This window comes from Vigna unguiculata, chromosome 7 (genome assembly GCF_004118075.2).
Source record: "Vigna unguiculata cultivar IT97K-499-35 chromosome 7, ASM411807v1, whole genome shotgun sequence".
NCBI classification, from domain to species: Eukaryota; Viridiplantae; Streptophyta; class Magnoliopsida; order Fabales; family Fabaceae; genus Vigna; species Vigna unguiculata.
The window spans coordinates 16,996,390-17,068,478 of record NC_040285.1 but is presented as its reverse complement, the minus strand read 5'-3'; the positions used below and the strand labels follow the sequence as shown (position 1 = coordinate 17,068,478).

At 34.9% G+C, this 72,089-nt stretch overlaps 3 protein-coding genes across 3 annotated transcripts; 1 reads left to right on the top strand and 2 right to left on the bottom strand.

Moving 5' to 3' along the window:
• Nucleotides 1-22,419: 22,419 nt before the first annotated feature.
• On the bottom strand, nucleotides 22,420-24,859 carry LOC114189762. The gene is made up of 5 exons (XM_028078441.1): nucleotides 24,640-24,859; nucleotides 23,773-23,887; nucleotides 23,212-23,301; nucleotides 23,008-23,106; nucleotides 22,420-22,909 (listed from the first exon to the last, which is right to left on the bottom strand). Exons 1-5 carry the CDS (start codon nucleotides 24,705-24,707, stop codon nucleotides 22,811-22,813), a joined length of 471 nt encoding a protein of 156 aa, XP_027934242.1. The 5' UTR covers nucleotides 24,708-24,859; the 3' UTR covers nucleotides 22,420-22,810.
• A 7,393-nt stretch (nucleotides 24,860-32,252) lies between these two features.
• On the top strand, nucleotides 32,253-36,584 carry LOC114191233 (acidic repeat-containing protein-like). Its single transcript, XM_028080406.1, has 3 exons — nucleotides 32,253-32,333; nucleotides 35,995-36,452; nucleotides 36,539-36,584. The coding sequence occupies exons 1-3, from the start codon at nucleotides 32,253-32,255 to the stop codon at nucleotides 36,582-36,584; spliced, it is 585 nt and encodes a 194-aa protein (XP_027936207.1).
• A 14,302-nt stretch (nucleotides 36,585-50,886) lies between these two features.
• Nucleotides 50,887-51,255, bottom strand: LOC114191231. Its single transcript, XM_028080405.1, has one exon. It carries the CDS (start codon nucleotides 51,253-51,255, stop codon nucleotides 50,887-50,889), a length of 369 nt encoding a protein of 122 aa, XP_027936206.1.
• Between the last annotated feature and the right edge of the window lie 20,834 nt (nucleotides 51,256-72,089).

The following is a 72,089-nucleotide window of genomic DNA, read 5'->3' as shown; positions in this document are numbered from 1 at the left end:
TGTGTTTTGTCCTTTGATTATTCTATGCAAGTATGAGCCAACTGTTTCATTTGCAATCATCAAACTCATATTTATTTTCAATGTTTCATGAAAGTGAGGAATGTCACATTTATCGAGGTCTAACATCTGAAATGAGTATATCTTTGACTTTCTCTTTCATGATATTAGTGCACACATGTTTGAATTCACAAGTGAGTGAAAGCTAGAAATGTTTGGGAAGAGTTTGAAGGAGACTGAGACAGTCGTGCGGGCACGTTGTCTCCACACACCCCTCAAAGGAGAAGCAATATGTGAATATCAGGTTGAAAAACACAAGAATCCTGAAAATTGCCCCAGTTTTGGTGTATGGAAAAAGGGTATGAACGAGGGATGTTGTTTCAAAAGGGTAGTAGAAATGGAAAGGATTGCCCCAGTTGGTTTACTTTTCTTTCACTTGTCTTCGGTTAGATAATAGGTGTTCCCTTCTTCACGAGACATTATTTTTCTTTCATTTTTTTTCTCACTTTTGAAATCAACTCTTTGGTCTGATCAATTTATTGAAAAACTTTTTATTTTATTTCTTTTGAAGCATTATCCAAACAACATGTATGAAATTTTAGATGGCTTAGAAGGGGTCGGATGAGATGACGAGGACCGACTAGGGAGCTGACCTAGTTTGATTTAGTCTCAGGGCACCAAGTATGTTTGGGCTTGCCCCAACTATTGATGACATGAAGAAAATGATATGGACTTCAAAAGTTGGCCCAACTTGGGAGTATAGATTGGCTTCAGGGTACAAAATGTGTTTGTCTTCCCCATTTATTGATGAAAGGGTTAGACAAATTAAGAGGACTTCAAAGATTTCTCCGATTTGAGGACCTGGATTGACACACAGATTGTGTTTGATCTGCCCCAGTTATAGTAAGGCATGAAGAGGTTGAAATGTGGTAAGGACTGTAGACATTGCCCCTAGTGTACCCATGATGGTTAGGGTGAAATTGCCCTATCTTGGGACAAGTCATATGAATGGTGAAATGAAGTAACTGTCTAGTTTGGATTTTAGAGAAAAAGGTTGGACAATTGTATGAAAAGGTTGGACAAGGTTTGGCTGAGAGGAGAGGATATGGTAGGAAATGAAGATGAAATCCATGAAGTGGGTGAGAACGAAACAACGAAGGAGGATGCCCCTTATCTAATTGATTAACCAGGCTTATTTTAAGGAGCTTTAGGCACATGCGAATGAAAAACTGTCTGAATCACTGAAAGCAAATCTCAAAACCTATTTTTTCAATTTTTATTTTTCCCTTTTTTTTTATTAGGGACAAACCTTTCAGCACGTCAAAATGATTTCCATGACTTAAACTTTTTGAAAGGTACCGACAATCAGTCTTGGATCTGTGTGGGCTTTATTATGCTTGTATCGTGGTCAAGGCTAAGGGTATGAAAGCAAATGTGGATAGTAAAAACTCAAAAAGATGTGATGGTATCTCGGAAGAATGATCTTTGAATAATGTTGCATCATAAATTCATTTGCCTCTTATGTGTTCACCATTTCTCTTTTTTTTTTTTGTTTTTTTTCTCTAAACATCGATAATCTTTTCTTTTTTTCTTCTTGATGTAACCAAATCATCATCATCATCCTTTTTTTTGTCTTTTTTCAAATTTTTTTGATTCTGATGGATTTTTTATTGGTGAACCTTCTGCCAAACAAGAGTGCAAACCATCAATGTGAGGTGACCTTTGTTCAAGGTAATTTGAAAGAAAAATATTTGCCCTTTTAAGTCTCAAAGGGGTAACAAAGGATCACATTTTGTGTTTTATGATAAAGAAACATGGCCACACATCATTCCCAAAACATGATTATTTTCTCTTTCAAGAAATTTTAACTCAAGAAGAAAAAAAAAATTGGTTCATGTTAAAGTTTGTCCCTTGCTTTTATTCTTTTTTGTGCCTAAACCACCCTTTCAGGTTTTCAGTCTAGCAGACATTTTTTTTTTAAGCTAAGAGATTTGCTCGCAGTCTATTCAGGCCAGTGTGCCCCTTTTATGTTGATCCTCCATGAAATTCAAAATGTAGGCTTTATGGTGAAAATGTAATGAAAAAAAATGGATGAGTTTGAAAATCTCATGTTATGCAGATTAGACAAATGCTTCAAAAGATATGATATCAAACATTATCTATTCATTCAACCTATTGATTTGACCAAAGCATGTTTTTTTGTTTTTTTTTGTTGCCAAAACTGCCTTTTTGGTTTTGAGTCTAGCAAACTTTATTTTCTTTTCTCATTTTCCTTTTTTTTTAATGAAATTTTTTTTTTGTCTCGATGGATTCAAGGATCACCCAACAAGTGTAGACAAGGATAAACTTAGAAAATCTACCAACTCTAAGGGTTTATGTTTATCGACTTGGGTAATGCCAATGTTGATAGGGTAAATCCTTCATCGTAGGGAAGCCGAAGGATGGAATGTTTCAAACCATGCGCACACGAACGTCTCAAAAGAAAAAATTCAAGTCATTATTCTTGATTAGACATTTGACCCTAGAAAAGCGTGACATCCCATTATTCTTTTTTTTCAAGAAGTGAATTTGATGATTTGCGAGAAAAACAAGTGACTCAAAATGTAACAACCTTTTTTATTTCCTTCCTCTCTTTTGAAGAGTTTGTTTATTCATATGAGGTGAGATGCATGATATGGATTAAAAAAACTATGTACATGCCACTATGACAAAAAACAACAATTGCAACGCGAGTTTGTGCCCAAGAGGCACTTACTCACTTGTATGTCGATGCGATTAAAGAGTACCATGCATGATATGCAACTAATTGAAAAAACCTACATGAGATGTAATGCATGTGCCTCAAGAGGCATTTATTCCCATGATATGATGATGAAATGTGATACAATCATTTGAAAACATCATGCATGATATGTAGAGTGACATAATGAAATGCATATTTTTGCCTCAAGAGACGCTTATTTTCATGAGATGTGATGTATGATATAAAAATGCTATGCGTGATTGTGCCTCAATAGGCACTTATTCACATGTACATTATGCACACCACAAGATGATGATTAAAGCAAGCAATCTCCCTTTGTGCTCAATAGAGGTTTGGCGCTTAAGGTCTAGGGTGAAGTACATGCGCTCACCGGGATGGTTCCCTAAACTTAAGGATCAAGGTCACTAGAGCTATGGCCCACTTCATGATATTTCCCACAATAGTTGGTATACAACAAAGAGTGAGAGTACCAAGGAAACAAGCAAACTCTAGTTGGGGTTCTCACAATGACCACTTGGGAAGTTCATCCACTGTGGCACTACTACACAATCCCCTCTAATTCTAAGTTACACAGACCCGGGTATAGGGCCCCACTCATGATATGCACAATGTGTGTGTGAAGGGAGAATGATGCATCCCCTAAACCCCCACCTGCAAAACAACCAGAAAATTTCCCAAGCAAGTAGAGCAATTCCATATATATCAAAATAAGCAAAGTAATTCACACACAATTAATCCAAAACGAAAATATATACAAACACATATAAAGACAAGAATACACAAATGAAAGAAATGGGGAAAGAAAACATTAGGAAAATCACATCAAGTTTGCATATCTAATTAAATGACTTGACTCTCTAGCGTCCCCAGTGGAGTCGCCAGCTGTCGCAACCGGAATCGCGACGGGAAGGCGAACCGAAAAGGAAAACGGGTTTAAAAAAGATTTAGGAGTCGCCACCATAGTTATTCTGGAAAACTATGGAAAACCATAAAGATAAGACAAGTCTGCGAAAAACCATATTTTGGATTCGGGAGTCGGTTACACGTAGGGAAAGTGTTAGCACCCTATCGCGCCCGCCCAAGGGCGGTACCTTTAATTAAAAAATGCAAAGTTGATGTGGTTTTCAAAATATTAACTTTTCCCAAAAAAATAATAAGACAAAAAAAACTAAAAGAAACAAAAATAATTTTTTTTGTTTTTTGGGCCCGACAAGGATTGACCTTGGTCCTACGTATTCTCATTAAAAATGAGAAATCAGGGTTACGTAGTTCTTTAAAGATATTTGAAAAAACAATTGAGAAAAAGATTTGATTTTTTAGAGGTGAACCTGACAAGGACTGACCTTGCTCCTACGTATCTCACAGGGGAGAATCAAGGATCACGTAGTTCTTAAGAAGGCTTTTGTTTGAAAATGTTGATGTTTTTATATTTTGAAAATTTTATATTTTTTTGTATTTTTTGAATTACTTGAAAATATGTGTCACACGACGCGGGCGGTCGGACAGACACTAGAAGGGAAAGAAAACTATTTTTGGTATTTTTGAAAATGAGTGTCACGCGATGCGAGCGACCGGACAGACACAATAAAGTGGAAGAGAATATTTTTTTTCATTTTTTTGGATTTTCCTATTTTTTTGTAATTTTTAATAATTTTCAAATATTTGTTTTTGTTTAGAAATAATAAAAAATAAAAAAACGAAAATCAATAATAATAATGAATAAGTAAATAAATAAATAAATAAATAAACAAATTAATTAAGAAGGATGAAAGTGGAAAACAAAACATGGGGGTGTGTGAGTGATTAGTGGGAGGTATATGAAGTAAAATAAAAAGAGCCCAAAATAAGAAATAAATACAAATGAGTGGTGGAGTCAATAAAATTGGAGGTGTGTGAAGTAGAATGTGAGCTGCACAACAAACGAGTCCAAAACAAAATAGGGGGTGTGGTGTTAGCAAATATAGGGGTGCGCAGAAAAAATAATCAAACAGTCTAGCTCAAATAAAAGGAGGTGCAGGCATAAGAAGAAGGGGGTGTATGAAGTAAAAGAGATGTGGCATATGAGACACCTAAACCCTAATTGCTCAAAGAAAGCCTCCTCTCCATCTCTCTCGACACCAACACGCTGCCACCGGCCACGCCAGCGAGTGCCGCTGCCTACCAACACGCCGCCCTCACCTCTGCTCCATCGCGCCGGCGGGTCGGGAACGCCGGCGACGACGCCGATCACAACTCACCGGCGACACGCCTCTTTTTTCCTCCTTCTTCTATGCGCAAGACCCTTTCTCCATTGCCTCGAGCCACCACGATTCCAGGAGCCAATGCCGCTGCCGCAACTCCCACGGCCGGCGAGGCACGCCGCCGTCGACACCAGCCACCAACGGAAGCATCGCCGGCGAGAACCCAACTCCGCGAATCGTCTCCTTTCTCGTTTCTCCTCCCGCGCGCGAGATGGCTGTCATAGCCTCTGTGATTCGCCACCGCCGCGCCAGCCACACTGCGACTAGATCCGCCAACGTCACGTGACCATACTCGTCGCCGGCAATGCCGCCGGCGTTGTCCTCTCTTCTCTGTTTCACTGTTTCGATTGGAAGTGGTGATCTGTTCTTTGATTTTGCGCAGGTGAATGATAAAGATGAGGAAAAAAGATTAATTGATGGTGGAAGAGTGTGTGACGGTGGTGGTGATTTTTGTACCCCGAAAGTGTATAGAATATGAAGAGGGGAAGTTTCTTTGCGTGAATGATTCCTTGCGGGGCTGTGAGCACGATGAAGGTTCTGAATGGAGAGAAGGGTGGAGATGGAAGCCTAATGGTGATGGCGGTGATTTTGGAGGGACGGTGGTTTTACGAATGGGAGAGATCAAAGTTGAATGTGAAGCTCATGATTTATGGCTATGGATGGGTGATGAGTCTGTGAACAATGGTGAAGCAAAGAAAATAATGGTGATGTGTGTGTATGTGGACCTCTAGATGCAGGTTGAAACGGAGTCTTGATGTTAAAGGAGAATGAAATGAGATAATGGTTGGGGCTTTGGGTCGAACTGGTTTGGGTTATGCATACACAGGTTTGGTCTTGCGAGCACAGGTGAAGGAGACCGGGAAGGGGAAGAGAAAAGAACAGGAATCGTGTGGGATGAGTTGATGTCTAAACATGTTCCCTCTTCGTCACTCAAACAGCAAGCAATATAGACTGGGTCATGAACAGAGCAACCGAGCAAGCAATAGAGATTGGGTCCTCTTGAAGTTCCTCCCTCTCGTTCTCGTTGCTTCTCCCCTTTTTATTATGTAACTATCTCCTTTGTTCTGTTCACTTCTCTCTACATCTTTCAATCTTGAAATTTGGGATAAGGCTGAGAGCAGATGTTGCTTCCTGCTTCTTCAGTCCTCATTACCATGTTACAGGTCATTCCCAATACCAAACCATGATAGCATAGCAGGCATGGGTCTGATAACAGAGAGACCTTACGTTACCTCTCTTTTTCCCTTTTTCCTTTTTTTTTGTTGTTTTCTTTTTTGTTTCATTTTTTTTATATACATATTTTTTGAAAAAGGAATAAAACAATAATAATAATAAAATGTAAACAAAATATGATTAAAATCAAAATTAAAAAAAAAATTAAATTTAAAAATAAAAATAAAAATAAAAATAAAATAAGAATAATAATAAGATAAGAAGAAAAAGAAAAAGAAAAAAAAAAGGTATTATCCGGACAAAATTGGGTGTTGACAGCTGCCCCTCTTTACTTAGATTTTATTAGATAATATGAAAATGTGACATTTCCAGATTATCACAATAAAAGATAAGTAAAGATAGAGACACCAATTTTGTCTGAATTTTAAGGAGGAAGAAGATGAACAGAACCCGACTCAAACGGGTGCGATGACCAATTCCGTGAAGAGGGTCATGATATGGAAAGAAAACAATGACCATTCCATTGGAGAGGGTCTTGCTGTAAACATAAGAAAATCAATGACCATTCCATTGGAGAGGACCTTGATGTAAACATAAGAAAATCAATGACCATTCCATCGGAGAGGGTCTTGATGTAAGGAAAGAAAACAATGACCATTCCATTGGAGAGGGTCTTGCTGTAAACATAAGAAAATCAATGACCATTCCATTGGAGAAGGCCTTGATGTGAACATAAGAAAATTAATGACCATTCCATCGGAGAGGGTCTTGATGTAAAGATAAGAAAATCAATGACCATTCCATCGGAGAGGGCCTTGATATAAGAAAATCAATGACCATTCCATCGGAGAGGGCCTTGATGTAAACATAAGAAAATCAATGACCATTCCATTGGAGAGGGCCTTGATGTAAACATAAGAAAATCAATGACCATTCCATCGGAGAGGGCCTTGATGTAAACATAAGAAAATCAATGACCATTCCATCGGAGAGGGCCTTGATGTAAACATAAGAAAATCAATGACCATTCCATTGGAGAGGGCCTTGATGTAAACATAAGAAAATCAATGACCATTCCATCGGAGAGGGCCTTGATGAAAGGAGGATCTGGACTTGACCAACCCCAAGGAGAGGGTCGTTGTCCGAAAGGAGAACACAAGAGTTGACCATTCCTAAGGAGAGGGTCACGAGATAGGCTTAGCGGGCCAAGTGAGATGGGCTTGGTAGGCTAGTACGGATCTATGGTTTATGGCCAGTGCAAAACTTGGCTTGGTGGGCCAGTACAGAGCTGGGCTTGAGGGCCAATACGAAACTGGACTTGGTGGAGCAATACGAAACTGGGCTTGGTGGGCCAGACAAAACTAGGCTTGATGGGCCAGTACGGAACTGGGCTTGGTGGACCAGTACGAAACTGGGCTTGGTGGGCCAGACAAAACTAGGCTTGATGGGCCAGACAAAACTAGGCTTGATGGGCCAGTACGGAACTGGGCTTAGAGGTATATTGGTCTTTGAAGATGATCCTTAATTTGAGAAAACTCAAGATGATTTTTGTAGATTGATTCCTTCAGAAGAAACAATGGTTGAAGATGTATGTTGCATGAAAATGTTCGCTTATTCAGGATGTCAAGGTTTTTGCTTTTCAAATCTTGTGTCAACACACGACATGATGATATGACATGCAAATGGTTATGCATGATAGAAAGCATGTTTTCTTATTTTTAAGCACAAGGGATCAAAATATTATTGTAGAGATCAAGATCATGAAATGCATGAATGCATGATGAAAAACTTGTTATGCTCTACCTTTTGAAAATTTTTGCTAGAGTCAATTATTCTCTTTTCAATCATCAAACTCATTATTGTGGAGATATGTAGGATGAAAATCAACCTATTTTGAAATGGGGTAATGATTGCAAGAGATAGTTAACAAGGCGTTCAAACATTGGTAGCCATGTTTTCAAAGAGAAGAAACAAGTTGTTGAAACTTTGACAGAATGTTGAAACCCCAACTTAATAAGGAGAAAACAAGGTGTAGAACCTTGGCGGAGCATAAAAACCCTGACTTAAACAAGAGAGACAAGGTGTCGAAACCTTGGTGCAATGATTAGGGTGTTGTGACCCCGATATGTAGGAGAAACAAGGTGTCGAAACCTTGATGCAAGGATGAGGGTGTCAAAACCCAGATATACATGAAAAGATGAATGCCTGATGAAAACAATGTTGGTTGTGTTTTGTCCTTTGATTATTCTATGCAAGTATGAGCCAACTGTTTCATTTGCAATCATCAAACTCATATTTATTTTCAATGTTTCATGAAAGTGAGGAATGTCACATTTATCGAGGTCTAACATCTGAAATGAGTATATCTTTGACTTTCTCTTTCATGATATTAGTGCACACATGTTTGAATTCACAAGTGAGTGAAAGCTAGAAATGTTTGGGAAGAGTTTGAAGGAGACTGAGACAGTCGTGCGGGCACGTTGTCTCCACACACCCCTCAAAGGAGAAGCAATATGTGAATATCAGGTTGAAAAACACAAGAATCCTGAAAATTGCCCCAGTTTTGGTGTATGGAAAAAGGGTATGAACGAGGGATGTTGTTTCAAAAGGGTAGTAGAAATGGAAAGGATTGCCCCAGTTGGTTTACTTTTCTTTCACTTGTCTTCGGTTAGATAATAGGTGTTCCCTTCTTCACGAGACATTATTTTTCTTTCATTTTTTTTCTCACTTTTGAAATCAACTCTTTGGTCTGATCAATTTATTGAAAAACTTTTTATTTTATTTCTTTTGAAGCATTATCCAAACAACATGTATGAAATTTTAGATGGCTTAGAAGGGGTCGGATGAGATGACGAGGACCGACTAGGGAGCTGACCTAGTTTGATTTAGTCTCAGGGCACCAAGTATGTTTGGGCTTGCCCCAACTATTGATGACATGAAGAAAATGATATGGACTTCAAAAGTTGGCCCAACTTGGGAGTATAGATTGGCTTCAGGGTACAAAATGTGTTTGTCTTCCCCATTTATTGATGAAAGGGTTAGACAAATTAAGAGGACTTCAAAGATTTCTCCGATTTGAGGACCTGGATTGACACACAGATTGTGTTTGATCTGCCCCAGTTATAGTAAGGCATGAAGAGGTTGAAATGTGGTAAGGACTGTAGACATTGCCCCTAGTGTACCCATGATGGTTAGGGTGAAATTGCCCTATCTTGGGACAAGTCATATGAATGGTGAAATGAAGTAACTGTCTAGTTTGGATTTTAGAGAAAAAGGTTGGACAATTGTATGAAAAGGTTGGACAAGGTTTGGCTGAGAGGAGAGGATATGGTAGGAAATGAAGATGAAATCCATGAAGTGGGTGAGAACGAAACAACGAAGGAGGATGCCCCTTATCTAATTGATTAACCAGGCTTATTTTAAGGAGCTTTAGGCACATGCGAATGAAAAACTGTCTGAATCACTGAAAGCAAATCTCAAAACCTATTTTTTCAATTTTTATTTTTCCCTTTTTTTTTATTAGGGACAAACCTTTCAGCACGTCAAAATGATTTCCATGACTTAAACTTTTTGAAAGGTACCGACAATCAGTCTTGGATCTGTGTGGGCTTTATTATGCTTGTATCGTGGTCAAGGCTAAGGGTATGAAAGCAAATGTGGATAGTAAAAACTCAAAAAGATGTGATGGTATCTCGGAAGAATGATCTTTGAATAATGTTGCATCATAAATTCATTTGCCTCTTATGTGTTCACCATTTCTCTTTTTTTTTTTTGTTTTTTTTCTCTAAACATCGATAATCTTTTCTTTTTTTCTTCTTGATGTAACCAAATCATCATCATCATCCTTTTTTTTGTCTTTTTTCAAATTTTTTTGATTCTGATGGATTTTTTATTGGTGAACCTTCTGCCAAACAAGAGTGCAAACCATCAATGTGAGGTGACCTTTGTTCAAGGTAATTTGAAAGAAAAATATTTGCCCTTTTAAGTCTCAAAGGGGTAACAAAGGATCACATTTTGTGTTTTATGATAAAGAAACATGGCCACACATCATTCCCAAAACATGATTATTTTCTCTTTCAAGAAATTTTAACTCAAGAAGAAAAAAAAAATTGGTTCATGTTAAAGTTTGTCCCTTGCTTTTATTCTTTTTTGTGCCTAAACCACCCTTTCAGGTTTTCAGTCTAGCAGACATTTTTTTTTTAAGCTAAGAGATTTGCTCGCAGTCTATCCAGGCCAGTGTGCCCCTTTTATGTTGATCCTCCATGAAATTCAAAATGTAGGCTTTATGGTGAAAATGTAATGAAAAAAATGGATGAGTTTGAAAATCTCATGTTATGCAGATTAGACAAATGCTTCAAAAGATATGATATCAAACATTATCTATTCATTCAACCTATTGATTTGACCAAAGCATGTTTTTTTGTTTTTTTTTGTTGCCAAAACTGCCTTTTTGGTTTTGAGTCTAGCAAACTTTATTTTCTTTTCTCATTTTCCTTTTTTTTAATGAAATTTTTTTTTTGTCTCGATGGATTCAAGGATCACCCAACAAGTGTAGACAAGGATAAACTTAGAAAATCTACCAACTCTAAGGGTTTATGTTTATCGACTTGGGTAATGCCAATGTTGATAGGGTAAATCCTTCATCGTAGGGAAGCCGAAGGATGGAATGTTTCAAACCATGCGCACACGAACGTCTCAAAAGAAAAAATTCAAGTCATTATTCTTGATTAGACATTTGACCCTAGAAAAGCGTGACATCCCATTATTCTTTTTTTTCAAGAAGTGAATTTGATGATTTGCGAGAAAAACAAGTGACTCAAAATGTAACAACCTTTTTTATTTCCTTCCTCTCTTTTGAAGAGTTTGTTTATTCATATGAGGTGAGATGCATGATATGGATTAAAAAAACTATGTACATGCCACTATGACAAAAAACAACAATTGCAACGCGAGTTTGTGCCCAAGAGGCACTTACTCACTTGTATGTCGATGCGATTAAAGAGTACCATGCATGATATGCAACTAATTGAAAAAACCTACATGAGATGTAATGCATGTGCCTCAAGAGGCATTTATTCCCATGATATGATGATGAAATGTGATACAATCATTTGAAAACATCATGCATGATATGTAGAGTGACATAATGAAATGCATATTTTTGCCTCAAGAGACGCTTATTTTCATGAGATGTGATGTATGATATAAAAATGCTATGCGTGATTGTGCCTCAATAGGCACTTATTCACATGTACATTATGCACACCACAAGATGATGATTAAAGCAAGCAATCTCCCTTTGTGCTCAATAGAGGTTTGGCGCTTAAGGTCTAGGGTGAAGTACATGCGCTCACCGGGATGGTTCCCTAAACTTAAGGATCAAGGTCACTAGAGCTATGGCCCACTTCATGATATTTCCCACAATAGTTGGTATACAACAAAGAGTGAGAGTACCAAGGAAACAAGCAAACTCTAGTTGGGGTTCTCACAATGACCACTTGGGAAGTTCATCCACTGTGGCACTACTACACAATCCCCTCTAATTCTAAGTTACACAGACCCGGGTATAGGGCCCCACTCATGATATGCACAATGTGTGTGTGAAGGGAGAATGATGCATCCCCCAAACCCCCACCTGCAAAACAACCAGAAAATTTCCCAAGCAAGTAGAGCAATTCCATATATATCAAAATAAGCAAAGTAATTCACACACAATTAATCCAAAACGAAAATATATACAAACACATATAAAGACAAGAATACACAAATGAAAGAAATGGGGAAAGAAAACATTAGGAAAATCACATCAAGTTTGCATATCTAATTAAATGACTTGACTCTCTAGCGTCCCCAGTGGAGTCGCCAGCTGTCGCAACCGGAATCGCGACGGGAAGGCGAACCGAAAAGGAAAACGGGTTTAAAAAAGATTTAGGAGTCGCCACCATAGTTATTCTGGAAAACTATGGAAAACCATAAAGATAAGACAAGTCTGCGAAAAACCATATTTTGGATTCGGGAGTCGGTTACACGTAGGGAAAGTGTTAGCACCCTATCGCGCCCGCCCAAGGGCGGTACCTTTAATTAAAAAATGCAAAGTTGATGTGGTTTTCAAAATATTAACTTTTCCCAAAAAAATAATAAGACAAAAAAAACTAAAAGAAACAAAAATAATTTTTTTTGTTTTTTGGGCCCGACAAGGATTGACCTTGGTCCTACGTATTCTCATTAAAAATGAGAAATCAGGGTTACGTAGTTCTTTAAAGATATTTGAAAAAACAATTGAGAAAAAGATTTGATTTTTTAGAGGTGAACCTGACAAGGACTGACCTTGCTCCTACGTATCTCACAGGGGAGAATCAAGGATCACGTAGTTCTTAAGAAGGCTTTTGTTTGAAAATGTTGATGTTTTTATATTTTGAAAATTTTATATTTTTTTGTATTTTTTGAATTACTTGAAAATATGTGTCACACGACGCGGGCGGTCGGACAGACACTAGAAGGGAAAGAAAACTATTTTTGGTATTTTTGAAAATGAGTGTCACGCGATGCGAGCGACCGGACAGACACAATAAAGTGGAAGAGAATATTTTTTTCATTTTTTTGGATTTTCCTATTTTTTTGTAATTTTTAATAATTTTCAAATATTTGTTTTTGTTTAGAAATAATAAAAAATAAAAAAACGAAAATCAATAATAATAATGAATAAGTAAATAAATAAATAAATAAATAAACAAATTAATTAAGAAGGATGAAAGTGGAAAACAAAACATGGGGGTGTGTGAGTGATTAGTGGGAGGTATATGAAGTAAAATAAAAAGAGCCCAAAATAAGAAATAAATACAAATGAGTGGTGGAGTCAATAAAATTGGAGGTGTGTGAAGTAGAATGTGAGCTGCACAACAAACGAGTCCAAAACAAAATAGGGGGTGTGGTGTTAGCAAATATAGGGGTGCGCAGAAAAAATAATCAAACAGTCTAGCTCAAATAAAAGGAGGTGCAGGCATAAGAAGAAGGGGGTGTATGAAGTAAAAGAGATGTGGCATATGAGACACCTAAACCCTAATTGCTCAAAGAAAGCCTCCTCTCCATCTCTCTCGACACCAACACGCTGCCACCGGCCACGCCAGCGAGTGCCGCTGCCTACCAACACGCCGCCCTCACCTCTGCTCCATCGCGCCGGCGGGTCGGGAACGCCGGCGACGACGCCGATCACAACTCACCGGCGACACGCCTCTTTTTTCCTCCTTCTTCTATGCGCAAGACCCTTTCTCCATTGCCTCGAGCCACCACGATTCCAGGAGCCAATGCCGCTGCCGCAACTCCCACGGCCGGCGAGGCACGCCGCCGTCGACACCAGCCACCAACGGAAGCATCGCCGGCGAGAACCCAACTCCGCGAATCGTCTCCTTTCTCGTTTCTCCTCCCGCGCGCGAGATGGCTGTCATAGCCTCTGTGATTCGCCACCGCCGCGCCAGCCACACTGCGACTAGATCCGCCAACGTCACGTGACCATACTCGTCGCCGGCAATGCCGCCGGCGTTGTCCTCTCTTCTCTGTTTCACTGTTTCGATTGGAAGTGGTGATCTGTTCTTTGATTTTGCGCAGGTGAATGATAAAGATGAGGAAAAAAGATTAATTGATGGTGGAAGAGTGTGTGACGGTGGTGGTGATTTTTGTACCCCGAAAGTGTATAGAATATGAAGAGGGGAAGTTTCTTTGCGTGAATGATTCCTTGCGGGGCTGTGAGCACGATGAAGGTTCTGAATGGAGAGAAGGGTGGAGATGGAAGCCTAATGGTGATGGCGGTGATTTTGGAGGGACGGTGGTTTTACGAATGGGAGAGATCAAAGTTGAATGTGAAGCTCATGATTTATGGCTATGGATGGGTGATGAGTCTGTGAACAATGGTGAAGCAAAGAAAATAATGGTGATGTGTGTGTATGTGGACCTCTAGATGCAGGTTGAAACGGAGTCTTGATGTTAAAGGAGAATGAAATGAGATAATGGTTGGGGCTTTGGGTCGAACTGGTTTGGGTTATGCATACACAGGTTTGGTCTTGCGAGCACAGGTGAAGGAGACCGGGAAGGGGAAGAGAAAAGAACAGGAATCGTGTGGGATGAGTTGATGTCTAAACATGTTCCCTCTTCGTCACTCAAACAGCAAGCAATATAGACTGGGTCATGAGCAGAGCAACCGAGCAAGCAATAGAGATTGGGTCCTCTTGAAGTTCCTCCCTCTCGTTCTCGTTGCTTCTCCCCTTTTTATTATGTAACTATCTCCTTTGTTCTGTTCACTTCTCTCTACATCTTCCAATCTTGAAATTTGGGATAAGGCTGAGAGCAGATGTTGCTTCCTGCTTCTTCAGTCCTCATTACCATGTTACAGGTCATTCCCAATACCAAACCATGATAGCATAGCAGGTATGGGTCTGATAACAGAGAGACCTTACGTTACCTCTCTTTTTCCCTTTTTCCTTTTTTTTTGTTGTTTTCTTTTTTGTTTCATTTTTTTTTATATACATATTTTTTTGAAAAAGGAATAAAACAAAATAATAATAATAATAAAATGTAAACAAAATATGATTAAAATCAAAATTAAAAATAAAAATTAAATTTAAAAATAAAAATAAAAATAAAAATAAAATAAGAATAATAATAAGATAAGAAGAAAAAGAAAAAAGAAAAAAAAAAGGTATTATCCGGACAAAATTGGGTGTTGACAAAAGGTAAAGAAAATTTTGTTTGCAAATTGAGAAAGAGTTTGTATGGGCTCAAACAAGCTCCAAGGCAATGGTATAGAAAATTTGATTCCTTCATGATAGATCATGGGTATAATAAAACTTCTTTTGATCATTGTGTTTTTGTGAAGAAATTTCCTAATGGAAAATATATTATTCTCTTACTCTATGTTGATGACATGTTGATTGTTGGTCATGATAAAAATGGCATTCAAAGTCTTAAAAGAGAGTTTATCAAGTCCTTTGAAATGAAGGATTTGGGTCCTACAAAACAAATTCTTGGCATGAAAATTGTTCGTGACAGGAAGAATGGAAAATTGTGGTTATCCCAGCAAAATATATTAAGAAGGTATTAGAGAGATTTAATATGTAAAATTCTAAGCCTGTTAGCACATCACTTGTAGGTCATTTCAAGTTGAGCTCATAGGATTGTCCTACAAATGAGTATGAGAAAGAAGAAATGTAGAAGATTTCCATATTCATTTGTAGTTGGTAGCTTGATGTATGCCATGGTGTGTACAAGGTCAGACATTGCTCATGTTGTTCGTGTTGTGAGTCATTTCCTTGCTAATCCTAGAAAATAGCATTGCCAAGTTGTGAAATGGATACTTAGGTATCTCAAAGGTACTTCTAGAGTTTGTTTATGCTTTGGAAGTGGTAAGCCTGTGTTGAATGGTTACACAGATGCAAATATGGCTGGTGATGTGGATTCTAGAAAATTTACTTCTGGCTATATGATGACTTTTGCAGGGGGAACAATGTCATGGCAATCCAGACTACAAAAATGTGTTACTTTATCCTCACAGAAGCTATCTTAAAGAAAATGTCTTATTCCATATCTCATATATTGGAGTTCTCTTTGTTGTTTATTTAAAGTAAGTACCCATATCTATTGGGGTTTGTCACTCCTTCAAATTAATTTTCTTTTTTTACGTTTAATTTTATTTTAATTTTTAGCAATATTAAAATATAATTATTTTTAACTTTTTATAGGTGTGCATCAAATAAATTATCAGTTAAAGTTGTATTCACTTAGAAAAGATTTTGTCATTTAAATAAAGTAAAATTATATTTATGGTAATTAGGTCATTTAATATTATATTTAACCATGCACTATTTAAAATTAAAGACATATTAATTATTTTTAACTAATACTCTAAAAACACCGATTAACATTAAATATTGTGTAGGCCAAACAGAAACTAAAAGATATTTATTAATTAATAGTAGGGTCAATCCATATGTAGAAAAAATAAATAAAATATAAAAAATATTAATGATAGAGTGGGTCAAATCCACTCTAAATAGGTGCAAACAATGAATTAATACAATATAACATCATTAAATTTTGTGTAGATCAAGTCGATACTATAAAATAATTTTTTTATTAATAGTAGAGTCGATCAAGCCGACAATAAGTAGAGAAAATAAATAAAAGATAAAAATATTAATTAAAGGATGAACCAAGCCGACAATAATTTTCTTTTTCTTCGTCTTCTTTGCAAGCTCTTTTCACTGACTTTTTTTTTAATTATCAAAAGCATAAGCTAGGAAGATTGTTGCATTGATATATATTTTTAAAAATATAAAGTGAGCATTTAAACCAACGAATAAACTAGTCTAAAGCTATTTCTAATATAATATTGTGTTTTTATGAGTTAAGTCGACATTAATAAAGTCGATTTTCCAAGTAGACGCAAAACACCATAACTTCAACCGACAGGTTTTTGGCTCACGCAATTGGGACACTACAAATAAACTAATAAATGTTGTTAGCGTCACCTTTTGTTCATTTGAGTGGTTTTTTTGGATCATTAATGTAAGTTTTTATTTTAATGAGATTTCAATTTAACTCATTAGAAGCTCAAGGAAGGAAAAACCTTATGAGATGCAAAACTCTTTCTTCCAAACTCTTTTTGTGAAGCCTTCTTAGCATATTCTCTTTAATTTTTTCTTTGTACTACTCGCTGCCCTTTTTTTCTCTCCTTTCTTAGTGTGTTACCTTCGTTTTACATGTAGTGTGTGGGAGAAAAATGGGTGCAGGAGGAAACATGTACTGAAAGTATATAGTGGGAGAGTAAAAATAGGACGAGAGTGAGTTATGGAAGAGGGAGTACATAGATATATTTTTTTAATTTTATTAATAAATCGTAATAAATAATACAAAATTATAAAAGTATAATACTATATATTTTTATTTTTTACATACATTTAAGATAATTTACGATTTATTTTTCTTTAAATTGAATAAAAAAGCGTATTTTTTCCATTTTTCAATATATTTTAGTAATTAATTTAATTTTTATTTCAATTTAGTATATTTTAATATTTTTGTATGTTTCTTTCGAAATTAATTCTATTTTAATATTTTTAATATTTTTAATTCATCAAACATAAATTAGGTGATGATAATAAAGTTAGACAAAACTGTCAAATAGAAATATTTTATATCTCAACATTTTTTATTGATTTTAAGATATATAAAGTTCACTAGTAAAAAAAAAAATTGACATGTATAAAAAAAATTTCTTGCACCGGTGAAAGCGATAAACTCATAAACAATTGGCACAACCAATCAAGATTATCAATATAAGAAACACAATTATAATTTCATATTACATCAATTCACTATAATACCATAAAAAATTGATTAAACTAGATTTTTTTGAAACTTTAGCATTAGAGTATCTTTTACAAGTATCCATATCCTGCATTTTAGAGTTGAGGAAGAGATACCTTAAAAATAAAGACCTTGAAATCTTGAAGGATCACCTAGAAGACTTTGCAGCAAGATATATATTGTCCTTGTAAGAACAACCATTATAATAAAAATCAAATAATAATTATTGCATAATCACATATGAAAAATTGAAAACTAATTTTAAACGTTTCTTTTAACAAGGTGATCACACGTCCATGTAACAATGTGAATCATGAATAGACATATCTAAGGATGGCAACGGAACGGGGAGGAGACGGGTTTCGCTATTCGATACCCATCACCATAGAAAAAATTCATCATCATCCATATACCTAAACCCAACGGTATCAAACTTTTGTCTCATCCACATCCCCACTGAGTAACAGGTATAATCTCGTACCCATATATGTACCCGTTTTCTTACTACTTCAATATTAATTTTAATTAATTTTTGAAAATAATAAAAAATTATAGTAAAGGAAACATAATATTATCAAATATTCAATATTAGGATATGGTTGTTTTTTCAATATTAAATACTTTGAAATAAATTATAACTGTTTACATTTTACATTAGAATACCAAATAAAATTTCATGAGAACCAAAACATTTACTAAATTTGCAACCATTAATGAAACCTAGTTGATAAAGTTTAAAAGTATTTTTTTTTTTAAAATATAAAAGAAAAACAAATATTCAAATTAAAATATATTTTAAATGTTTTTCTACTTCGATTTTTTAAATTCTAATAAATCTATTTTTTATATACTAATAAAAGTTATAATACATCATTTGATCAAAATGATGTAAAAAATAAATAATAAACATAATAATAAAATTTTAACATAGATGTTGTATCTTTTGAACTTCAATATATATTAGATGGTGATAAAAAATATTCATGACAAATATATTAAATTTTTATATTGTAGTAAATAAAAGTTATTTATACAATTATAGAGAAAAAAATCACAGTATGATTGATAATGAGTTAGAAAATGAAAGACAATAGATAAAATATATCGAAATAGTATTATACATGATGAAAATAAACATTAAATAAAAATATTAAAAAGTTAACAAATATTTAGAAACAATTTGAGAGACTATTCAAAGAAATTGCACAAAGAAAAACAAATGTCTAATTAAGGGTGTGATAAGATGAAAAATACCTTAGAAATCTAAGAAAATTTTTCAAATATCAATATATATACTTAATGGTTGAGAAATAACAAAAATTATTTTAACGAAATAAAAGAGTTCTTCAAATGAAACAAAATTAATAATAATAATAATAATAAGTAAAGAATTTTTTTTATATTACCTAGTAAATTACCTAGTAAATGAAAGGTTTGTGCTATTAAACACTTAAATTGAGAGTATTAAACATTCTCATATAAAAGGAAAATATACAATAAATAAAAATAGTAAAAAATAATAGAAATATTCAAATGTGAGACAAAAAAATTGTTTAATTGACATGCATCATTTTAACAAAATTACATAAAGGTTATGATAAGATGAAAAATATAATGGAGATGAAAATGAGTTTCATGACAAACCAAATAATTAGTAGAAATAAAAAATAGAAAGTATATATATATATATATATATATATATATATATATATATATATATATATATATATATATATATATATATATATATATATATATATAGTTACTTAATTAATTGTGAATATTTTAATAATTTAAACGGGGACGAGTATTATGGCGGAGATATGTACATCCCCATACCCAATTGAAAAAGTCGGGGATTTCCCATATCCATACTTAGGGATGTCAACGAGGCAGGTAGGGTACGGGTAGTAGCTCCCCCGTACCCTACCCGCTAGATAAATATTAGTCATGTACCCATATCCATATCTATCGGGTATCCGTTATGCGGGTACCCGCAAAATGTTTTAATATCCACGGGTACCCGCGTGTATTTACAAAAAAAATAAAAATAAATATTTAACAACATATTTTAATCATAAATTCAAATAAAATACAACACATATCATTCATAAATTTTAAATAAAATCCAAATAACCCATTTAAATAGTGTTCAATAATAGTTTACAAAGAAATGAAATTTTTTTAAACTAATTGATAAAAAATAACTCATTCAAAATTAATATGTTAATATTTTAATCATGTTTTTTTTATTTTAATTTAAATTAGTGTACATTGGGTATGAGTGTCCACGGGTACGGATATTATGATACCCGTACCCGCCTCGTTAATATGCGAGTATTAAAAATACTCGTACCATTACCTGTGGGTATCCACTTACAATATTCATTTCTTACCCATTGCGGGTTTTATTCGTAAATTCTCGCGGTACGGATTTTTTTGACATCTTTATCTATACTCATACCTAACCAATGTGGGGATTCTGCATCAAAACGGGAACGAGTTCGGACAATATCTACGAGAACAAGTTTACTTGTCATCTCTACATATCTAATACACTTTATCAATTAAAAACCATGAAAAGAATAATTTCAACCATAAGTAATTTTGATTATCTATAACAATATATAAAGAGATACCATATTTCCACTTTTACCCTTAATTATTATTTTAAAAATTAATTATTTTATAAATAGTTTATTTTTAACTATTATTTTAAAAACTTCTTTTATCTTTAACAATTATTTTAAAAACCTCTTTTATGTATATATTTTAATTTTCTAATTAACATTTAACAATTATTTTAAAAATTAATTATATATTTTTTATTGAATTTAACTCAAATCTTTATAAAAATTAAACGATGCAAACACACCCACTGTGTGCTCACTAGTATTTATAAAATGCATTAAAGCCAACTATAAAACCTATAAATACTTTTAAAACTAAAAAACCAAAAAAGATTTATTAAGATATTTAATTCCATTGTTTAATATACAATTTTAATCACAGAATTTTTTTTCCTGAAATTACGTCCTTTAAATTTATTTATAAGTATTCTAAAATTTAAAGAGCTAAAGATTTAATAGGATTTTTAATTTTCAATTTTAATCTCTAGATTTTTTTTTTCTGGAATTAATTCCTCTACTTTTAATTTATTGTAATTAAGTGAAAACATTAACTATTATAGCTAAGTTACAAAAATGAGATTAAAAATACTTAAATGTTTCATAACGTAAATACTAATTAAATTAAAACAATGCGTAGTTAAAATTAATCTTTATCTTTGTAAAAGAATTAATTTAATAAATTTATTTCACAAAAAACGAGAGAAAATGAGCTTTTACATAAAAAAGATAAAAAATATTAATTATAAAAAATTTATTATGAACAGGTTCAAAAACGAAAGGACTAAATTCAATTTAAAATTTTTACGATCAAAACTCACGATAGAAGAAACAAAACACAATCAAACCAAATCATAAGCCAAAACATATGCTACATTAAAATTCACACAAATATTAATAGATATTCATAAGAAAAGAAAAGAAAATGATTAAAAAATAAAATAAATCAAACATCTACCAAGCACTCCGGTTAAGTTAGGGGGTTTCTTCCTGCACCCCAATACATCTTCTCCACCCACAAGCAATTTTTAGTTTCCAAAAGTATCCCTTAACCATATGACCAACAATAAATTTAAAACAAAAATTAAACTCACATTCTCTCTCTTATTTAATTCAAAACTAACTCACTCACATCTCACCTGGCCCTAAAAGCACAACAGCAAAACTCTCCTCCCACCATCGGGAAGCTCACATTTTCTCTTTCTCTTCTCTTCACATTCTCCCACATTCTCCTTCATTGTCGTCCCTCCCTTGTTTTGTCTCTCCTTTCTCGCATCATAGACATTTATACATGTGATCTCCTCTCCGTATCGTTGCTATAAATTATTTTTAATGATTTATGAATAGGTTAGAGCAAAACTGTTCTGTTTCGATGTTTTGATATTGTGAAACCATTAACCAAAAGTGTTGCTATAAATTATTTTTAATGATTTATGAATAGGTTAGAGCAAAACTGTTCTGTTTCGATATTTTGATATTGTGAAACCATTAACCAAAAGTGAAAGTTACGAATCTGAAACGCAAACTCGAAAATGAAATTCGAAAGTCAACTTCCGATGAAACAATCAACTTAACACGACTTCCGGTGAAAGAAAACAAAATTGAAAATGACCATCAAAAGTCCACAATCTACTGCCGTAAAATAGAAACATGTACCGAAAATCGACTTCTATTAAGTGAAAAATAGTTAAAATTGAGAATGACCACCGGAATTTCACTTCCATCACCAAATGTACCACATCCGAAAGTATATTAAACCCGGAAGTCGACGTGAATTGCATTTTAGACCCGGAAGTCGACGTGAATTGCATTATAGAATGTCCACTTCCAAAAATGAGTGTGAATATGATTAACATGATTTCCGAGAAAAATGAATATTGAAGTTGACTTCTTGTTTCAAGTGAAAGTGAAAGGCAAATTTGGGAGTACAACCCATATATATATATAACAAATGAAAATTGATATTTTAACCAACTTTTTTTTGACCTACTTTTTTAACTCATTACTTTAATCACCATTAGATTATCTTTTTTTATTCTTTTTAGTGATATGATAATCTAATAGTGATTAAAGTGATGTGTTAAGACTAAGTCAAAAAAAATGGATTAAAGTATCATTGTCCTAACAAATACCATCATCTATGATTTTTGTTCAGACAACCACCTACGTAACTTCATAATTACTTAATTATTACTTTTACCTAATTCCCCTTTTAATTTTCATTTAATTTTTGAAGGGCATAAATGGAACGGCACAAAACTTTGGGGGTGCAGAAGAAATATTAGGGGGTGTAGGAAGAAAACCCCGTTAAGTTATACATAACTTCACATGCCAGGCTTTGACGACCTTACATCAAGAAAGACAGAACAGAATGAAATTGGCATTATGAAGTTCAAGAGCCAGGGCTTCTCACCTTTTGTTTTCATTTTTGACAGACAAGTGTAACTGAAAGATAGTTCCTAAAGCCGTGATAACAAGATCATACAAAATAATAGCCAATAATTTAATCCAAGTGAAGCCAAAACTACAAAACTCAAAGGGAGGAAGATTGATTCTGAACCAGAGAAGAGAGCATCCAACCCAAATCCTGGTACATTTCTGAGGATACGATGACCCCCCTCCTTGAAAGGGGTCCTCCAATGCTTCTGCTACTAATAGGTTTTTGTTTTCGGTGCCTTCTTGTGTTGTCTTCTAGGGATGGAGTTCTTCATGCCGATGAAAAACAACAGAGCCCCAAAGAGAGCCATATTCTGCAAGGAATTATATTATATTTAGCGAACAGATGTAAAAATACATCTGGGAATATTTTATTGAAAATAAAGTTTTTAAAAAAAGTCACGTCTCTGACCTGTGTAAATTTGATGAAAAGTTGAGTAAATTCTTTGTCCTCACTCTCATAATTGTAAAAATCATAGTGGATAGGAGTAGCAATATGCTGATGCAGGAGCTACAGCCAAAATAAATAAATTAAATAAATAGTCAAAACTAGAACAAAAGGAGCATGAGAGAAGAATATGAAATTCAATTTATTAGAGAAAATTTGAATACAAACCAGAAGGAGAGCTCCAAAAGAGCTGCCAAATATGAAAAGAACTCCTCCAAGGCCCTTGAGAGCAATAGCCCCAGCAATTAAAATTTTCGTCTGATCAGGACATCAACCATATCAGAGAAATTCTACCATACAAGATAATATAATATGCATTCGAGATATAAAGTACAATGTTTATGTAAACTAAGGTGATATATATACACAACAACTTTAATACTTTTCTTCTCAATTATACCATTCATGGCCAACACAGACTGATAACTCTTGTCTGATGAGAACCCTAAATTTGGTATGGGCAAGCACCAATAAGCCCCAAGGATAAAGGCAGAATTAATAACCATTATCACGATGCCCGTGTTCTCGTTTTCTAATCAGGCACATCCCTTTGTTTCAATGAAAGGTACAATCCTCGTTCAACATAAATTGCAAGTTCTATGAGATGGTATTAAACAGATATTTATTATAGTATTTAATTAATCTCCAATTACTTTGAAATGAAGACATGATGAACAGACATAATTTTCCAGAAAAGATACACATGATAGAGAAAGAAGGGAAACTAACATCAATCTGGGGGAGTTGAAAGCCAACTTGAGAATGCACGCGATGTGTAAATGCATCAAACTTTGGTCTGAGTGCTTTCGCTGCAGGCCCACCATCAACTCCAAACTCATTAAATCTATAGTAAAGAACGACCGAGTAAAAAAGAAACTTCACTTCAGCAACAAAAAAGAGGGCATGAACCACATGTATTCTATCAAAAAGCGGTCAAGAATAATTCAGTTAAAGCAACCAACCCCGCCAGCCCCACCAAAATCACAATGAATAATTTCCAAATCAAGCACAATTATCGCAATAATGAAGTCATACTCAATAATTCTAAGTAACCCAATTCAGGGAGAATTAAAACACATCAAAGTCAACGAAGAATTGCACATAAACACAAAAAGATATGATAATTTTCAAACATAACGACAACTAAACCATATTTCACCATAAAAATTAATCCGAAAATGCAAATCTGTAGACTAGACAAGAGCTTATGGTTAATTTCACTATCAACAAATAAATGCAAAAATAGAATTGAGTTTCTCGCACTTCTACCAAATCTGAGTATAAACTTATTCACACGGTCCATCAAAGTCAAAACAGGAAATCAAACAAGGTAACGCTTTCGAAATCTAAATAGAACAAAAGACAAAAACTAAAGGCAGATCTACGAGGCTACTTTACTCAGAGAAACGGTTCCAAACCTTAAGCGTTACGGATCCAACTACTGCAGCATGTAAATAACTGAATATATGAAACAAACATACAAAAAATCCACAAACTTATACTACATTTTCTTGAATTAAAATTACACAAACGACATCTTATGGTACAAATCAACATGAAGAATTTATGAAAGAAGAAGAAAAAAAGAGTACTGACTCTTGGTAAGCAGAGAGTATAAAGACCGAAGCGAAGAGGACTCTGCCAAGGAAGGAAGCGAAAGCCATTGCAATTTTACGTTGTTCTGTTTCACTTTCTTCCGAAGCAGAGAAGAGCAAATCTAGGGCACTGTGTCTTTCTTCTACTTTTCCTCAGACAGAAAAAGAAAGAAAAAGAAGAACAGATTTGAAATCAAAAAGCGAGAGAATAAGGGTAATATGGTCCACTACGGTGGTGGCTTTTGGTCCAAATTGGGCCTCTTGTTGGGCCAAGTTTTGAGTCATGCAAAAAATTTCTATTACGACTTTCGAAAGTAAAATAAAATAATAGGAAGTCGATTTTTAGAATTAAAAATATTATTTTTAAATATTATTTTTGATATATTGTATAAAAATATTATATATATATATATATAATCTTATTTTTTAAATATATATTAAAAATATTTAAGAAATAAAATAAATTAAAAATACTTGAAATTTATATTAAAAAAATATTAATTTTGTCTTAATTATTTTTAATTTTATTTAAAGTTTATGTTTTTTAAATTTTAAATTTTAAATTTTTATTTATTTATTTATTTTTATGTTTTCATATTTCTTAATATATATTTGAAAAATAAAATAAAATATTAATATCTATGTATATAATTTTACTTTTTATTTAATGTACTGAAAAATAAATATAAATATAAAAAGTAAATAAAACAAAAATATTATTAAACTTTAAATAAAAAAACGAAAATGAAAAATAGATTTTGTTTTTGACTTTCGAGAGTCGACTTCTAATAATATATTTTGATTTTAGAGAGTCGACTTCCGGTAGTATATTTTGATTTTCGAAAGTTAATATGACTTCCGGTGATATATTTTGACTTCTGAAAGTTGACTTTCGTAATATATTTTGACTTCCAAAAGTCGACTTCCGGTAATGTATTTTGACTTTCGGAAGTCGACTTCCGGTTATATATTTTGACTTCCGAAAGTCGACTTCCGGTTATATATTTTAACTTCCGGAAGTCGACTTTTGGTTATATTTTAACTTTTGGAAGTCGATTTTCGGTTATGTATTTTGACTTCCGGAAGTATTCTTCAATGGAAGTCGACATCCGAAAATAATTTTGGGGGTGTGATCTATGTGGCTTCGCTCAAATGGTTAAAAGGTATTTTTGGAATTTTTGGAGGTGCAGAAGAAATACTTGGAGATGCAGGAAGAAAGCCCCCGAGATAAATTGATAGTTTTTATTTTTTATTTTTTTACTATAATTGAATAAAATTTCGTGAAGAAAAAATTTTGAATTCAATTTTTTGAAATTTCATTTGACATTTAAAAGCTGTTGTTGGGATTTAAAATAAGTTTTTTTTTCTTAGAAAATCAGATATAATTGATTTGGGAGTTTTAGACTTTTGACACAAGTGAAGTGTGATGACGTAATAAAGTTTGATAGTTTAATATTTTGGTAGTTGGTAAGTATGGAATAATGGAAGCCCTTTCTGAGCGAGCTACCAGTCAAATCTATCAAACACTTGGGTTGTTGGGGAAACATGGATCCAACCAGTCCAAGTAATAATTAATAGTTTTAATTTATTTAATTACTTTTAACCTTTTATAAAAAGGAAAACTTATATTTTACTAGAAAAATATACCAGCACATAAGAAAATCAAACTACTCCTTGTATATGATAATAGTTTATTTAATATATTATTTTAATTTTTATAATATAAAAATTTTACTATATAATAAAACAGATTATAATAACAATTTACACCTAATTTCATATTTATTAAAAATGCCAGAATTATTAAATTCATTCAATGAGTGAACTTGTGATCTTTTAAATCATATTCTTTGTAAAACTTGCGTTTAGACAAAAAAATTAGAAAAAAAAAATTGTGTTTTAAACAATATTTAGTTTTAATCATGAGTGCATGTATTCCAAATAATGTCTAATTTTGTTCAAGAGTGATCGCATTTTAAATAATACACAGTTTTAGTCCGAATTAACTACATTCCAAATAATATTTAATTTTTTTAAGAGTGGCTATATTTTAAATAATACTCTATCTTATCCAATGTCCACTTTCTAAAGAATAGTCAATTTTAGAAGTGGTAGTATTCCAAACAATTGACTATAGACTAGCATAGAAAGTAATTAAATTAACATTCAAATTTTATATTTATATTTATTCAAATTAGTTGTTAGAAATTAATCAATTTTAGTGACAAAAAGTTATTAGTCAGTGACCAATTTAGATACTAATTTAAAAAAATAAAAAGGGATCACTAAAATATTCACTATTATGATTAACAATTATAATTACTCGCTAAATTAGTGACTAATTAATTATAGACTAATTTAAAATCTAATTCTATTGAAACCTAATAATTATAATTAGTCGCTAACACCTTTTTTAGTTGTATATTTCATAATTATTCATAATAATAACTATTTTAATAATTAAATTTATTTATTTTATAAATTGGTATACAAATTTATCACTATAGTAACTACCTATATTTTATCACTATAGTGGGATTTTTGTTTCTACAAGGGGAATGTGGTGGAGCACTTGGATGGTCACACAGGCATTATTCACAAACATCTATTTAGTGATTGGTTACCTTGGTAAAGATCCAAGCCTTTAGTGCTAATCATTTCCTGTGCACATCAGTTTATCACATTTTATTTTTATTTAACATGTTTTCTTATTCTTTCGATCTCTTGTGCGCATCAGTTTTTTAAATTTAATATGTCCGTCACCATTACTAATTGCAAAATGTTGATTTCAGGTGCTCAAAAACATCAGATCCTACAACTGTCTTCCATTTTCTCAACTTATTCTTTCATGATTGGATCCAGACTGTCTTGATATTTGTTCAATGCTACTACGTTTAAACCCAGGTTATGCATATTTTTTTATTAGCATTTCTTTATGTATTACTTCTATACTTTTTATAAATATAAATATAAAAAAATATTTTATATATATATATATATATATATATATAATATAATATTTATAAAAGAACCTCTTTAATGAAATTTTGGTTTCGTGACTGATTTTGTCTTTTATTCTTTTGATGTGATATGACTAGGTATTCCATATGAGTATAAAGAAGAAGACCAAGCAAAAGGAGAGCATTATAGTTCAGGTGAATTCAGAGCGACAAAGCAAAACGAGAGTATTATAGTCCATGTGAATTCATAGCACAATAAGAAATGTAGTGTGGTACAAACCAAACTTAACAGTGGTGAGGAAAGTTTCTTTGATTGTAAAAAGTTTCTATTATCATCATAATTCGAGAGATTGAATCCTCTGTACTATGTTCCTATATTAATTGATGATAATGTAGTGATTTTAGACCCTCATGCAATATTTCTGGTAAGTCTAATGATAAGGACACTGGAAATAATGAGTACTCTATCTAATTTCACTTGAAAAACCACTAACATTTTTAGAGTTTCTTTTCAATCATTCATCTTATCGATTGGGTTTGATTAGGTTTGCTATTATGTTATTCATCCAAATATAACTTCTTGAGAATATTGACTTTTGTTGTGGCAGTTTTTGCTGTATTTCTTGCCATATTTTTTTTTATTTAATATTCAACTTTGACTTCTAATATGTAAGTAGAATTTGATTGTGTGTAGCATTTTTTGACCGAAAGGTTTCAGTTGTTGTACTGATTTTTATATCTTTTAGCATTTTTACAAAATTCAAAGGTTGGAATGCAAAAAACCATTTTCCCTTTTCAAAGTAATAAATTAAATAACCATAAAAATATTGCAATTTAGTTTAATACAACAAGATACAAAAAAGGAATACATCAAAGAAAATAGAAAACATCTCTATATTGAGTACTATGTAGAAATAAATAGTAGGAAACAATAAACTGATCAAGTTAATATGAAAATGCATGATATTGTTTAAGACATTAGCAGTGAGTGTGTGAGCATTCATAGGGATGACAACCTTATATCTTTATTTTTTATAGATTCTTTTTATGATATGATAAATTTAAGGTTTTTCTTTTATAATTGTAGCTTTTTTTCGAGTTTGTAGAACAATTAATAATTTCATTTTAATACTGATTTTGGTGAAAAAGAAGGTATTTAAACTCTCTCATTAATATTTAATTACATAATTTAATATTTAATTTAATTTTTTAGTACTTTATTTTATATTGTGTACTTTTAAAATATAATATTTTGTTTCAAACACGAAATATTAATATATAATTTTGAAATGATTTATATTTGCTTTTGTTTAATAATAAATATGGAAATACGAAAAGAATTAAAATAAAATAAAAGAGGGAAAATAAATAAAAAGAAGAAATTTCTTATCAGTTTTTACGAATAACATTAATATAAATTTCTATATACAAGAAATAATAAATAGTAATGTTATAATTAATAAATACGAAAAGTAATAAATACTAACATTATAATTAATAAATACAAAAAGTAATAAATATTAACATTATAATTAATAAATACTAAATTTTATTATGTTTTGGTTCTATACAAAATTGTGATTGCAAAATTAGGAAATTATGATTGTATTAAATTTTAATTGAAAATTTGTGATGTATTGTAGCTGAATTTTAATTATATTTTTTATATTGAGAAATGAATTTTAGTTATATTAATATTTAATTTAATTAGGTGAAAGGTAGTTGTGTGACTTAAAATACATATAACAAAAGACAAAGGCAAATCCTCTAAAGTTGGACTTTATCTTCCTCATCCTATATTCATTCATGAACAACTATATGTAACATATTCTAGAGTGAAATAAAAAAGAAGATTGGATTGAAAATATTAATTATGGATGAAAATGAAAATGTAACTAGCTACTACAACTACAAATGAGGTTTAGAAATAAAAATTTAAAATATTTGATAAGAGGTATACAAATTAATCTTATACTATTCCGGTTATTTGACAATTATTGTATTGCATTCTTTTGTTTTTTTATCAAATTTTAAATTTAATAAAGTTATATCGATTTTATATTGCAAATTATAATGGTCTTCTAACCCATGAAATCAATCAGAAGTTTTGTATACATGTTTATAGCATGTACATATATAAATGTTCAAAAAGTTAAAACTTTATATTAGACAAAACAATGATTACTACAATTAATATTGTTATGATGTTGGATGTTCAGAACCTTTTGCACTCATTTATAAACATGATAAAATTAATATCACCTATTTTAAATCATATTTATCATTACTATTAATATTTATTTTTAATTTCTTAACTTTTTTTTCCATTTACTATAAAAAAACAAAATTCATTCATCTAAAAAATAACTCGTGCGTTGCACGGGTCATAATTCTAGTTTTAAATAATACTCGATCTTATCCAATGTCCACTTTCCAAATAATAGTAAATTTTAGAAGTGGTAGTATTCCAAACAATTGACTATAGACTAGCATAGAAAGTAATTAAATTAACATTCAAATTTTATATTTATATTTATTCAAATTAGTTATTAGAATTAATCAATTTTAGTGACAAAAAATTATTAGTTAGTGAACAATTTAGATACTAATTTAAAAAAATAAAAAGGGGTCACTAAAATATTCACTATTATGATTAACAATTATAATTAGTCGCTAAATTAGTGACTAATTAATTATAGACTAATTTAAAATCTAATTCTATTGAAACCCGATAATTATAATTAGTCGCTAACACCTTTTTTAGTTGTATATTTCATAATTATTCATAATAATAACTATTTTAATAATTAATAATTTTTTTATTTTGTAAATTGGTATACAAATTTATCACTATAGTGACTACCAATATTTTATCACTAAAATTGGTTGTTAACGAAGGATTTTCTTATAATGTTATAATTAATGAATTGTTTTTTTTAACTAAGGTTAATACTATATTAAAAAATGTGTAATTATGTTTTAAGTCCCCGTAAGGTTCAAAGAATGATAGGTAAATAATTTCATATATGACTTTTTGTTGTATTAATAAAAATAATTAAATATATAAATTTTAATTGTATTATTTTGACTCTATTAAATTATTGGTCAAGATTCGTCGTTAAGTAACCAATTGTTCTACATTAACCAAAATATCATTTATACCAACAACAAATCTTATAATTTTTTAACATATGAAAACAAATGAGAGTATTGATGGGACAAAACTACCCCATATTATCTAGACGAAAAAAATTAAACAAAAAAATAATAATTAAAAGATATAATCTTTTTGAATACTATATAGATAATTTTTTTTAACTCAAACTCAATTAAAGCTATCTAAATTTATTTTGAACCTGAAATTTAATTAGATTTTAAAATATTACTACTAAAAAAATTTATATTTTTTGTCAATTTTTAAATTTTTTTTTTAGGAAATACTTATAAATTTTGTTATAAAAAAAATTTTGCAGGAAATTGTTGTTAATTTTTTTGCAAAATATTTTGTATAAAATACTTTTCACAACAAATTTTGTAGGAAATACTTACAAATTTTATAATTTTGTAGGAAATAATTACTCACGAAAGAATTACTTGTCAATTAAAATTCTTAGAAAAAATAGCAGGAAAAAGACTTTTCTTGCAAATTTTTTTAACAAATTTGCAAGAAAAATATAATGTAATATAAGAATTTTTAGTAGTGTATGTAGTTGTTCAAATTTTCATTCCAATTTAACCAATAATATCACTATGTAATTATTCATAAGTTTTGTTTAGATGTTTTTTGTTTCGAAAATTAAAGTGTCAAGTGAAAATATTGATGGAGAAAACATCAAAGATTAATTTATTTTAAGTTATGGTTGGAATACCATTAATTGGGATTTATGTTTTAAGTTTAATTTATTTTGAGTTATGTTTGGAATACCATTAACTTTGATTTATGTTTTAAGTTCTATTTTATAGATAACTTAGAGTATACTTTGATTTAAATTTATATTTTTAGATGAAAATTTAATTTTAAAATATAAATATTTTAAAAAAACCTACTAGTATACATAAATATGTTCAAATTTAAAATAGTTTGCATGTGTTTTTTAAATGGACACTAAGCAACAAGTAAATTATTTTATATATAGAATAAATGAGGTAGCTAGTTACCTACTATTTGCGACTCCTGTAATTCTTAACATCTCTACCATCACCTAATTTAAAACCTTATATTTTCCACCAACACCAACCATAATGAAAAGAGTAAATACTTTGCCCAGAGACTTTTGCCCCTCACACTTAGAAACTCAGAAAACAAAATAACTTTACATCCATACAAAATACACTTAATTACACAGAAGTGGATGAACACATTGTTTCAATACGATCCCACACCTTTTAAATATTTGTACAAACGCCTCACTTTTTGGAAGAAAAATAAAAAGTACATAAAACGAGTTTCCTAAAAATAAAAATTAACTTACACATAGATTAAAAAAGAAGTTGTAGGAAAAAGAATTTACAAATAATTTAATTTATAAATCAATTTTAACTTATACACAAAATCTAATTAAGCTTTTCTTTTACCTTTTACAATTTCTTATAAGTTTTTTTCCCAAATATATGTGGGCCAAGTCACAATCCAAGTGAGATTCCTAGTAGGACAATGACTGAGGACGAGATTGTTGCATGTGACATCAATTGTCCTGTGGAGGCCAAGTGGGACGAGTCACAATCGAATCGTGACGTTTGAGTTGGTACGCTCTTAAGTAAAAAGAGTTACACCCTGACTAATGCCTATAAATTTTGATCTAGTAATAACACTCAATCCTAACCATATATCTAATACCACTTCAATATTAATCTTAACTAACCGTAAACCGAAACTCTTAATTTTGTCATCATTTATATTTGTTTAATTGATGCCACAAAAATATAGTGTTATTAGGAATGATTTAGTCGTGATGATGATAAACATGAAATAAAGCATCAACATTAAAATCAAATTTCACTAGTAATATGAGATGAAAACTAATTTTAAAGATAAAATATTATCAAAGTCATATCATAATAAACAAAATAAACACTTGTGTACAAATCAAACAAAAACAAATTACATCAGAAATAGAAATACAGAAGAAATATAATTAAATATTATAAGGTCCACTTTTATTCTGCCAAATGTTTAAGGGCTGCCCCAATCTGTTGGGCCTAAGGCTGACCCATGGGGTACCCAAAACCCCCTAAAGTATCCCTAACACCCTCATTCTTCTATTTTCCAGAAACAAACCAGTACTCCTCCCTCTTAGAGCTACAACAACTCTCTGCTAAGGTTTGGTCTCTAGTCCTCTGTCAAGTTCGCTCAAGCTCATTCTACTCCACGTAGGTTGACCTCCAGCCCTTATACTCTTTCTTTTAACTCTATTTTTCGTGGACCAACAAAGATTCATGGGTTTAACCTTGTTTTTCCATCTAGGTCAGTGTTTCCAGCTCTCGAAACTTACTCTTGGAGCTGTTGTGTTTCTTTAGTGAGCACCAATGTCTTCCTTTAACCTTTGTCCAGGTAAGGGAAGTTAGGGTTTCACGTTTTCGAGTTATATTTGTTGGTTCCTGTTATATTTCATGATTTTGATGCTTGTGTGAAGCTTTTGATGGTATAAAAATTAACTGTATGTTGTTATGGTTGAATGCCTGAACTGAGCACGCGTGAACAGTGGAGAAATCTGGTATTTTCGCCAAGGCGAGCCACTCTCGCCCAAGCGAGAGTACCAGAAGTTGCTCCGTGGAACTTGCGCGAGCTGTCGCTCAGGCGAGGAGGTTTCGCCTAAGCGCGACAACGCGACAATGCCATTGTTCCACTTTTCGAGCTCTTGCTTAGGCGAAAGCAGCTCGCTTGAGCGAGAGAACCCTCTCGCTTGAGCGAAGCCTTTCAGTCTGAGCGAGAATTGGGTGAGAATGTGCCCAGGTCCTGGTTTTTTCTCTATTCTTAGATGTTTTCCTCATGTTTGGTTGAATTACTATGTTAAAGCATGAAATGGGTGATTTTGCAAGTATTGAATGGTTTATGGGTTGAAATTGATGAGTTTGACATGATCTTGACATGTAACATGAATGGGATGGTTGGTTATAAGTGTTGACATGGAATTGGTATGTATAATGACTTTATGTTGGTTGGAGAAACATGATGTTGGTATGCGTAAATCCACGAAGGTTTCGTGGTGGTGCCTCATTGGTCAGAACATAATTCCATGGATCTTTAGGTGAGATCTCATCTCATTGGTCAAGACGTAATTCCACGATGGCTGCGTGGTGGTATCTCATGGTCAGGACGTAATTCCATGACCTTTGTTAGTGGCAGCTCATGGTGGTGCCTCATGCTTAGGACGTAATTCCACGAAGTTCGTGGTGGTGTCTCATTATATAATTTAGTAAGGATTCAAGTAAAGATTGCATCTTGACACTCTAAAGAGTCAGTGAGTCTCACGTAGAGCGTACTGACTCAAGTGGTGTGAGTAGCAAGAGGCCCTAATCTTTGGCAGGATAATGGCCCTAGATGTTTGAAGGCTAACCTTGTGAGTGGTAGGGTAAAACCCATTGGCAATTGGCTCTGCAGAGGTCACCACAAGTGCAAGCATTCAGTGAATCTAACTAATTATATGTATTCAGATAAGTCGTGTCTTGAGTCTTAGTGTCTTGTTTGTGAGTCATCACATGCTTGGTTGATGTATGTATCTTTGGCTATCCAATTGTATGCAATGGTATGATAAATCATTTTCTACTCTAACTTACCCTTTCTGCTTGCTTGTATGTCCTGTGTGTGATTTTCTCTTTTGCGATAATCATCAATTTATTGATGAGAGCAGATGCGAGAACTCCTCATAATCAACAAGGTAATGGAGATTCCGCTGCATAGCTTATCTTGGGTCGGACCCAACTTTTTCTGAATTTTCTTTAGGGCTGTAGCCGATGTATTTCCTTGCCCTTGATGCACTTACTTTATTATTGTTAGACTTTTTTCTTTGTCTTGTTATTGGCATCGTGGTGTGTCTTAGTTTTCCTTCTAAACGTTCTTGAATAACTGTAAGAAGTAGCGTTTATACTCCATGACTTTACTTTTTATTATTCATCATAATGTTTCATTTAATTATTTTATTATTTAAATAAGACGTTAGAATTATAAAAATATAATATAATTAATTATACAAAGTGAAATTATCAACAAAAAAGCTAATCAAAACAAACGGACTTACGAGTCCTTTCCTTTGATATATGTATTTTGTGGATAGAAAAATATATTTATTTGATTAAAAGATATTGAAACTACCATTACTTTAGAAATACTTTATAAGAATATATTCTTTTGTGTTTTCTCATTTTAAATATTTTTTTCATGAAATATTTACTTACTAATTTTAAAAAAATATATTAATAAAATACAAAAATTGATTAAATAAATGACATTAAAAAATTATAAGATATTTTACAATAAGAACATAAATAAAACAAAATAAAAAATATAAAAAATAAATAAGTTATATAGTATAAAATGCATGCATACCATTCAGACGGTAATCAATCTAAAAGTACTTCATAACGATATATCTTCTTTTTTTCACACTTCTCCAATTGTAATTTCTTATCATATATAAATCTTTATAAAAGAAGTATGATAAAGTTTTAAATATTTATAACATGAGTGTCTGTAATAAAATAATGTAATAAATATGTTGTTTAGTCAATATGGTAATATTCGTACGATGATATTTCTTCAAATTAAATATTGTCAAAATTTATTGATAGAAAACATTCGTTGTCATGTTATATGGTTTATTATTTTCATCTAGAATAAATATTCTTAAACTTTTCTCTAATTTTACTCTGGACAAAGCTAGTTGGTCATGGATAAACATCGGTCTTTAAAGAAACAGAGCAACATGAGACAATGTTTCTTTTTAACTTTTATTAATATATAACTATTGCAAAACATAAAGAAATAAGAAATTTTCTTCTTTTAAATTTGAAGGACTGCCCTAAATCAGAAAGTATAAGATTCATCATTGGAATATATATTTTTCTCCATTTTAAATTTTGGCTAAAACTATTGCTTCAATTATATTTCTACCAAGCTCGTTCTCAACCAATTCGGTGGCATTGCATAAACCATCACTTTGATCGATGTTTCTCACAAACATTATTGGAACCCCAACCTTCAAAAGTGGCTTGTAATTAGAGGTGTCAATTTGACCACTAGTCCATGGGCTAGCCTTAATCCATTCTTCATAAAGTCTCCTTTTAGGGGATTCCAAATGAGGGGGCCAAAAAAAAGTCCCAGCTCCCAAAGCCCCATCTCTAGTGGATTAGGGCTAGAACTAAGGTAGGTTAGGCCCTTCAAATAATACTACATTAAGCAAGAGTCAAAGATCAACCCGAGTGACTTGGACGGGTCCGAAGACCCAGACAAGCTTGACGAGCCAAACAGGTCTGATCACCCGGACAAGTCTGAAGCCCAAGACGAGCCTGACGACCCAAACGGGCCCGAAGACCCGAACCAGCCCAACAAACTGGACGGGTCTGAAGACCTAGATGTGCCTAATGACACAGACAGGCTTGGTGACTCGGACAAGCACGATGACCCGGACGACCTTGACGATTCAGACGGGCTCAACGACATGGATGAGCCCGAAAACCCGAACATACCCGACGACTCGAACGGGCCTGATGATCTAGATAAGCATGACGACATGGACGAGCCTAATGATTCGGACAAGCCTAACGATTTGGACAAGCCTGACGACACGGACAAACAAAACGATTTGGACGGGTCGGACGACCCCAACGACCCTGACGGGCCCGACGATCCAGACAGGTCCGACGACTCGAACAAGTCAAGTTCGTTGGGCCCGTCCGGATCGTTTGACCTATTCTGGTCGTCAGACTCATCTTGGTCATCAGGCCCATCGGGTTTGTCAGACTCCTCTTGGTCATTGGGTCCGTCTAGTTCGTCGGGTTCATTTGGGTCGTTATGCTTGTCCGGGTCGTTTTGCCTGACCAGACGGCTGATCCAGGTCATTTGACCCGTTCGAATCTTTTGGCCCGTTCGACTCGTTGGGTCTGTTCTGGTCGTCCGACTCATCTTGGTCATCAGGCCTATTTGGTTCGTCGGGCCCGTCCGAGTCGTCACACTTGTCCAGGTTGTTGGGCCTGTCTAGTTTGTCGGGGTCGTTCGGGTCGTCACGCTTATCCAGTTCGTTTGGCCCATCCAAATCGTCGACCCAGTTTGAATTTTCAGGCTCGTCCGTGCTGTCGTGCAGCTTCAGGTCGTTTGGCCCGTCCGAATCATCGGGCCCGACCGGATAGTCGAGCACGGTCAGATCCTTGGACCCGTTTGGATCGTCGGGCATGTTCGAGTCGTCGGACCCGTTAGGGTCATCGGACTCGTTCGATTCGTTGAATCCGTCCGGGTCATTGTGCTTGTCGAGATCATTGGGCAGGTTCAGGTCATTGGCCCTATTCGGGTTGTCGTGCTTGTCCGGGTCATTGAGTCCATCCCATAGATAATAATATATTTTAAAAAATAATATATTTTTTGTGACATCCCATTTCTAATAGAGTAATATACTAAAATTAAGAATCACATAATTATAATATAAAAGAGCACATGACATGAAGCATACATGTACTAACTATTACAGTTATCCATAATATACTTGGAATGAAAGTTTAGGCATACCACAATGCCATAAAACATAACACAAGAGTACTATTGTTTTGCAAAAGGATTGCTCAGGGAGCAAGGAATTTAAAACAAACTAAGAGTTCTTCAAAAGGGCTCAACTGTGAGCCACAACCCAGACCATGGGGACCACTCTACACAACATCATCTCTACCACTCTGAGTACCTCCAGGGGTTTCCACATCTGCTCACACCAATAAATTGGTGATCATTGCAAAAATGAGAAACCAAGCAAAGAAACATACACCAAAAGAAAGGGTAAGCTAGAGCAAAAATTATTTTAATCATGTTATAAAGCAAATAAATAGTCAGATCATATTATGCACAGACAAAGCAGTAGGCACCCAAATCATGTGAAAGCAAACAATTTCAAGACTCTATGACTCAATATCCGGATCATACTCTTGATATAGAATTCTAAAGGAAGTATGAGCCTGTGTTGGCTTCTAAACTCTATAGAGTCTAGACGCAAGGGGTTATCACCCAACCAACACAGGGTTAATCCTCTAATGTCTTGGGCCCAATATGTCCCAAGATTAGGACCTCTTGCCACTCTCACCACATAAATTATTCTACTCTATGTGAGCGTGAATAATTTTTAGAGGTCAGGATACCTTCCTTTATCTAGACATCTCCTACATCAAGGTATTCACTAACCACCATCATCAAGAGTTTCCCTTGAAACTCTTTTACCAACAATTTCCACATGCCATCTCAATCATTCAAGTCTCATGCCAAACCACCACCAATCAAACAAGTCATGTTTTCCATTTCATACTCAACATAACAAGATTTCATTTAATCTCATACTTTATAAATGCATACCATGACATACATATATCACAAAATAGTATTCATCCCAAATAAATGAGTGCCAACATTTAAGTACTTGTAATTCCATGCACTCAAGCACAACACACAACCATAATTCTTACATCAAAATTCCTAAGAAAATTTATTATCACAACACCAAAATCACTGCAGTAATGCGTGACACATTTCTCAAGCTACAAACATCTAATCAACGATCCAACCAGTCAAACCATAAAATAGCATGTTATGAACCAAATGTCAAAATTTGAGCTCAATCCAACGGTTAATGAGTCGGGAAAGTCAATTTTACTAAAACTATGCATATCAGAAAAATACACAGTCGCCCAACGACCAAGTCACTCGCCTAGCGACTGCCCGATGGTTCAAGAATACGAGAAATAATGTCAAATATCACAGTTTCATGAATATTTGAACCCCTAACTCAGAAATATACCAAAAACTAACGTTTTTCCCAATCTTGTCTCATATTCCATAAAACACTAATCAAACTTAGCCAAACAAACCAAGAACAAACAAAACAACAACAAAAAGTGAAACCCTAGCTTCCCTTACCTTACTCAAGCTTAGCCAAACAAAATAGTACCCCAAGGAGAGCACCACAACTCTAGAAACATATTAAGGAGCTGGAAATATTGGCACACAAAAATACAAGAGGGTTATTAGGATAAACCCTAGGTAGAACCACCACAAGACAGTTGGAAAAAGAAGGTTGGGGTCTACTTACTTGGAGATACAAGTTCAGGAAACTCTGAACAAAGAAGATTCGCTAACTTGAGGAGGCAAAAACTTGTGCCTTAGTAGAGCTGCTGCTCTATAGTTTGAGGAAGGGAAGAGAAATTGTTTTCTGCAAAGTGAGACAGAATGAAGAGTGAGGGTCTATGAGGGGGTCTTGGGGGTCCATAGTGGGCTGGTCTTGGGCCCTTGAAAAGGTCAGGCCCAACCCCTCTTTTAGGACATATATTAAAAATTAAAAGGGGTCTCACATTTTTCATGTTGAAGAGGAAAGCCCATGGGTTGGCCCTGATCCACAGGGCTTTTATGGGAGTTTTGGCCTTGTGAGCTTCTTTGATACGGGTTTTTTTCGATTTGGGCTTTTTTGGCCCCAACCCACATAGGCTAGGGCCAAGCCCTATAGGCTTGACCAAATTGATACCTCTACTTGTAACTAAGTTTATGTCATTTTTAAAATTCAGTTGTAAGCCATTCTTCTTCAACTTCACTATCTTTATATGATTGGCATGAGTAATTTGAATTAAAATATCGTTTTTTCCTTCGTTGGATAATGGTAAAAATGAAGTTGATTTTCTCAATTACTTCAAAAAGTTAGTTCTAAAATAAATCTTTCTTGGAAAATGTGAAATCTCTCAAATTTAACAAAAGTTCATGATATGTAAAGTTTACCAAATGAAGAACGAGATTGTCACAAGGAATAGTTTAGGAGGGCTTTTGGAATTTTAATATCATATTCACTGGTCTTCCTCCATATTATTGGGCTATATTCTAATCCAAGTATCCATTATTCAAATTCTTGTATATCATTTACATTGCCTATACTCCTTCTTGTCTTTAATATCCTGTTTTTAGTTAATTTCAGTACTTTACAAATTTTCCACAAATATAAAGAATTCATAACAATATCTATAATGTCTTGTTTGAAACCTTTAGGTATTACCAATAAAATTTGATATAAATTCCCTCCAAGAACAACAACCTTTCATCCAAATGTATTGATTTTTATCCTGATTTAGGTGTGTATCAATTTTTTGTTATGGTTGAAATTGAAAATGGATACAAGCCTCAAATTGGAGGAGAGCTACAAAGTGTGCATTTACATGGAAAAATCCAAAGTAAAGAGTGGGTATATAAGGTGGTCCTCTAAAGAAAATGGGTCAATCTACTTATGTTGTTGTTGTTGCTATTTGATGACTTGGGCCTAGCCTTTGCCCAATCAAAAGTCAATCATTATGCTTCTTTCATGGGCCTAAGAGCTTTAAGACCATAATGGGTCTAAAAGACTCCAAATTCTTATCTCATAGCCAAGGATGACATCAAGCTACCTAAAAGTCTATTAGTATAATTTTCAATTGGGCCAATTGTTTAGGCCATGCTTTCAAAATAAATTTCTGGAAGTAGTTTTTGATCATATTTCACCTAATTTTTGCAATTGGATCCATTAGGCCCAATTACAAAAGTCTAGGTCGAGTTGCATCTAGGTCAACAAGGTAGGCGTGATCAAGTCACATGGTACTCTAGGAATGGAGAGTATTTTTCTACTTTCTTGAGTGGCCACATGACACTCTAGGAATGAAGAGTATTTTTCCACCTTCTTGAGTGACCACATGACACTCTAGGTATGGAGAGTATTTTTCCACCTTCTTGAGTAGCCATATGTCCTTTTCCTATTGGAGATGATTTTTGGTTTGGTTTCCAAGATAGCCAAGTTAAGATTTTTTTTGCTTTTCCAAATTAGGAGACACCTTAGGCTATAAATAAAGGTGCCTCCCACCTTGTAAATTCACTCTTGAATGTGTAATGTTATGATGTTGAGATCACTTCACAAAAATTCCTTTGAGAGTCACCTAGCTAGAGCATTCTTCTAGAAGCTCCTCTAGCCCTCCTCCTCTAAAGTTGAGGGTATGGTGTGGTGGTAGGCTAAAGCTTAATTGTGGTGTACAAGTTGCAGTGAGGCTTTAGGAATAGTGATGGGATATATGCATACTTTGGTGATTGTGGTATAAGATTGGAAACCATGATAGCATAGTGATGTGAGGTGACGCATATGGGTCTATACGTGAATGAGATGTAGGTAACTTGGTAATTTTAGAGTAGGTTTAGGAATGGTTTGAGTGTGTAGCATTTGCTCTACTATGTCAGATTAGTACAATTCACAGTACTGGTACAACACTTGGTAGTAAGATCAGTACCATCAGGCGATTAGTTACAATTCTATAGGGCTGCTAGGACGTGCGGTGTAAGACCCGAGAAATTTAAATAATTAAATAAATAATTATTTAATAAATGCGGGTGGTGGGAACTTTTATGACATTTAATGTGGGGTTTTATGACGTGGAATAATACTAGCTTAAATGGTTGAAAGTACTTGATTATTATGAAAAGGACTTGAGTTTGAGTCTTGCGTATGCCATTTATGTGTTATATTAATTGTTTATTATTTTGGCACTATGCTAGATCATGATGAGTGATAATATGATCCTATATTTATAGGAATTATCAAAAAACTTGAGTTGGTTAAATTGGTTGTGTTTTTGATTTGAAATTGGATGGTTGTGTGTTCAAACCTTGGTTTAGGCGAAATAAGTTCCTTTTTGGCCAAATTTCTTTTTGGCAGGAATGTGAAGAACCAGAAAACCCTAGCCATCTAGAAAAGCAGCTGGAAGGGATGGAAAAGGGTTAGGTAGAGTCCTTTTGATACTTTTAATTAATTTTGATGAAAGATTATCTTGTTTTCTTTTAGGGTTATGAATATGGTGAAGTTGTTTACGAAAGCTTTTTGAAAATTCCCACTGGACATTAAGATAGCAAGCTATCTAGATGTGAAGGTTCATTTATCTAGCTCATGAAAGGAAGAAGAGAGTTGGATTCAAGCTTAAAACACACACAAAAATAACAACACTTAAAGAGCAAAATGAAAGAAGAAACAATAAAAATGGAAAGCATAAAAGATGAACAATGGAAGAAGCACGCCACTCATAGGGGGGATCTAAGCCAACCAAACCCTAAAGATGAGTGAAGGTGCCGCCACTTGCAAGCAAGATAAGGCAAAGGTGAGTTCACTTCTAGGAAGGAGAGCTCATGGCAATGGTGGTTGAATACCCAAAGTTTATAACAAAATGATCTACCCTTTTACATGTCTAGGAGCACCCCTTATATAGAAGAGTTTAGGTGCCTCTAAGCAAATAAAAGATACCTAAGGATGTCTCTACAAAAACCTAACCTTAGCTTCTAGAAACTAGGTCAAATAAGGTTACAAAAATAAGAGACAAAAGAGCCAACTATGGTATGTGCAAGGCTAATTTCGTTCTAGCACAAAAGGAGACAAAGAATGTGTCTCATATGTCTCCAAAAAGTGGCCAAAGTGTGCTAAAAACAAAGGAGACCAAAGGTACATAGGTACACTTGTTTTATGCCTTTTACTTTATGCTTTATGCTTTCCTCTCTCTTCCACTTCATCCATGTGCTCCAATCACCATGTGCCACCTAGCCATGCTCTACTTTCTCTTAATTACCTATAAAACAAGACAAACAAGGATTAGCATGTTTTGCGTCTTCTCTTCTTTTCTTTTCTTTAACATTTGAATTTGGTCCTCATTGACTTCTCTCGGTGAAAGAGGTAGTAATGTAATTTTTTTGCCTTGGAAGCTAAAGGAAAACTTGTTGGCATGGCCATCATGAAAAGCTTTTCTATCAAATTGCCATGACCTTCCTAGTAAAATGTGAGTTGCTTCCATAGGCACTAAGTCACAAAACACCTCATCTTTGTAATTTCCAATGGAGAAGTTAATAAGGACTTGTTTATCAACTTTGATCTCACCTTCCTCACTAAGTCAATATAGCTTATAGGGCTTGGCATGAGGGATGGTTTTCAAGCCAAGCTTGTCCATAACCTGTGTGCTAGCCACATTGACACAACTTCCACTATCAATTATGAGGGAGCAGGTTTTGTTGTTGTTTTGGCACCTTGAGTGAAAAATGTTTTCTCTTTGGTTTTCAAATGCTTTAGGAACTTGGCCTAGCATGCGCCTAACCACCAACAAACCTCCTTCATTGGGTTTGATTTCATCTTCACTTGAAGATTAGGAAGAAGTGTGGGAGGAAGAACTTTTTTGGGAGGGGGGAAGAATGTTCACTTTCAACCTCTCCTTTAGGGTTCAAGATCATGTTCCTTTTTGTTGGGCAATTTGAAGCAATGTGACCATACCCCAAACACTTAAAACATTTTATGGAACTAGTTCTTGAACCTTGGGAAGAGTTTGCACTTTCATGAGAGTTTCTAGACGCATTGGTCCTAGGTGGGTGGTCTTTGGAAGAAGGTTTCTCATCTTTTCTTTCTTTTCCTTTCCATGTTCTAGAGTAGTAGTCATTGTAAGGAGTACTCTTCTTAGCCTCTTGTTTCTTTTTCAATTGACTTTCAACTTTTAAGGCCAAGTGTAAAATTTTGTCAAGAGTAGAGTACTCATACAACTCAACTACATCTTGAACTTCTCTTCTAAGACCACTCACAAATCTAGCTACCTTTTCTTCTTCACTTTCAAATTGGAGTCCTACTTTGAGAAGCATGGACTCCATCATTTTAAAATACTCATTCACACACATGGACCCTTGTTGAAGCCTTTGGAGTTTCAAAAGAGTCTCCCTCCTATAGTAGGAAGGAACAAATCTAGCACGTATCAAAGTTTTAATGTCCATCCAAGAGGCTGCGGATGGCTCTTGGTTAATATTGTCCATACACAATTGACGCCACAATGTCATGGCATAATCTTCAAATTCTAAAACTACTAAGTCTACTTGCTCTTGATCACTAACTAAATGAATATTAAATATTTGGTCCACTTTTTGCTCCCATTCAATGTAGATGTTTGGGTCATTTTCCCCCTTGAACTTTGGAATCTTGATTGGTGGAGGTTGTCTTTGTGGGAGTTGATTGCGCCTTCCACCACCATCATGGCCGTGCCTTCTTCTTCTTCCACCATGGCTAGAGTCCTCAGAAGAGGACCTCCTCCTTCTCCTCTCATCTTCTCTAAGCTCAAGTCTTTGGATATGCTCTTGTAGGAAGATCTCACTTTGTCTCCTATCCGCCCTCAATTGATCAAAAGTTTCCCTTCTACTCACTTCCATCTCACGTAGGATGTTGGCAAGGGTGATTTGTTCACTTTCTTGGGCCATAGGAGTCACCATGGGAGGGTAATAAGGTGAAGCCGATTCCTCCTCCTCTTCTACCTCCAAGATTGGATCCATATTCATGCTCCTACACCAAAACTCACTAAAAATCGAGACAAACAAGATGTTAGATAATAAAACAAGCCAAACCCGAGACCAAGTGTGATCTTCACAAGCACCCAAGTGTTTTTGATCACACTCCCAAAGCACACAAGCAAGGCTAGCACTCAAAATCCTTCCAAACAAGTGAAAACAACTTAAAAAAAAGATAAAAACCTTTCAAAAGCAAAACAAGTGGCTCGGCCACAACACTCTAGGAAAACAAGGAAATGAAAACAATTAAGACAAAACAAAAATTACCTAAAGACAAGCAAGCAAAGCTCAAAAACAAGAAATTTTAACTTCTAAGGAAATTTTGTTTTAAAGACAAAACTTGAACAAGACTAAAGCAATGAAAAACACTTTTAAAGACTCTATGGAAAGCATTTGAACAAGCCAAGATTATACCTCAAATTATGCATACACCAAGAAAGATCATAACCAAGTTAAAGCATGGAACTAATTTGCCAATATCACCTAAAATCCAAGTATAAAATTTGGTAGCATAACACCTAGTAAAAATGGCCAAATGGATTCACCAAACAACACATTAGCTCTCGGCCAAACTATTTTTGGTCATGAAAATAATTTTTCTTTTCAAAACTAGGTACTTAAGATGATGAGAAGGATATTTTAGGGTGTCTTGAACACTTAGTTCCTTAAAACTTAGGTCAAAATCAATTTCAAGGAGCATGCTACAACAAAAGGCATAGATCTCATGCAATAGCTCAAATACTTAGAAACAAGAACAAGAAAACTCAAAGAAGCATATGACATATGACTCAAGCAAAAGTTAGACACATTTAAAGACTCAACATGACATACACAAAGATACAAACATGTAGCTATCGTGCATTTAAACTCATGGATTTGAGGCTCAAAGACTAAGCATCAAAAGACATGTTATCCAACCACATTTAAGAGTTTAAAGAGGTGCAAAAACCGTAGCCAAACTGCTACAACATAACTTGAAAACGATGATTCCCGTATTCTTGGCAGATTTGACCTTTGCTCACTACTTTGATCATAACTTTCTCCACAAAACTCCAAATGCGTTAGTTCTTTTTTTTTCTGGAAACTAGACTCAAAGCGATTTCTTTTGACACCAAAAACATAATTTTTGGACCGCTGAGCTGGTGCAGTTTAATGTTTTAAAATTGTCACGTTTTCTGCCAACACAGTTTTTTTGTGTCATGGAAGTGGATTTGAACCATAACAAGATAGCTACAACAAGATAAGGTTAGCACATGAAAAACACCATATTCAAGATAACCTAGGCTCTAGATACCAAATGATGAAGAATTATCTTGTTTTCTTTTAGGGTTATGAATATGGTGAAGTTGTTTACGAAAGCTTTTTGAAAATTTCCACTTGACATTAAGATAGTAAGCTATCTAGATGTGAATGTTCATTTCTCAAGCTCATGAAAGGAAGTTGGATTCAAGCTTAAAACACACACGAAAATAACAACACTTAAAGAGCAAAATGAAAGAAGAAACAATAAAAATGGAAAGCATAGAAGATGAACAATGGAAGAAGCACGCCACTCATAAGGGGGGATCTAAGCCAACCAAACCCTAGAGATGAGTGATGGTGCCGCCACTTGCAAGCAAGATAAGGCAAATGTGAGTTCACTTCTAGGAAGGAGAGCTCATGGCAATGGTGGTTGAATACACAAAGTTTATAACAAAATGATCAACCCTTTTACATGTCTAGGAGCACCCCTTATATAGAAGAGTTTAGGTGCCTCTAAGCAAATAAAAGATACCTAAGGATGTCTCTACAAAAACCTAACCTTAGCTTCTAGAAACTAGGTCAAATAAGGTTACAAAAATGAGAGACAAAAGAGCCAACTATGGTGTGTGCAAGGCTAATTTCGTTCTAGCACAAAAGGAGACAAAGAATGTGTCTCATATGTCTCCAAAAAGTGGCCAAAGTGTGCTTAAAGCAAAGGAGACCAAAGGTACATAGGTACACTTGTTTTATGCCTTTTACTTTATGCTTTATGCATTCCTCTCTCTTCCACTTCATCCATGTGCTCCAATCACCATGTTCCACCTAGCCATGCTCTACTTTTTCTTAATTACCTACAAAACAAGACAAACAAGGATTAACATGTTGGTTTAAGTTAATATAATCTTGGTCAAGGGTCAACTTTAGGTCAAAGTCAACAAGTCAACCAAAATAAGTCAACTAGAAACCAACTTAGGGAATTCAAACTAAAGTAATGAAAAACAAAGATAAAGGTGATGGAATAGAAGACTCCCCTCTAGACATGCTTCTAGTGATCCTTCTTGAGGGAGCTTCTAAGGAGGTGGTATGGTGGGTCACGCCTTCATCAAATTTGCACTAAAAAAAGAGAGCTAAGAGGGTATTTGGAAGCCATTGGACATGGAAAAAGTAGAAAGGTGCCAAGGAGTGGAATTTTGCTATCATCAAAGATCACAAGCTTTGCAAATTGGAAGTTAGGAAACCAGGTTAGGGGATTTCCTTTATGTGCATACTTATTTTTTTATTTTTTTCTTAGTATAATGCGTGACTGTGATGCATGTGCTTGATCAAAATGTACTTTGTTTTCGCATTTCCAGAATTTTTCCAAAAACCGCTTGACAACATTGAAGGTCTACCTAGCGATGCATGAATCTTGTGCTGTTTTTCTGGGTTAGTGATGAATCGCCTAGCGGCAGGGTCGAAACCACCAGGCGACGCGAAATAGACTTTCCCAATTATGCAATTGTGGTTGATTTGGGTGACATGTTTTAGTGTTTTGAGGAGTTATGTAATGTCTTTGTATGTGTGCTTTATAAATTGCATGAGTAGATCACGTATTAGGATGCTTTGGAGGTGTGGAATAACTATCTTTTCATGAAAACATTGTTTTTTGAATTTTTCGCGCAAAAGGGACCCTGTTGGGTGGTGGTTTTCTACTGCTAAGCGTTAGGTCTCTAGTCTAGTTTAACTGGGCGGCTAGATCTAGTCGCTAGGCGACTACGATTTTTCTGGTTTGTGCAATTTTCGTAAAACTGCATTTCCCAATTTGTTAATCGTTCGATTTGGCTGAAATTTTGACAAGTGATCCATAACATATTGTTCTTCACTTAAATGTCGGAGATTTGAATTGGAGACTTGTAGCTAGAGATATATGTTACTCATGATTGTTGGTTTGATTTCCCCTAAGAGTATGATTAATATTGGATGCTTAAATGTTGGTATGGCCTTGATTGGTGAATGCATATATATATATATATATATATATATATATATATATATTGATTATTTGAATACTATGGTTTTATTTGGATTAGTTTAATAAATGATTTAAATTTTCCCGCATTTTTGGGAAGGATAGTAATAATAAATGCAACTTCATTTTTATATTATTTAAATTAGTAATATTTGACCGAGATGTTACATGTGGCGTTATGCAGTGAAGGGGTCCCTGTAACATCCCGACCGGATATTACATATTTAAATAATAAAATAGGAAAAGAGTAATTATGCCACATTTAATAATACCTCATTTCCCAAAATACGAGAAATTTTAAACTTTTATTAATGTTCAATAATAACCAAAAATCCATAGTTTATAAGAAGTATGGAAAGTCTAAAACATCTCATAAGAGTTTACATCTTATATCAAAATCATAAAATAAATAAAAGCATAAAACTCCCAAGCTATCCCTTCTCTGTGGCTAAGCTCCACCAGAACCACATGCATCCACATCATCTGCTCACGTGTACCGCGTACACGATCATCGCCAAACACAAGCAGATAGGGCGAGCTTAACAGATTAAACATATAAAACACATGGATTAATATTAATCACCAATATACACATATATTTATATCCTCCCAACGCATCATAGAAATTCTCTCCTTTGATTCCACATAGCATGGCCACAACCATGCTATTTGCGTTCTACACCTCCTAGTGAGTACTTCAAGATGATCTGCTGCTATACCTATCAACCACAACCGATAAAACACGTGCGGAAAACCATTGTTATGGATCACACACCGTAACGCCAGATGAAGTTCCCAAATACGATCGTAGTTCGTAACGTCTCCAGACTACCAAACTCGTTAGTCAACAACTGAAGAGGGCAGTCTATTTGGATCCATCCGTACTGCCACAACCAGCACACTCACACCGGAAACACTCACCAACCCGAGCCACAACTCAAGAGTTTCTCGTGTTCATCCGCCATCCCGAGTCACAACTCAAGAGATGCTATTCTGAGCCACAACTCAAGGGATACATTTTGTGCTCAACTCAAGGAACACCAACAATCCCACCTTTGAAGCATCACCAAAAGTCTTGTAGATCATGCACACATAAATCCCATAAACCAAGGTTGTAGCATCAAAATCGCCTAGCACTGCCACTTCCAGACAGCCTGGCCGGTGACGCGTACCGCTAGGCACGTAGCGCCTCAAAAAACCCCCACACTGCAGACCCCGCCTGGCAGGTCTACCCTCACCGCCAGGCACAAATGTACCAGAAGCCCATTGTCTATGTCTCTATCACCGGGCAGAACTGACCCTGCCGCCAGGCGTCACGAGCTCGAGTCACTCACTGATCCTGACGCTATCGCCTGGCGGAACAAAGCTCACCGCCAGGCGACATACCAGTAGTTGCACAGTACTGGTTTTCTATTCTTCTGAGTCAGATTGCACGTTTAAATTGGCGATTAAGCCCTTAGTGAACTTCTCTAAATGCACCACGTTAATTTTGTAGTATATCTCATCAACATAGTACCTATGTAACTTCAGAACCATAATTTCAAAGGTTACTATTCTCAATCTTACTTAGGTTCAACATTGACAAGTTCACATTCTGCTGGTTTTGCTATTAAAGACTATACCATGGCAAATTTTCCCACACTGTACCTGTACTCTAAAGATCCTTAGCAGTTATGGCCATTATAAATCACTTGTATTTACTCCATTCTTCTAGTTTGACACTTCAGTTTATAATACTTCCCTAATCATAAACTGCTTACCTACCAAATCTTATAGTGGTTTGATCAATTTGAAATCCCATGCCAAAACATCCATTTTTATTCAACATTCATGGATTCACACGCTAGCCTTCTTTTCAAACACCAATTCTTCACTTAACACCATAACCACCAAACTCCTTCATACCTTCTCATACATCTCAACTAACTTCACTGACCCCTTCCAGACCCAAACTGCACCAACAGCCACACAGAAACCACTTCTGTGTGGTGGCGCCTGGCGGCAAGCTCCACATCGCCAGGCGGTGCAAGCAATTCTGGCAAATTCCCAGAATTTCAGCAGCTATCGGGTCCCCTCTCATTCCCCACTATTTCTCTCTATGCATTCCTTAAGTGTTCTCCCACAAGCCAAGATATTTGTGACTCGATAATCAAATTTTAACAAATTTCCAACTACAATTTGAGTGAAATCAACCATCCTCAATATCTAGGTATTAAAAACTCCAAATTTCAAACCCTAAATATATCTTCGTATTGTTCCATACATTTAGCTGTCAATGTTATGTGTTACAACACAATTTGACATCCAATCATTCCACCATAGTCAAAATTAAGCTTCCCTCTGATTAGAATCAACTCAGCCCCTAGAAAACACCAAAAACGAATCATTTAGCTCGTGTCGCCTGGAGGTTTAGTCAAATACCGCCAGGCCCATCATCAAGAAACCCAAAAATTGGTAAACATTATGCGTTGCCTGGCGGCTGAGAATGTGCCGCCAGGCAGTTCCTCTCCAGGAACCTAGAACCATGTTAAAATGCAACAAATAAAAAGGTATTCATGCAATTCAATATGTATCATGTAATTCCAAATCAACCATACAAAATCTAATGCAGGAAAACTCCCCTAACCTAGTTTCCTTGCTAAAAGTTTGAGAATTCCAAGGTCCTTCTTTGCTCACCCCAAAATCTTCTTAGTTCTCCCTCCAATCAGCCTCAATTCTTCAATCAAACCTCACCACTCTCCAATTTTCGTGCTCTATTTTCTTAGTACACTCATAGCTTGCGAAAACCCTTCTTCTTACCTCACATTGGCCTTTTAAAGGTGCCTAAAAGCTAGATAATTATCAAAAAAAGAATTTAATGTTTAATGGTAGTGTTTATTATCATTCATTGATTCTTTATGGTTCGTTTCTCAGCCACCCTTGGCTGCCTATGCATCTAGGGTTTCCCTTAACCCTTCAAATTCAAGCAAAAACCCAAAATAGCAAAAATAAAGTTTAATTTGGGTTGTCCAAGGCTTGAACCCATAACCATACCAATGCCAAATCCATGCATAACCATCAAGCCAATTCATGTTTCTTGCTAACGAATATAATTCAAGGATTATATCATTCCACAACAAGATCACATATATATAAAAATATAATAACAACTAAATAACAAATAATTAGCACATATAGGACTTGAACCTAAGTCCTCTCACACAATAAAGTACTCTCAACCATTTGAGCTAGTACTTTTTCACGTCACCTTCATAAACATTTAATGCCATAAAGGCTCCTACTTCTCACATTTATTAATTTATTTATTTAATTAATTTAATTTTACGGGTCTTACATTCCTCCCACCTTAAAATTTTTCGTCCTCGAAAAAGAGAACTTACCAGGGAATAGATGAGGATAAGATTTCCTCATGAGATCCTCCATCTCCCATATCATCTCCTGGGTTGCCTTGTCCCAGATAAGCTTCACTGTTCGGATCTCCTTCCCTTTGAGCTATTTGACTTGAGAATCCAAGATTCTCACTGGTCCAACTTCGATCATCAGGTCCTCCCGCACCTGCACATCATCCTCCTCCAACACATGAGTAGGATCTGCTATGTACTTCCTAAGCTGCGATACGTGGAAGACATTATGTAGGTTTGCCAAGTGTGGTGGCAAGGCTATCTCGTGCGCTGTAGGTCCAATCCTTCTCGTGATCTGGTATGGACCAATGAATCGAGGAGTTAATTTCCTCGCCTTCAGTGCTCTCCCAATCCCTGCTGTAGGAGTAACTCTAAGGAATACATGGTCACCTGCCTCAAACTCAAGCAGTCTCCTCCTTTTATCTGCATATGATTTCTGCCTACTCTGAGTTGCCTGCATCCTATCTTGTATTATCTTCACCTTCTCAGTAGTCTAATGTAAAAATTCTGGCCCAAGTACAACTGACTCCCCATTCTGCTGCCAACATAAAGGAGTCCCGCATCTCCTACCATACAATGCCTCGTATGGTGTCATCCCAATGCTGGAGTGGTAACTATTATTATAAGTAAACTCCATCAGTGGCAACATATCACTCCATGTCCCCAGGTGATCCAGTACACAGGTTCTCATCAAGTCCTCCAGTGATTGTATAGTTCTCTGAGACTGACCATTTGTCTGAGGATGATACGCTGAGCTCATCCTCAATTGAGTGCCTAGTGCCTTCTACAACGACTGCCAGAACCTCGATGTGAATCTTGGATCTCTGTCTGACACAATACTCGCAGGCACCCCATGTAGTCTGACCACTTCTCTGACATATAAATTTACCAATTTGTCCATATACATCTTCTGATTAATTGGCAGGAAGTGAGCACACTTCGTCAATCTGTCTACTATTACCCAGATCGAGTTATGCCCCCTCACAGACCTCGGCAGGTGTGTAATGAAGTCCATGGATATGCTGTCCATTTCTACTGAGGAAGATCCAAAGGCTCCAATGTGCCACCCGGCCTCTGATGTTCAATCTTCGCCTTCTGGCATACAAAACAAGAAGCAACATAATCGGCTACATCTGTCTTCATGCCCGTCCACCAGAAGGTAGCTTTCAAGTCTTTATACATCTTAGTCATATCTGGATGTATGCTAAGACGAATCTTATGCCCTTCCTCCAAGAACATCTTCCTCAATACCCGACTCATGGGTACACACACCCTCTCTCTGAAATGCAGGATGCCATCTTTACCCATCTTGAAATCCTTTCTCTTCACAATGCCCAATTCATTGATTATCTGCTACAGCTCCTGATCCTTACCCTGTTTCACCCACACCTCGTCTAGGAACTCATTAGTGATTCGCAGCATGTTGCACCGTATATGATCAGTGACTGTATGTAAACCCAAGTTCATGTCCCGCAACTTCTTAATAAGCTCCAGCTCCTTTATCATCTTAGCAAACACATGTACCCTCTTTCTGCTCAGAGCATCTGCAACGACAATGGGTTTGCCATGATGGTACAAAAGCTCAAAGTCGTAGTCCTTCAAGTACTTCATCCATCGCCTCTGCCTCATATTCAACTCCTTCTGGTCAAACAAATATTTTAACTGCCTCGAGTTCTTGGGGGCAAAAACCACTGCTGCAAGCTCTAAATCATGCGTCAGATAATTTTTCTCATGAACTTTCAATTGCCTCGATGCATAAGCTATTGGTCTTTTGTCTTGCATCAACACACAACCCAGACCCTGGTATGAAGCGTCACAATAAACCTCAAATGTCTTAGTCGTGTCTAGAATAGCTAGTACAGGTGCGGTTGTCAACCTCTTTTTCATGTCTTCAAAACATGCCTCACACTCATCGGTCCACGAGAAGGACTGATCTTTCTAGGTGAACTGTGTCAATGGACTCACCCTTTTTGAGAACCCTTCAACAAAACGCCTGTAGTATCTTGTCAAACCCAAAAAACTTCGCACCTTTGTAACTGTTTGTGGCCTCTCCCACTTCACCACCGTCTCGATCTTATCCGGATCCACTACTATTCCTTGGGTTGAGATCACATGGCCCAAGAATTGTACCTCATCCAGCCAAAACTCGCATTTTGAGAACTTCCCATATATTTGATGTTCTCTGAGAATTCCCAGCACCACTCTCAGATGCTCTGCGTGTTCACTTCGACTCTCAGAATATATCAGTATGTCGTCAATAAATACAACAATAAACTGATCCAAGTATGGTTAGAATATCCTGTTCATGTAATCCATGAATATAGCAGGAGCATTTGTCACCCCAAACTGCATCACCACATACTCATAATGCCCATAGCGTGACCTGAAAGCCGTCTTCTACACATCCTTAGGCTTGACTAAGATCTAATGATATCCAAACCTCAAGTCAATCTTAGAGAACACTACGGCTTCCCTCAGTTGATCCAGCAGATCGCCTATCCTCGACAGTGGATACTTATTCTTCATGGTCAACTTATTCAATTGATGGTTATCAACACATAGCTTAGAGATGCCATCCTTTTTCTTCACTAACAATACTGATGCTCCCCATGGTGATGCACTCGGTCTGATAAACTTCTTCTCAAGCAGATCTTCAATCTACTTCTTCAACTTTGCCAACTTGGTTAGCGTCATCCGATACAGAGCGATAGATACTGGACCGACTCTAGGGATGAAATCAATAGTGAAATCCACATCCCTACTCGGTGGTAACTCCGGTATCTTGTCTGGGAACACGTCACCGTACTCCTCAACTACTGGAATCGGGTTAATTTGCTCTGCAGTGCTCTTCTTTTCTATCTAGGCCACTATCATAAAGTAGGTAGCTTCTGCTTCCACTTCATTTATTGCCCTCTGAGCGGAGTTCAACTCTAAACCAACTACCTCTAGGAATACCATGTTGCGCTATCCACAATCAATGACAATGTGGTTGATCGACAACCAGTCCATACCGAGAATTACGTTAAGACCCTTCATTGGCAAGCAGATGATATTCACCTTGAACCTACAGCCTGTCAGCTCCATAGGGCACCCCACACACATAGAAGTGGTGGATACCTCGCCAGAAGCTGGTGTCGTAACTATCAGGTCGCACCCCAGCTCTCGCATCACAAGTCTGAGCCTCCTCATGCATTCATTAGACACGAATGAATGAGTGGCTCTTGAGTCAAACAACACAACCACGTTGTGACCAAACAACAAGCAATTAAACTACACTAGGTTACCCGACTGTGTTATCGTGGTGGTCGTTTAAGCAAAAATGCACCCTGGTGCTCTAGGCCGATCTCCCACTGGTTTCTTGGCTGACGCAACTCCAACTAGTTTCTTATTAGGGCACTAACGTGTAAAATGGCTAGTCTGCTCATATACATAGCACTTGCCAGTGCTAGAGCCTCCTCTAGAACTGCCAGAGAATTTTGGGCAGTCCCTCCTAAGATGCTCTCCCCCGTAACTATAGCATTGCAGTTTCCTGGAAGAAGATGGTGGTCGGTTATATGGTTTCTTCTGCTGGTAAGTGTCTGCAGTAGTCTTCTGAGACTACACCACCTTACTGGGACCCATCTCCAACTGTTCAACTACCTTGGTCTGCTCCACCAAGACTGGGAACTCCCTAATGCTGAGTGGTACTATGAATCGGCGCAACTCATGTTTCAGCCCGCCCTCATATTTTCTGCACCTTCACTCCTCAGGTGAATAGAACCTTGCCAGATATTCAAACTTGTTTGTTTGTGCCTGCACAGTCAGGTTCCCCTGCTGGAACGTGAGGAATTCAGCTTCCCTCTCATGTTTTGCAAAGTCCAGAAAGTATTTCTCCAGGAATCTGGTCCTAAAGAAAGTTCAAGTGATCTCCTCTGCCCAGGTCCGCATCAGCTGTTGCATTCCCACCCACTAGTACTCAACATCCGCCACTAGCAAGAAAGTGACGAAGGATAACTTCTGTGCCTCAGTGCACTCTATGACTCCACATATTTTCTCGCACTCCCTCAACCACGCATCTGCCTCGCTAGAATTGGCCTTGCCAAAGAATTTGGTTCGCATGTGTCTCCTAAAGTCCTCCATGGTCACAGGACGAACAGGTGCCACCATGACCCTAGGTTGTGCTGCGATAGGTTGCATTGCGTCCACCATGCGATAGATGGCCTGAGCGATATCATCAGCTCCAACTGTATTTCTCCTCCTTCTGTTAGCCATGGCCTGAGCACGCCACATTTTTAGTTGTTCACACCAAACAGCTCCAGTTAAAACTTAAACAACACAAAAATTAACGATCAAGAATCAAAACAGTCTCGTAAGCGAAACACGGTAAGCTCACTCCCCTTAAACCCCAAAAATCATTTTGAAAATCTTTGCTCTGATACCAAATGTAACATCCCGACCGGATATTACGGATTTAAATAATAAAATAGGAAAAGAGTAATTACGCCGCGTTTAATAATAACTGATTTCCCAAAACGCTGGAAATTTAAAACTTTTATTAATGTTCAATAATAACCAAAAATCCATAGTTTATAAGAAGTATGAAAAATAGTCTAAAACATCTCATAAGAGTTTACATCTGATATCAAAATCATAAAATAAATAAAAGCATAAAACTCCCGAGCTATCCCCTCTCCGTGGATAAGCTCCACCAGAACCACCTGCATCCACATCATTTGCTCACGTGTACCGCGTACACGATCATTGCCAAACACAAGCAGATAGGATGAGCTTAACACAAACAGATATTTATATCCTCCCAACGCATCATAGAAATTCTCTCCTTTGATTCCACATAGCATGGCCACAACCATGTTATTTGCGTTCTACACCTCCTAGTGAGTATTTCAAGATGATTTGCTGCCATACCTATCGGGCACAACCGATAGAGCACGTGCGGGAAACCATTGCTACGGATCACACACAGTAACGCCAGGTGGAGTTCCTAAATACGAACGTAGTTCGTAACGTTCCAAGAGTACAAAACTCGTCAATAAACATCTGAGGATGGTAGTCTATCTGGACCCATTCGTACTGTCCACAACTAGCACACTCATACCGGCAACACTCGCCATCCCGAGCCATAACTCAAGAGTTCCTCGTGTTCATCCGCCATCCTGAGCTACAACTCAAGAGATGCTATTCCGAGCCACAACTCAAGAGTTCCTCGTGTTCTTCTTACCTCACATTGGCCTTTTAAAGGTGCCATAAAGCTAGATAATTACCAAAAAACGAATTTAAGGTTTAATGGTAGTGTTTATTATCATTCATTGATTCTTTATGGTCCGTTTCTTAGCCACCCTTGGCTGCCCATGCATCTAGGGTTTCCCTAAACCCTTCAAATTCAACCCAAAACCCAAAATAGCAAAAAGAAAGTTTAATTTGGGTTCTCCAAGGCTTGAACCCATAACCATACCAATGCCAAATCCATGCATAACCATCAAGCCAATTCATGTTTCTTGCTAATGAATATAATTCAAGGATTATATCATTCCACAACAAGATCACATATATATAAAAATATAATAACAACTAAATAGCACATAATTAGCATACATAGGACTTGAACCCAAGTCCTCTCACACAAAAAAGTACTCTCAACCATTTGAGCTAGTACTTTTTCACATCACCTTCATCAACATTTAATGTCATAAAGGCTCCCACTTCCCGCATTTATTATATATTTATTTATTTGATTAATTTAATTTTACGGGTCTTACAATCCCGCCAAGTGATACCTGTAGATGAGTGCGAAAAGGATAAGTGTGTGGGTATGATTAGTGCATATTTTTGCCCTCATTTAGTGTTTAATTCTGGGTATTTAATTGAATTTATGTGCTTAAAGAGTGATTTAATTGATAATTCTGATAATTAGGCCGTTTGAGCTTATGTGATAAAAATGTGTTAAAAAGTGAATTTTAGCTGCATAAATTATTTTTGGATATGTTAATGTTTGTTGATGCGGCTGAAATTAAGATTAAGCTCATTCAAGGTGGGAAAATAAATTGATTGAAGTTACAAAACACCTTTAAATAAGGCTGAAATTAGCAAGTTCTAAAAATCACTCCTGCACCCCCTAAATTACATATACACTCCCCTTTTCCAAATGGGTTGCAAAATATCTACTTCTACACCCTTAACTTTATCTATTTTCACCCCTCCTACCACTTAAACTCCATTCACTAAGATACTGCCATGTGGCAATCCTCCACTAATTTAGTTGACCAACCAGAAGAAGCCACGTGGGCATAATCCTTGCACATGCATGTGAACCAATCGGGGCATGCCACGTCATCATCTCCTCCATCTCTCACATGAAACCCTAACCCTAATTTCAGCCACCATGACCACCCTCCACGGCAGTCGCCGCCGCCTCCGGCCACAACAGTTCCACCATCTTCCTTCTCGTCGGTGAAGCTTCGCACCTGCACCATCTTCATCATCTTCACCGCGACAAGCACCACCTGCTCCACCATAGCAGCATTCAGCCACTGCACCTTCATCGCTGGAAAACGCAGTAGCGCCACCATCATCTTCTCTGCGAGCGAGAACGAACCAGATGCAGAGGTTCCGCGCAACAGCAGCCACAACACCATCATCTTCTCACCACCGTCATCCATTGAAGCCGCTGGACCACCACTGCAACACTTCGCCGAAAAACACGAACCAGTCACGGCCACCACAGTTCCGTCATCAGCTCACGAACCTCCATGCCACCAGCATTCTCCGCAACGCTTCACACAACCACCATTCACCAGAGCAGCCGCAATTGCAGCAACCACAGGCCTCCATGAAACCTTTCCGCAGCCAAAGTGTGAGAGAAACCCTAGTCTGGAGAGAGAAAGTGCACTCTGCCACGTGTCAGTTTCTCATTGCATAGTCAAACTGGTCAATAAGTCAAACTGGTCAATGAAGTATCAAAGCTGGTCAAATCTAGTCAAACAGTCAAATACTGGTCAAAGGAGAGGGGTTTATTTGCAAATATTGATATTTTTGGATGTCTCTACAAAATTGGACTACAGGATTGAAAATGGGTTATTTAGAAAATTAATACAAATATTATTTGGTGATAATTTATGATATATCTTTAAGTAATTAATTAATTTAATTATATTAGATATTGATATTATCAACCAACTATATTTGTCAAATAGTCTATATCTCTCCAAATATTTTTAAATATTTATATTTATCTTTATTTTAAAAGATATTTGAGAGATTTTAGCAACAGAAAAGCCCAGTCCAATTCCTATATAAAGAGACCAAGGGAGAAGCAGAAGAAAAGCTTGGGACTTCGGAGTTTAGGAACCTTTAGGGGGGCCTAATTTCGTTTCCTTTCTCTCTCTATTCTTCTTTTATTTCTATTTTGTATTCCATGGATTGCTAAACTTCTTGGGTTGATTCCATTGTAATTTCTTAATTGGATTCTGAGGTTAGATCAATTAATTTCTTTGTTCCTTTTATTATTGTTGAGATTTTAATTCATCTATGTCTTTTATCTTTGAATCACGTAAAAAGTAATGATTTTAAATCTATATGCATGTTGATCATATGAGTTCAAGGGTTTTTAAATTTAATTGAGACTTTACTTTGATTTTATTTAGAAACTTTCATGTGATTGAATGAGTTTTTACCAATAATTGAGACTTTACTTTGGTTAAAGGTATTTACTCTAACGAAAATTAATTTAGACTTTACTTTGATTAATTAAGCTTTTTATTTGGTGAGAAGATAAAAGAATAGACATGATTAGGCATAGTAAATTTGATTGAGACTGTACTTTGGTTGAATTTACTATGGATAATCTAAAAGTTCTCACTTTTAATTGAGACTGTACTTTGGTTAAAAGTGAGAACGCCAACAAGTTAATTGAGACTTTACATTGATTAATTTGTAAATTTACAACAATAATTAATTGAGCAATAATCTTTAGATAATCGATGATGAATCTATTTTGAAAAAGCAATGGAATCAATCTATTTTCTTTATTATTGTTTTTATTTCTTTTTATATTTTAAATTTTATTTCTATCTTTGTTTATCTTAATCCCCTATATTTTTTATCTTATTTGACTAACTCTTGTATAGTTTTATAAGAATTAATTTGTTAAAAATCAATTCTGTGTTCGTTGGGAGACGACTTTGGGTTACTTTACCCTTTCTATTTTGTTGACTACTTTCTTAACAATACTGAAGTTGTTATAGATAAGTAGTATTAATTTGATCACGTCAACGACAGCGTTATCAAATTTGGCGCCGTTGCCGGGGAACACGGTTAGAATTTTTATCTTTTTAGTTCTTATTTTTATTTTTATTCTTTTATAATAAGCGTGTGAGTTGTGGCCAATGATGTGTTAATCTAGTGGAGAGAGTACGAATTGTGGTTCGTATTAGCGTAACGGAATGTGTTTTGTAGCATATTTTCCCGCATATATTTCTACGAGTTGTGGCCTGCAGATGGTGGAACTACGAGTTGTGGCTTGTGGCAGTAAAGATTATCTTAAGGTTATCATCTAAAGATATAGAACGTCGATAACATGGTGGTGGCCATGTGTTATGGAATCATAGGATAGAGTTCTCTGATGAGTGTGTGTATGTATTTAAATTGTGTATATATAATTATACTGTTAGCTCACCTTATCTGTTTGTGAATGATGATGATCATGTAATTCATTATACAAGAGTGTCGCAACCGAAAGTGCGACGGGACGGCGAACCAAATATTAAAATTTGTAAAAACAGAGTTTGGAGTCGCCACCATAGTTATTATAGGAAACTATGGAAAACCATAAAAAATGAGCAAGGTCTGCGAAAAACCAGATTTTGGGTTCGGGATTCGGTTTCGCATGGGGAAGGTATTAGCACCCCACAACGCCCATCCTAAGATGATACCTTTAATTAAATGTGCAAAAGTTATGTGGTTTTTCAATAATATAAAAGGATGTTCAAAAGAAACAAAAATATTTTTTATTTTTTAGGGCCTGACGATGATTAATCTTCGCTCCTACGTATCTCCATGTCAATGGAGAATCAGGGTTGCATAGTTCTTTATGAAAAAATATTTGGAAAATTATTTGAAAAATGATTTAATTTGTTTTATAATTTTGAAAACCTTTTTATTTAAATTTTAGTATTATTTTAAAATTGGTGTCACGCGACGCGAACGGTTGTACAAACACTTGAAATAAATTCTTTTTTTATAATCTTTTATTTTTTAGTTCTTTTAATCATTTATAAATTTTTAATATTTTGTTAAAGTTATTTTAAAGTAGTTGTGGATGTCATTGCGACGTAAGCAACCAAATAGATATAAAAGAGTAAACAAAGAAAATTATTTTTTATTTTTAGATCATTTGTATATATTTAAAAAAAAACAAAAGTCTAAATATGATGTCATGCACGCGAGAGGCCAGGCAAACACTAAAGAAAGGGGAAAAAATATTTTTTATGATTAAAAAAAAAAGAATGAAAATTGAAAAAACTAAATCAAAAGATGGAAGAATTGAGAGTGATGTACCTTAACAAAATTTCAATATCTCCTCACCTTTTCTCTTTTCTCTTTTTTTCTTATCCTTTTCTAATATTTTTGTGTTTGTTTTTCCAATAGAGATAAAGATGAGAGGTGTCTATGTGGGTGGTAATGATAGAATTAGAGAAGTGTAGAGAATATTTTCTTCTTCTTTTTTCTACCTCTTTCAATCTTTTTTTTTTAAAGAGAGATAAAAAAAGGAGGTGTGTGTAGGAGCGATGATGGGAAAGAATTAGAGAAGTATAGAGATTTTTTTTGGTCATCTTTCATATGATAGACTACATATTTATGTTCACATATTGCAATCTCACTACAATCCTAGCCTTAATAGTAATAAACAATATAAGGAAGGAAATGGTCATGATAGCAATACATTATGGAGATCAAATCATAGCAAATCAGAGCACAAAATCAATCAAGATCAGTAATATTGATTCTAACGGTTGACAAATCGGAGCACAAAAATAAATCCTAATTAGTAATATTGATTCTAATTATATGAAGATATATTGCTTTTAATTTCTCTATCAGAACAAAGGTAGAAAATATGTTGAGTTGTTGGGGCTCATGAAGAGGAGTGTGATAACAAATTAGGCTCTTCCTTCTTTTTTCCTTTTTTTTTCTTTTGTTTTTCATCTCTCTTTTTTTCTTTTCTTTTTTTTTTCTAAAATTAAGGTTTGAAAAGCTTTGAAGAAAATTTGGTTTCACATTTTTTTTCCATTAACTAAAAAGCTTTATTATTTTTTATAAATTTATTTGCCAAGACGAAATTGGGTGTTGACAACTGCCCCTCTTTACTTATATTTTACTAGATATATATGAAAATTTGACTTTTTCATATTATCGTAATAAAAGAAGTAAAGATTAAAAACACTAATTTCATTCAGGTTTCAAAAGAAGACAAATTTGAAGACAAACTTGACCATACCAAGTAGAGGGTCTCGATTTGACACATTAATTCTTTTAATTTTTTTGTTTGTTTTTTTTTGAAAAAAACAAATTAGACAAATCCTGAGGAGAAGGTCTAGATCCAAAGGATTCAGCGACCATTACCATGTAGAGGGCCCTGATGCAAAATTTTTCTTTTTTTTTTATTTTTTGAGAAAAGATTAGACCAATTCCGAGGAGAGGGTCTATATCCAAAAGATTCAGTGACCATTACCAAGTAGAGCGTCACGATTTGACAAATCACTTTGTTTTATTATTTTCTTTTTTGACTTTTTGAAAAAACAGTTTAGACCAATCCCGAGGAGAGGGTCTATATCAAAAGAAAAAAGATCAATGACCATTGCTTCGTAGAGGGCCTCAACGTGACAAAGAAATCAATGACCATTGCATCGCAAAGGGTCTTGATGTAAAGAGATCGATGACCATTGCCTCGCAGAGGGCCTCAATGTGAAAAAGAAATCAATGACCATTGCCTTGCAGAGGGCCTCAATGTGAAATAAGAGATCAATGACCATTGCCTCGCAAAGGGTCTTGATGTAAAGAGATTGATGACCATTGCCTCGTAGAGGGCCTTAATGTGACATAAGAAATCAATGACCATTGCTTTGCAGAGGGTCTTGATGTAAAGAGATCGATGACCATTGCCTCGTAGAGGGCCTTGATGTGACATAAGAAATCAATGACCATTGCTTTGCAGAGGGTCTTGATGTAAAGAGATCGATGACCATTGCCTCGCAGAGGGCCTCGATGCGACATAAGAAATCAATTACCATTGCCTCGCAGAGGGTCTTGATGTAAAGAGATCGATGACCATTGCCTCGCAGAGGGCCCCGATGTGACATAAGAAATCAATGACCATTGCTTCGTAGAGGGTCTTGATGTGAACACGAGGAAATCAATCACTATTGTCTTATAGAGGGTCATGATGTAAACATAAGGGAATCAATGACCATTGCCTCGCAGAGGGTCTTGATGTATAAAAGATCAAGTTCTATAAACTGTTTTAAGTGTTTGGGATATGAGCACATAACTTCAAATTGTCCTACCAAAAGAACTATGGCCTTAAACCTTAAAAAAGAAGTAGAGAGTGAACATTCTTCTCCCCCTTCCCCCAAAAGTACTTCTTCCCACACTTCTTCTTCAAGTGAAAGGATTAAACCCCTTGAAGTTGGATTATTAATGATAAGGCACCAACTAAGACAAGTTTCCAAGGAACTTGACCCTTCTCAAAGGCAAAACCTTTTTCATTCAAGGTGTCATATCAATGACAAACTATGTCCCATCCTCATAGATAATGGAAGTTGTGTATATGTGGCTAGCACAAGGGTTGTGGACAAGCTTGGCTTGAAAACTATCCCTCATGCCAAGCCCTACAAGCTATCATGGCTTAAGAAAGAAGACATTAAAGTAACTCAATAAGTCCTCATTAACTTTTCAATTGGAAATTTTAAAGATGAGGTGTTATGTGATGTTGTGCCTATGGAAGCAACTCATATTTTTCTAGGTAGGCCATGGCAATTTGATAGAAAAGTCTTTTATGATGGCCATGCTAACACCTATGCTTTCTCCTTCCAAGGCAAGAAGTTCACACTCCTACCTCTCTCACCCAATCAAGCAAATGAGGACCAAAATAAAGTGAAAGATAAGAGAAAAGATGAAAAAGAAAAAGAGCAAGTTACCTCCAAAGTGTTACTTGCCTCTAAAAAAGGATTTCCAAAGCAAGATGGACATCACCATTCTTCCTTCTCTTACAAGGCCCAAAAGGAAGACCCAATGCACAAGCATGAGAGGAAGAGTGGTCTTGAAAAGAGGGATGGCCTAACCAAAGCTAGGGGTAGTACCCTTAGAAAGGATGGAACAAGAGCTCATAAATGGGAGGCACAAAACCTCCCCCAAATCAAGTCAAGCTCCATCTACAAAGGCTTAAAGAATTTGTGGTCAAATTCTCTCCAAGGAGAGGAGGATGATGAAGGATTGACCCCAACCAAGGATGGAGGCACATGATTAAGAAGACTAAGCATGTTTACAAAGGAAGTTCACTAATCTTTCATCCCTTTCATTTATGTTTGTTATTTCTGATTCCCTAAGTTGACTTAGTTGAATCAACTTTAGTTGACTTGTTGACCTTTGACTAGGTTTGACTTGTTGAATATAGTTGACTTGACTTAAGCCAACATGCTAATCTATGTTTATTTGCTTTGTAGGTTAATTAGGAGTAAGAAAGCAATGCTAGGTGGCACATGGTGATTGGGAAGCATAAATGATGTGGAGGAGAGAGTAAAGCAAAGGCATAAAGCATAAAGAAAAAGGCATAAAGCAAGTGTACCTATGTACCTTTGGTCTCCTTTGTTTTTATCACACTATGGCCACTTTCTAGAGACATATGAGACACATTCTTGGTCTCCTTTTGTGCTAGAACGAAATTAGCCTTGCACACACCATAGTTAGCTCTTTTGTCTCTCATTTTTTGTAACCTTATTTGACCTAGTTTCTAGAAGTTAGGGTTAGGTTTTTGTAGAGACATCGCTAGGTATCTTTTATTTGCTTAGAGGCCCCTAAACCCTTCTATATAAGGGGTGCTCCTAGACATGTAAAAGGGTTGAACATTTTGAATATAAACACTCTTGTGTATCAACCATTTGTGAGAGTTTCCTCCTTTGGGAGTGAATACTTTTAAGCCTTATCTTTTATAACAAGTAGCGGCACACATGCACTCATCTTCAAGGTTGCCATGGCTTCTAGCCTAGCCTTGTAGTGGCGTGCTTCTCACATTTTTACCATTTCTTTCCTTTCCATTTTATGTTTTCTTCTTCCTTTAATTGTTCTTGGTTTTCTATGGTTTATGTGCTTTCCATTTCCTTTTTGTTTTGAATCAATCTATCATCTTCTTCTCTTGAGCTTTGTGAAAGGAACCTTCACATCTAGATAGCTTGCTATCTTAATGTCCAGTGGGGATTTCACTTAGCTTTCTTAATCAACTCACACCATATTCAATAATCTTAAAAAGGAACAAGATAATCCTTCCTCATTTGGTATCTAGAGCCTAGGTTATCTTGAATATGGTATTTTTCATGTGCTAACCTTGTCTTGTTGTAGTTATCTTGGTATGGTTCAAATCGACTTCCATGACACACAAAAACAGTGCTGGTAGAAAAACGTAACGATTTTAAAACGTTAAACTACACCAGCTCAGCGGTCCAAAAATTACGTTTTTGGTGTCAAAATAAAGCTCTTTGAGTCTAGTTTCCAGAAACAAAAGAACCAACGCATTTGGAGTTCTATGGAGAAAGTTATGATCAAATTTGTGAGCAAAGGTCAGATCTGCCAAGAATACGTGAATCAGCGTTTTCAGGTTTTGTTGTGGCAGTTTGGTTACGGTTTTTGCACCTCTTTAAGCTCCTAAATGTGGTTGGATAACATGTCGTTGGATGCTTAGTCTTTGAGCCTCAAATCCATGAGTTTAAATGCATGATAGCTACATGTTTGTGTCTTTGTGTATGTCATGTTGAGTCTTTAAATGTGCCTAACTTTTGCTTGAGTCATATGTCATATGTTAACTTGAAGTTTTCTTATTCTTGTTTTTCCAAAGTATTTTAATATTGCTTTCACTTTGTGTCTTGCTTGATGTAAGCTCCATGAAATTGATTTTGGCCTAAAACTTGAGGAACTAAGTGTCCAAGCCACCTAAAACTCTTTCTAACCATTTTATGAAACTTGTTGTGAAATAAGAAAATTTTGCACCAATTTTTGCCTAAAAACCGAGAGCTACTTTGCTCCTTGGTGAACTAAAAGTGTGTTTTTCACTAGGTGTTATGCTACTAGTTTTCAGACTTGAGAATTGGGTGATATTGGCTAATTAGTTCCATGCTTTAACTTGGTTATGATCTTTCTTGGTGTATGCATGATTTAAGACTTGAAGATGCTTGTCAAGTGCTTTCCATAGAGTCTTTAAAATGTGCTTTTCTTGTTTTAGTCTTGTTAAAAGTTTTGTCTCAAACTTTTCTTCTTTAGAGTTTAGCTTTCCTTGTTTTGTGCTTTTCTTGCTTGTCACTAGGTGTTCTTTGTTTTGTCTTAGTAGTTTTATTTTCTTGAAACTCTTGGGATGTTGTGGCCGAATCACTTGTATTGAATTTGAAAGGTTTTGAACAAGTTTTTAAAATTGTTTGCTTCACTCCTTTGATGGATTTTGAGTGCTAGCCCTGCCTTGTTACTTTGGGAGAGTGATCTAAACACTTGGGTTGGATTTGGTCTCGGTTTTCATGTTGTCTAACCTCTAATCCATTTATTTTGTCTCAGATTTGAGTGTTTTTGTTGTAGGAATCATGACAAGTTCATCAAATGCACCTACACCAAACAAAAACAATACATTGATGAGATTGCTTTGGGATTTGGAGTTGTCTAGGAAGGAGGCCTTTGAACAATTGAGAAAAGACAAGGAGCAAAGTGACCTAAGAATCCAAGAGCACATTCAAAGGCTTGAAGCTAGGGAGAAAGAAAGAGAGCCTAGGAAAAGAGGGCATTTTAGGCGCAACCATCACAAGAGAAGCAAACTCCAAAGATTCCTAAGTTCTATGGTGGAAGTGATCCCAAAATCTTCCTTGATTAGGAAGCTAAAGTTGATCAAATTTTCATTGAAAATCATGTAAAGGATCAAGCACAAGTTGATCTAGTAGTTTTAGGATTTTTGGAGCATGCCAATACTTGGTGGCACAAAGTTTGTAAGAATTATGACCAAGGGCCACCCGTGGCTTCTTGGATGGACATTAAAACTCTTATGCGCGCTAGATTTGTTCCTCCCTCCTATAGGAAGGAACTTATTTTGAAGCTCCAAAGGCTTCACCAAGGTCCTATGAGTGTGAGTGAATACTTTAAAGAATTAGAGTCTCAAATGCGTAGGGTTGAAATAAAAGAAACTAACAAAGAGAAAATAAAAAGATTTGTGAGTGGTTTTAGGAGAGACATGAAAGACCAAGTAGAGTTGTATGAGTACTCCACTCTTGAAAATGTTTTCACACTTGCCCTTGGGATTGAAATTCAATTGAAAAGAAAAAGAAGGGCAAAGAAGAGTTACTCACCCAACCACTACTCTAGTCACTCATGGAAGGGAAATGATAAAAAGAAACATGATAAATTCCCTTTTAACTCTCATCAAGAACCACCAAGTAAAAGTAAGTCACCAAGTGATCACATTCACCATTCTACTTCTCAAAGATCAAGTTCTATAAAATCTTTTAAGTGTTTGGGATATGGGCACATAGCTTCAAATTGTCCTACCAAAAGAACCATGGCCTTAAACCTTAAAAAAGAAGTAGAGAGTGGACATTATTCTCCCCTTTCCCCCAAAGTACTTCTTCCCACACTTCTTCTTCAAGTGAAAGGATTAAACCCCTTGAAGTTGGATTGTTAATGATAAGGCACCAACTAAGACAAGTTTCCAAGGAACTTGATCCTTCTCAAAGGCAAAACCTTTTTCATTCAAGGTGTCATATCAATGACAAACTATGTCTCCTCCTCATAGATAATGGAAGTTGTGTAAATGTGGCTAGCACAAGGATTGTGGACAAGCTTGGCTTGAAAACTATCCCTCATGCCAAGCCCTACAAGCTTCAGGGCTTAAGAAAGAAGACAATAAAGTAACTCAACAAGTCCTCATTAACTTTTCAATTGGAAATTTTAAAGATGAGGTGTTATGTGATGTTGTGCCTATGGAAGCAACTCATATTTTGCTAGGTAGGCCATGGCAATTTGATAGAAAAGTCTTTTATAATGGCCAAGCTAACACCTATGCTTTCTCCTTCCAAGGCAAGAAGTTCACACTCCTACCTCTCTCACCCAATCAAGCAAATGAGGACCAAAATAAAGTGAAAGATAAGAGAAAAGATGAAAAAGAAAAATAGCAAGTTACCTCCAAAGTGTTACTTGCCTCTAAAAAAGGATTTCCAAAGCAAGATGGACATCACTATTCTTCCTTCTCTTGCAAGGCTCAAAAGGAAGACCCAATGCACAAGCATGAGAGGAAGAGTGGTCTAGAAAAGAGGGATGGTCTAACAAAAGCTAGGGGTAGTACCCTTAGAAAGGATGGAATAAGAGCTCATAAAAGGGAGGCATAAAACATCCCCCAAATCAAGTCAAGCTCCATCTACAAAGGCTTAAAGAATTTGTGGTCAAATTCTCTCTAAGGAGAGGAGGATGATGAAGGATTTGATGTGACCTCAACAAGCCCAAGCTCAAGTGCATCAACAAACCCAAGCCCATATCAAGGCCCAATCACTAGAAGCATGATGAGAAAGATTCACATGGGCCTCTCACAAGATGATCAAGTCAATCATGGGCTTTTTACATTATTCACATGGGCTAAAGAAATCTCTAAAATATGAGATGATGCATGAAGGAAGTAGTATAGATTTAAATTGGGCCATTGTTTAGGCCTTATTTTTCTAGAATAATAAGTCAAACAATGTGTAGTTGAATTGATAAAATTGGGCTTGACTAAGCCCAATAGGAGATTTGGCCATGAGCTACCAAAGGTCAAGGGTGGACTAAGTGGAAGTCAACATTCCTTCCTACACCTCATAGATCATGCATCCCATGGAGCCAAGTCCACACTCCACCTATGTGCCTCCTTCATCCAAGGGCTAAGAGAGTGTCTTCTTTTCCTAGTCTTCATCTAAAGGCTAGGAAGATGCCTCCTTCTCCAAGCCATCATCCAAGGGTGATGATTAAAGCTTCTCCTCCAAGCTTGATCTAAGGGCCAAGAATTAGTCTACTTTTAGGCTCACTTATAAAGCCAAAAGTAGACCATTTGTACATTTTAACTCTTGAAATTTCTAATAGAATGTTTGTGTTGAGATCACTCCACTCTTCTATTATTTTGAGAGCATACATGGTTAACCTTCTCCTTCATCTCCTCTAGCCACCTTCCATACCATAGTTCCACTTCTACTCTTCATCTTCACCAAAAAGATTCATTGCCTAGAGCTCTTCTTGCTCTTATCTTCATTTCCGCTGCATTTCATCTTCTTTTTGGTGTCTTCCATGGATCTTCTTCCTCTCCTACACCAAGGACGTCCATCAGGATTGACCCCAACCAAGGATGGAGGCACATGCTTAAGAAGACTAAGCATGTTTAGAAAGGAAGTTCACTAATCCTTCATCCCTTTCATTTATGTATATATATATATATATATATAAGGCATAATCATCGTTATATAATGTTTATCTCTTTAACTTATCTTCTCCCTTTTTTTCTTTTCTTTTCTTTTTGTATTTCTTTTCTTCTTATCTCTATATTTATCTTCTTATCTCTTTAGAAGATTTTTCCTTTTTTTTTCTTTTAATTCACACGCCTATTTAATAATATTTTAATTAATATATTTTTACCTAATATCTTTTTAATATTTATATATATACATATTTTATTAGTTTTATTTTCTTCTTATTGTTATTTTCAATAATTAAAAATTACATCATGATAAAATACGAAACATTAGTAAAAATAAAAGATTTTCTAAAATAAATAATACAGTTTATTAAAAGTAGGGATGTTACATTTCTCCCATCCTTTTAGGAATTTCGTCCTCGAAATTCACGTGGTTGTAAAAAGAGGGGGATATATCTCTCACATATTACTTTCTAATTATCAAGGCTTTTTGTAAGCAATCCCAAAATCTAGAGGTGAAACGAGGGTCTCTATTAGAAATTATACTAGAAGGTACGCCATGTAGCTTGATAATTTCTTTTATGTACAAATGAGATAACTTTTCTAAGGAAAATCTAATGTTAATAGGTAGAAAGTGAGCAAATTTTGTTAATCTATCTACAATGACCCAAATTGCATCATGACCAAACATAGTCTTTGGTAAACATGTCACAAAATCCATGGATATGCTTTCCCATTTTCATTTTGGAACATTTAAGGATTGTAGTTCCCCATAAGGATTTTTATGTTCAATTTTTGTTTTTTGACACACTAGACAACGTGCAACAAACTCCATCAATGCTTTCTTCATTCCAGACCACAAAACATTTTCTTCAAGTCTTGATATATCTTTGTAGCACCCAGATGAATACTTAAGCTACTCTTATGAGTTTCCTCCATTATTAGTTTTCTCAATTCTTCTATTGCAAGTATGCAAACTCTATCTCTAAACTTGACGATTCCATTTGAATCCTTATGAAATTCAGATTCCTTTCCTTCTACTTTCACTATCATATTTCCTTGCAAAAATTGATCTCTTTCTTGAGCTCCCTTTATTTCTTCTAAGAATCCACTTGAAATTCTTAACATTCCTTAGCATATGCTATTGGGTGTAAGGTTTACAACTAAGTTTAAGTCTCTGAATGATTCTATCAAATCCAATTCTTTCACCATCATCATAGATGCATGTATAGATTTTTTACTCAAAGCATCAGCAACAACATTTGCTTTCCCAGGGTTATATTGCAGCTCAAAATCATAATCCTTAAGAAATTCCATCCATCTACGTTGTCTCTTGTTTAGTTCTTTTTTATCAAAGAGGTACTTCAAATTTTTATGCTCACTGAAAACTTCAAACCTTGCTCCATACAAGTAATGTCTCCATCTTTTCAATGCAAACACCATTGCAGCTAATTCCAAATCATGTGTAGGATAATTAAGCTCATGTTGCTTTAGTTGCCATGAAGCATAAACTGCAACTTTTCCTTCTTGCATCAACACACATCATAATTCTTGTCCACATGCATCACAATATACCTCAAAATTTTTCATAGGGTTAGGAAGGATTAAAACAGGTGCAAATGTTAATTTTTTCTTCAAATCCTGAAAACTAAACTAACATGCTTCATTCCATTCGAAAGGTTGTCATTTACGTGTTAACTTAGTCAAAGACAGTGCTAATTTAGAAAATCCTTCAATGATTTTTCTATAGTAGCCTGCCAATCCTAAGAAACTACGTATTTTTGTGATATTCTTTGGTTGTTCCCAAAGCAATTGAAAGAATGAACACTTTCCTTAGTTTTCTTTAGAATTTTTTTAACTATTACTAAAAATTATCCTTACTACAAGTAGTAATTGTTGTTATCACTTAGTTTTATTATTCTACTTATCTTGCATTTCTCTTTTCAAAGAAAAATGTAAGGACAAACAACTTGCACCTCTACTTATTAGTAGAGACTACAAACATGGAAAACACCATATCCAAGGTCTTGACAGGAGGAATTGCTCTGATACCACTAAATGTGACGCCCCGACTACTATATTAAATAATTACTATTTGATAAAAAAATGGAATTAATCTTTTTTTTGTAGAATAAGATTTTCCTTGATAGGACACTAACAATAACATAACTTCATATCCAACTATATATCAGTAATTTACATCTTTGTAATTGTTCATGAAATATTACAAAAATATGTATTTGAATAATATTAAGAGCTTTACATTAGAAGAAAGATTATTTATCTTTTTAATATCTCCTAAAGATATTAATAGAAATTATCCAAGAGTCAATCTTCAGAAGATCTACTAATAATATCCCGAACAACTCTCACTGAGCAGGATCCTCTTCTTCTCATGCAACGAGTACATATGAAAGAAAAATATGAATGGAGTGAGGTCTTTATAAGCCTTAAATATCAATCTTAATAAACTCAACAAACAATACAAACACCGGTGGCCTAGAATTGGACCTACAACCACAAAACTTGATCTCGTTTTACCAAACAAATGAACATAAAAAGTTACTCTAGGAAGTGATTAGGTAGTTGAGTATTTCTCATAAAACATTGGTAAAATCATAATTATTTCTTTCTCAAGAATATTAGCCATTTATCGGCCCATAAAAGAGATATATACTCACTACCTAACATTGGCAATGCCGAACAAGTATTAGATATTAAGTTTGGCCTACGAATATCCTAGTCTAGCGCGCTATTCTGAACTATCTAGACATTCACCTACTTGGTAAAACTTCCTTAGACACCATCATGGTCCTTGCCTTTCATCCCGTAGTGTACCAAACTATGACTTCCAAAATACAAACACTCTAACACTAGTTTGATCTCAACTTATTGTAATCACACTTAACTCTTTCTTAACTGACATACTCTTAGACATTTTCAAAGGTCATAAAATATGATGATTATCAAATTATGTCATTGTATAAACTATACACAAAGAATATAAAATAACAATAAAATGTACATGTAAGTTTCTTTTATCCAAACTCACTGAATAAAATAATATTTACTTTTACTTTATTTTTAACTTTTTTTAATTATAAAATAATGATAAAATAAAAATCAAAGCAATAACTTTAAATAAATAACTAGTTAAGGACTAGAATTTTATAAATAAATATAATAAAAAATATAAATTAAACCGAACTTGTGGAGATAAATTAAATGAAATAAATACAAAAGGACTAGTTTATAACTAGAGATATATTAAATAAAATAAATAAACAAGACCAATGCATAACTAAAGATAAATAAAATAAAATAAATAAATAGGATCAGTACATAACTGGAGATAAATTAAATAAAGTACATAAACATGACCAATGCATAACTTGAGATAAGTTAAATAAAATAAATAAACAAGACCAGTGCATAACTAAGGATAAATAAAATAAAATAAATAAACAGGAGCAGTACATAACTAGAGATAAATTGAATAAAATAAATAAACAGGACTAGTGCATAACTAGAGATAAATTAAATAAAATAAATAAAAAGGAGTAGTGCATAACTAAAGATAAATAAACTAAAATAAATAAATAGAACGAGTGCATAACTGAAGA

What these genes read in the sequence shown, in the direction of transcription:
- LOC114189762 (XM_028078441.1), bottom strand. Translation starts at nt 24,707, where the DNA reads ATGGCTTTCGCTTCCTTCCTTGGCAGAGTCCTCTTCGCTTCGGTCTTT. An exon ending in ATACTCTCTGCTTACCAAGA is followed by an intron (nt 23,888 to 24,639) that starts GTCAGTACTCTT and finishes TCTTTACTATAG; the next exon opens with ATTTAATGAGTTTGGAGTTG. An exon ending in CTTTTGGAGCTCTCCTTCTG is followed by an intron (nt 23,107 to 23,211) that starts GTTTGTATTCAA and finishes TTTTGGCTGTAG; the next exon opens with CTCCTGCATCAGCATATTGC.
- LOC114191233 (XM_028080406.1), top strand. Translation starts at nt 32,253, where the DNA reads ATGACTGAGGACGAGATTGTTGCATGTGACATCAATTGTCCTGTGGAG. An exon ending in AGTCACAATCGAATCGTGAC is followed by an intron (nt 32,334 to 35,994) that starts GTTTGAGTTGGT and finishes TACTACATTAAG; the next exon opens with CAAGAGTCAAAGATCAACCC. An exon ending in GGGCCCGACGATCCAGACAG is followed by an intron (nt 36,453 to 36,538) that starts GTCCGACGACTC and finishes CTTGGTCATCAG; the next exon opens with GCCCATCGGGTTTGTCAGAC.
- LOC114191231 (XM_028080405.1), bottom strand. Translation starts at nt 51,255, where the DNA reads ATGCAGGCAACTCAGAGTAGGCAGAAATCATATGCAGATAAAAGGAGG.